This window comes from Pongo pygmaeus, chromosome X (assembly GCF_028885625.2).
Source record: "Pongo pygmaeus isolate AG05252 chromosome X, NHGRI_mPonPyg2-v2.0_pri, whole genome shotgun sequence".
NCBI lineage: Eukaryota > Metazoa > Chordata > Mammalia > Primates > Hominidae > Pongo > Pongo pygmaeus.
The window spans coordinates 53,202,273-53,274,003 of NC_072396.2; the positions used below are offsets into that span (position 1 = coordinate 53,202,273).

At 43.9% G+C, this 71,731-nt stretch overlaps 2 protein-coding genes and 3 pseudogenes across 5 annotated transcripts in view; 2 read left to right on the plus strand and 3 right to left on the minus strand.

Annotated features, from left to right (window-relative positions):
* Nucleotides 1–2,335, minus strand: part of LOC129024686 (protein SSX4-like) — an 8,270-nt gene extending 5,935 nt beyond the window's left edge. For 3 of the 4 annotated variants that reach the window (XM_054471859.1, XM_054471860.1, XM_054471861.1), the window contains exons 1-3: nt 2,267–2,335; nt 1,431–1,545; nt 658–753 (exon numbers count right to left, since the gene is read on the minus strand). In XM_054471859.1, coding sequence (XP_054327834.1) covers nt 658–753; nt 1,431–1,545; nt 2,267–2,335 — 280 coding nt within the window. Of the gene's footprint in view, nt 1–657; nt 754–1,430; nt 1,546–1,685; nt 1,739–2,024; nt 2,107–2,266 lie in introns of all 4 variants that reach the window. The other variant, XM_054471858.1, reaches the window with a different exon arrangement.
* Nucleotides 2,336–2,810: 475 nt separating this feature from the next.
* On the plus strand, nt 2,811–5,683 carry LOC129024083 (ornithine aminotransferase, mitochondrial-like; annotated as a pseudogene).
* An 8,120-nt stretch (nt 5,684–13,803) lies between these two features.
* On the minus strand, nt 13,804–30,721 carry LOC129024085 (ornithine aminotransferase, mitochondrial-like; annotated as a pseudogene).
* Nucleotides 29,643–40,236, plus strand: LOC129024460 (protein SSX3-like). The gene is made up of 8 exons (XM_054471545.1): nt 29,643–29,869; nt 31,221–31,309; nt 31,754–31,868; nt 32,445–32,540; nt 34,383–34,432; nt 36,516–36,651; nt 39,042–39,146; nt 39,609–40,236. The coding sequence occupies exons 2-7, from the start codon at nt 31,241–31,243 to the stop codon at nt 39,140–39,142; spliced, it is 567 nt and encodes a 188-aa protein (XP_054327520.1). The 5' UTR covers nt 29,643–29,869; nt 31,221–31,240; the 3' UTR covers nt 39,143–39,146; nt 39,609–40,236.
* Nucleotides 40,237–50,064: 9,828 nt separating this feature from the next.
* On the minus strand, nt 50,065–50,365 carry LOC129024461 (protein S100-A11-like; annotated as a pseudogene).
* Between the last annotated feature and the right edge of the window lie 21,366 nt (nt 50,366–71,731).

Here is a 71,731-nt window from a genome sequence, read left to right on the forward strand (position 1 = left end):
TGGTAGGTCATGCCTGTAATCCCAGCACTTTGGGAGGCTGAGGCGAGTGGATCACCTGAGGTCAGGTAGTTTGAGGCTAGACTGGCCAACATGGTGAAACCCTGTCTCTACCAAAAATACAAAAATTACCTGGGTGTGGGGGCGAGCACCTGTCATCCCAGCTACTCTGGAGGCTGAGGCAGGAGAATCACTTGAACCTGGGAGGTGCAAGTTGCAGTGAGTTCAGATTTTGCTATTGCACTCCAGGCTGGGTGACAAGAGAGAAATTCCGTCTCAAAAAAAATAACAATAACAAAAAACACAAAACATACTATCAACAAGTTACAGCTGAAGCTGTCTGTGCAACACTCAGTAGTCCCTGCCCTCCCTCCCTCCTCCACTTACAGTCAGTCACCTTAATTTGATGGTTTTTATTCACATTCATGTTTGTATACATTTATCATTTACTTATTATCCATAAAAATATATTTTCTTGTTTTGCATGTTTTAGAATTTTATGTGATTGGCCTCTGTAGTTAACTTTCTGCATGCAATTTTTTTTTCACTCAGCCCCGATGTGTATGAGGGAACAAATGCCTGAGGATCTTTCCCAGGTAGCTGAGCTGAAAAGCAATTGGGCTTGGGGAGACCATTTCCAGCCCCTTCCAATGTACTCACCCTGATTCCTGAGGTTTCGATCATTATCAAAATCATTCCCTTGGAAGTCTGCAGCTCTTTTACTACACATGAAAGGTGGGAGGGTGACCTTGAAACCTAGAAAGAAGCAAAATGTTTATTTCTTAAGAGACAAGCTTAGGCCCGGCATGGTGGCTCATGTCTGTAGTACCAGCCCTTTGGGAGGCTGAGGCTGGAGGATTGTTTGAGGCGAGGCACTCAACACTAGCCTGGGCAACATAGAGAGACCCACATATCTACAAAATATAAAATAAAATTAGTTGGGCATAGTGGCACGTGCCTGTAGCCTCAGCTACTCCATAGGCTGGGCAGGAGGATTGCTAGAGCCCAGGAGTTTGAGGCTGCAGCGAGCTATGATTGCACTACTGCACTCTAGCCTAGGTGACAGAGTGAGACTCTAACAAAAAAAAAAAAAAAGGGAGAGAGAGAGAGAGACAAGTCAAGAGAAGGAAGGGAGGGTGTGCGTGTTGGGTGGGTGGAGGGTGCCGGGATGCCACAGAGACAGTTGGGCTCACCAGAAAAGACGCCTAAGGGAGAGAAACGTGCAGGATCCAGGTATGAGCTCCACTGTGGCCAGTCCCTGCCCTCAGCCCTGACAGGATACAGAAGAGCAGAATACCCAGAAGCTGCCTTGTGATTTTTCCCTGCACAAAAGGAAAATGTGGGGTACTTTCTGCAGCCTAAGAAGTAGCCAAAGCAGGAAAAGGGATGCTCATGTGTCCCTAGACTTGTCTGTACCTAGAACTTTCTGTTACCTAGTTTAGTCATGACCTCATAGTTTATCTTCATAAACACATTGATTATTTTCTCCAAAGATTTCATCTTTTCCCACTCTTTCTTAGAGAAGTATTTGGCAATATCATCGAAGGCCTGGAAAAAAAAAAAAGGAATTCTGGCAGTGACTCAGCTAGACATGTCTGCCATTCAGCTGGAGCTGCTTCCTGTGTGCCGGATCTGGGAAGTGGGGATGATAGTCCGTCCTGGCTGATGCCATGGCTAACTGACAGAACATGAGGACCTTCCCTAGCTTCTCCCCTGCCACACAGTAGGGCTTTAATGCTGCGGGAGGCTTGAAGGGAGATTAATATAGTGAGGTAGAGTTTTTTTCGTGACGAGGGCTCGTTGGATAGGTGGCGCTGGCTTGCTATGATTATGAGAGGTAGAAGTCAGGTTGTTAGTATTAGAAGGGGGGTCGTTAGGGGGTCGGAGGAGAAGAGTAGGGAGTAGCTAGATAGATTGTTGTTGGTTTGATTGAAAAATAGTAGAGGGATTGAGCTGATAATTAGGCTGTGGGTGGTTGTGTTAATTCAGATTCTGTGGTTTTTAGAGAATCATGTTAGTGGTAATAGTAACTGGCTCTCTTCTCACCTTCCAGAATGGAGTGGGAGTCACCAAATGAAGTGCAAGATCAGAGACTTGTCTCCAGGGATGCTAGGTGATGACAGAGTGAGGGTGGGAGGCTCCCAAGGGTCCAGATCTCCCCTGAGACCCTGCTCCTTGTCGCCAGTACCTCTTTCCTCCCCTCCTCAGAAACCTGGTCACCCCACACTGTCCCCTGGGCCACTACTCTGCCCCCTCCAGGTCACCTCACCTTTCGTAACTTCTCTGATATTTGAGCATCATCCCTGGGTCTCCTTGCAAAGGCGTCGTCTCCGTTCATGGCACTGGGAGCAGTCTGACCTGCAAGAGAAACAGCCTGAGTCTTTCCAGCCTCAGGACCTTTGGTGCTCTGGGCGGGGTGGTGCGTGCCTGTAGTCCTGGGGCCGAGGCGAGAGGATCGCTTGAGCCCAGGAGGAATGATTTGAGTGAGCTTTTTTTTTTTTTTTTTTTTGAGACAGGGTCTCGCTCTGTTGCCCAGGCTGTGTTGCAGTGGCACCATCGTGGCTCACTGCAACCTCCGCCTCCCAGGTTCAAGTGATCCACCACCTGTGGCCTCCAAAGTTCTGGGATTACAAGCGTGAGCCACCATGCCCAGCCCAAATTTCTTAAGTTACAGCAGAGTTCCTGGGAAAAATCCCATACCTGAAAAAGTTAGAAACTGACAGGAAGGATTTGAGATGGCGACCTGCCTCACATAAATACATTATTAAAATTAGATAAGAAATGCACCACGGGGGAGGGGAGGGGTAGGAAGAATGGAAAGAGAAAATCAGCACATGCTTACCCTGATTTTGGAAGAATCAAAAGAGCAAATCAGAACGTGCGTACTCTGAACTTAAAGTAGCCAATCCAAGGGGATGCTTTTGGTGGGAAAATCAGAGTCTCCGCTGCCCCCCCCCCCAACCTTTGAGAAGGTTCTGTCCCTGGAGCCCAGACTGATAGATGCCACATCAGCTTCGCTTGTTCCGCCTACTGTTCTGACTTCTAATTGACCAGATGGACTTCACTAACTGCCCTGATTGGTCCATCATCCTTGGGCAGTGACATTGCAGAATATTGTCGCCTCCTCCAGCCACACTTTGTGCCACAAAGTGGGTGGTCCTCAGGCACCATCAGGAGATTTTGAACTCTCTGAAGACCATCCCTGGATCTTGGGTTAAACATCTGGATTCTAGTCTGAACCGTGGGAAGAAAAAATAGTCGATCTGTGATTTTTCTATTTGAAAGACACAATGTTTTCCAAACTAGCACATTTGCGGAGGTTTGCTGTACTTAGTCGTGGAGTTCATTCTTTAGTGGCTTCTACATCTGTTGGAACTAAAAAAAAACAGTCCAAGGCCCTCCAACCTCTGATTGCATTTTTGGAAGGGAATCTAAGTATGGTGCGCACAATTACCATCCTTTACCTGTAGCCCTGGAGAGAGGAAAATGTATTTACTTATGGGATGTGATTGTGGTATGGGTTACATCTGCCTTGGCCAATCCTCCCGCCTCGGTCTCGGGACTACAGGCATGCACCACCCTGCCCAGGTTGTGTTTTGTTTTGTTTTGGTTTTTTTTAGTTGAAACCGGGTTTCTCTATGTTGGCCAGGCTGGCCTGAACCTCCTGGGCTCAAGGAATCCTCCCGCCTCCTCAGCCTGGGGACTACAGGCATGCACCACCCTGCCCACGGTTTTTTTTTTTTTTTTTTTTTCAGTAGAAACCGGGTTTTGCTATGCTGCACAGACTGGCCTCAACCTCCTGGGCTCAAGCAATGCTTCCGCCTTGGCCTCAGGACTACAGGCGTGTGCCATTCTGCCCTGATAATTTTTTTTAGGAGAGACAGGCTTTCACTATGTTGACCAGGCTGGTATCGACCTTCTGGGCTCAAGCAATCCTCCCACCTCAGCCTGGGAACTACAGGGGTGAGCCACCCCACCCACACTATTTTTTGTCGTTCTTGTTGTTAGTAGAAATGGGGTTTCACTATGTTGGCCAGGCTGGCCTTGACCTCCTGGGTTCAAGCAATCCTCCTGCTTCGGCCTTGGGACCACTGGCACACACCACCCAGCCCCTACTAATATTTTTAATTTTTCTAGTAGAGACAGTTTTCACTATGTTGTCCAGGCTAGTCTCCACCTCCTGGGCTCAAGTGATCCTCCTGCCTCGGCCTCGGGACTGCAGGCCTGCACCACCCTGCCTTTTGCTATGTTTCCCAGGCTGGTCTCGACCTCCTGGGTTCACTCAATGATTTGAACCCGGGAAGGGGAGGTTGCATTGACCTGAGATCCCACCACTGCACTCCAGCCTGGGCGACAGAGAAAAACTGTTGAAAAGAAAAGGGAGGGAAGGGAGAAGGGATGGGAGAAGGGATGGGAGAAGGGAAGGAAGAAGGGAAGGGAAAGGAGAAGGGAAGGGAAGGGAAGGGAGAAGGGAAGCGAAAGGAGAAGGGAAAGGAAGGGAAGGGAGAACGGAAGGGAAGAAGGAAGGGAAGAAAGGGAAGGGAAGATTGGAAGGGAAGACAGGAAGGGAAGATGGGAAGGGAAGAAGGGAAGAGAAGAAGGAAGGGAAGGGAAGGAAAGGAAAGGGAAGGAAAGGGAAGAAGGAAGGGAGGGAGGGAGGGAGGAAGGAAGGAAGGAAAGAAAGAAAGAAAGAAAGAAAGAAAGAAAGAAAGAAAGAAAGAAAAAGAAAGAAAGAAAGACAGACAGACCAGCTGAATCTCCGTAAGAACAGTAAGCTTTGTGGTATTTTAACTTACCCTCGTCCCACCTTGTGATCCCAGCTTGGTTCTGTTTATTGTTGATGAAATACAGACAGGAGTGGCCAGAACTGGTAGATGGCTAGCTGTCGATCATGAAAATGTTAGGCCTGATATAGTGCTCCTTGGAAAGGCCCTTTCTGGGGGCTGATACTCTGTGTCTGTGGTGCTGTGGAATGATAACATAATGCTGACCATTAAGCCAGGGGAACATGGGTCCACATACGGTGGCAATCCACTAGGCTGCCAAGTGGCCATCACAGCCCTTGAAGTTTTAGAAGAAGAAAACCTTGCTGAAAATGCAGAAAAAATGGGTATTCTCTTGAGAAATGAACCCATGAAGCTACCTTCTGATGTTGTAACTGCTGTAAGAAGAAAAGAATTATTTTATTTATGTATTTATTTACTTAAGTCACAGGTTCACTCTGGTTGCCCAGGCTGGATTGCAATGGCGCAATCTTGGCTCACTACAACCTCCGCCTCCTGGGTTCAAGTGATTCTCCTGCCTCAGCCTCCTGAGTAGCTAGGATTACAGGCATGCACCACTATGCCCAGCTAATTTTTGTATTTTTAGTAGAGACGGGGTTTCATCATGTTGGCCAGGCCAGTCTTGAACTGCTGACCTCAGGTGATCCACCCACCTTGGCCTCCCAAAGTGTTGGGATTACAGGTGTGAGTGAGCCACCGCGCCTGGCGTGGAAAAGAATTATTAAACGCTATTGTTATTAAAGAAACCAAAGATTGTGATGCTTGGAAAGACTTCGAGATAATGGACTTCTGGCCAAGCCAACCCATGGCGACATCATCAGTTTTCACCACCGCTGGTGGTCAAGGAGGATGAGATTCCAGGGTCAATTGTTATCATTAACAACACCATCTTGTCTTTCTGAGGGTAGCAGCTGTTTTCAGTGGTCGCTGGGAGCTGGCTGGAGACAGGTGGTCCTGTAAAAGCTCTGCTCTTAATGTGGGCACATTCCACTCCCATGTGTCTTCAAAACCTTTTTGTGGAATATATGTTTTTTGCAGTTGATACATACTAGAACAACATTTATCAACCTGCCCTTTGCTTTGTAACGTAAGTAAGAGAATTTAATGGTGTCTATATTCAATGAATGTTTTGATGTGCATGTGTACTTTCTAAGGTAAAATGCATCTATGTATACGGACAGCCTTTAAATCACATCCTTCAGTATAATTTATATATGTTTTTATAATTTCCATGCTAGTATAAATGTTTTGTATTCGAAAATGTTATCTCTGGGGTATTACATAAATGGCTTCACCTTATAAAGTCAAATCATTGTTATCATTGAATTTTAGGAAGGATGAATGGTTAAGCATGTATAAAATACTAATATTAAGTAAACTTCATGTTGGCTAACACTAGGATGTATTCTATGGATGTCATTATTTTCAATTAAGAATTAGTGTTTAACATTCCTAAATTGCTTTGAGTGCTTGATTAAAATTTGTAGAAAAATGTTTATTTTTTATTTTATTTTATTTTATTTTTTTTGAGATGGAGTCTCCTCTGTCGCCCAGGCTGGAGTGCAGGAGGGTGGTCTCGGCGCACTGCAAGCTCCACCTCCTGGTTTCATGCATTCTCCTGCCTCAGCCTCCTGAGTAGCTGGGACTACAGGCGCCCGCCACCATGCCCAGCTAATTTTTTGTATTTTTAGTAGAGACGGGGTTTCACCATGGTCTTGATCTCCTGACCTCATGATCCACCCGCCTCGGCCTCCCAAAGTGCTGTGATTACAGGCATGAGCCACCGCACCTGGCTGAAAAATGTTTATTTTTATTATTTCTTTAAATTTTAAATAAAGCTTATATTTCAGAAAAAAAAAAAAAAGATACAGGCCATGGCCAGGTGTGGTGGTTCACACCTGTAATCCCAGCACTTTGGGAGCCCGAGGTGGGTGGATCTCTTGAGGTCAGGAGTTTGAGACCAGCCTGGCTAACATGGAGAAACCCCGTCTCTACTAAAAATACAAAACTTACCAGGCATGGTGGCACGCACCTGTAATCCCAGCTATATGGGAGGCTGAGACAGGAGAATGGCTTGAACCAGGGAGACAGAGGTTGCAGTGAGCCGAGATCGTGTCACTGCACTCCAGCCTAGGTGACATAGTGAAAATCCCTCTCGGTGGGGGGGGGGGGGGGGGAGGGGAAGGTACAGAACATTTCCATCACCAAAGTGCTATCCCTTGTGCTACTCATTTTTAGTAATACCCACTCTCCTCCCATCCACCATCCCTAACCCCTGGCAACTACTAATCTTCTTCATTTCTACAATTTTGTCTTTTCTACAATGCTGTACAAATGAAATCTTATAGTATATAACATTTTACGGGCTTATTTCACTCAGCATAATTCCATGGAGATTCATCCAAGATATTAATATTTTTGTATCAATAGTTCATTGTTGTTGTTTTTGTTGTTGAGACGGAGTCTCACTCTGCTGCCCAGGCTGGAGTGCAGTGGTGCGATCTCGGCTCACTGCAACCTCTGCCTCCCAGGTTCAAGAGATTTTACTGCCTCAGCCTCCCGAGTAGCTGTGACTACAGGCGCGTGCCACCACGACCGGGTAATTTTTTTTTTTTTTTGAGACAGAGTCTCGCTCTGTGGCCCAGGCTTGGAGTGCAGTGGCGCCATCACTGCTCACTGCAAGCTCCGTCTCCTGGGTTCACGCCATTCTCCTGCCTCAGTCTTCTGAGTAGCTGGGACTACAGGCGCCCGCCACCACTCCCGGCTAATTTTTTGTATTTTTTAGTAGAGATGGGGTTTCACAGTGTTAGCCAGGATGGTCTCGATCTTCTGACTGTGTGATCTGCCTGCCTCAGCCTCCCAAAGTGCTGGGATTACATGCGTGAGCCACTGCGCCTGGCCAATTGTTCATTTTTATTACTGAGTAGTATTCCACAGGATGGACATACCACAGTTCAACCATTTGCTTATTGTAGGACATATTGATTATTTCCAGCTTTTGGCTATTACAAGTAAAGCTGCTATGAACAATTATGTACAAGTTTCTGGATGGGCATACATTTTAACTTCTCTGAAATGTAATTGTTGAATTGCATGGTCATTGCATGTTTAGTTTTATAAGAAACTACCAAACTGCTTTCCAAAGTGGCTGTAAGATTTTACCTTCCCAGCAGCACTTAATGAGGTGTCCAGTTTCTCTGCATCCTTGTCACCATTTGGTGTTGTCACTTTGTCTTTTATTTTAGCTATTTTAACAAGTGTGTAGTGATACCTCATCATGGTCTTAATTTGCGTCTAATGAAACAAATGAGTGTTGAACATCTTTTCATGTGCTTATTTGCTTATTTCCTCTTCAATGAAATGTATGTTCATATCTTTTCATAATTTTCTAATTGGATTATTTGGTTTTTTTTTTTACCGTTGAGGAGTTATTATTATTATTATTATTGTTATTATTATTATTTTTAAGGCAGAGTCTCTCTCTGTTACCCAGGCTGGAGTGCAGTGGCATGATCTTGGCTCACTCCAACCTCTGCCTTCCAGGTTCAAGTGATTCTTGTGCCTCAGCCTCCCGCAGAGCTGGGATTACAGGCACGCATCATCATGCCTGTCTAATTTTTGTATTTTTAGTAGAGGTGGGTTTTTACTATGTTGCCTAGGCTGGTCTCAAATTCCTGGCCTCAAGGGATCTGCCTTCCATCCACCTCGACCTTTCAAAGTGCTCGGATTACACAACTGAGCCACCACGCCCGGCCTACGGTTGAGTTTTGAGAGTACTATACATATCCATTATATATTCTGGATGTGAGTCCTTTCTTGGATATGTGGTTTGCAAACATTTTCTCCTAGTCCACACTTTGTTTTTTCATCCTTTTAACAGGGTTTCTTGCAGAGCAAAACTTTTAAATTGGATGAAATCTAATTTACTTTTTTTCCTTATGGATTATGCTTTTTGAACTATTCACTATGCCCTAGATCTCAGACGTTTCTCCTATGTTTTCTTGTAAAAGCTTTTTTTTTTAGTTTTATATTTCAGATTTAAATATATGATCCATTTGAGTTACTTTTTTGTATAAAGTTATGAAGATTAGATTTTTTTTTTTTTTTTTTTTTTTTTTTTTTTTTTTTTTTTTTTTTAGCCTATGGATATGCAACTGCTCCAGCACTATTTGTTAAGCAGACAATCCTTCCTTCTTTTGGTCTCTTTGTAAAAAATCAGTGTGGGGCTATTTCTGGGTTCTCTATTTTGTTCCAGTGATCTATGTGTCTATTCTTCTCCCAATACTATACAGTCTTGATTCCTGTAGCTATATAAGAAGAATTGAAATATGAAAGAGCCATTCCTCCCACCTTATTCTTCTTTTTCAAAAATTGTCTTAGCTATATAAATTTTTTTTGATATGGAGTCTCACTTGTGTCACCCAAGCTGGAGGGCAGTGGGGTGATCTTGGCTCACTGCAACCTCCGCCTCCCTGGTTCAAGCGATTCTCCTGTCTCAGCTTCCCGAATAGCTGGGATTACAGGCGTGCACCTCCACACCCGGCTAATTTTTATATTTTTAGTAAAGACGGGGTTTCACCATGTTGGCAAGGCTGGTCTCAAACTCCTGACTTCAACAAGTGATCCTCCCATCTCGGCCTCCCAAAGTGCTGGGATTACAGGCGTGAGCCACCGTGTCCAGCCAAGTGTTGTCTTAGCTATTGACAATTTGTTACAGCAACAATAAAAAATGAATACATATAGAAACAGATTAGTGAAAAAAAAAGAAAGTCAAGAAACAGACTAAGTTATGTGTAAAATTCAGCATGCATTTCTAAACACTGGGCAAAAGATGAGTTGTATAATAAATGATTGCTTGACAAGTGTCTATCCATTTGAAAAAATAAAGATTAAAATACTTACTTTAAACCACATAAAATAATAAATTCTAAAAATTCACTGACTTAAATGTGAAAACGTGAAGTCATAAAGAACTAGATGAAAATTTAGGAAAATATTACAGTGTAAGACATCTTGAGTTGGCATAGGCACTTCCTGACATCACACCAAGGCTATGAACAGTGAATCTGACATACTTAAAGATGTAAAACTTAAAGTATCATCTAAGTCAAAAGACACCATAAACAACTGTGTAAAAAGGCAAATTTTGGAGAAAATGGTGAAGCATCTGCAGTAAAAGTAATCATCTCTAATATACAACAAAGCTTTTGCATATCATGAGAGAAATTGGAACAACCCAATGAAAAAATTTAGGCACAGCACTACTTCACCGTATAGTAGAAAAGGATTACGAAATAGAAAGTATGGAAGTAAAATAATAAAGGAAATGGAGAATAGATCCCAGAAGTTTCACTGTTCATCCAATAGAAGTTCCAGACTTACAGAATAGAAAGACTAGGCCGGGCACAGTGGCTCACGCCTGTAATCCCAGCACTTCGGGAGGCCGAGGCAGGCAGATTACCTGAGGTCAGGAGTTCGAGACCAGCCTGTCCAACATGGCAAAACCCTGTTTCTACTAAAAATACAAACATTAGCCCGGTGTGGTGGTGGGCATCTGAAATCCCAGCTACTTGGGAGGCTGAGGCAAGAGAATCAATTGAACCTGGGAAGCGGAGGTTGCAGTGAGCTGAGGTCTTGCCACTGCACTACACCCTGGGTGACAGAGCAAAACTACGTCACAAAAATGAAAAAAAAAAGAATATTAAGACTGGGGAGAAGGCAGTACTTGAAGAAATAATGTTCTAGAATTTTCTGAACTGAACAAAGACACTTTGGGAGGCCGAAATGGGTGGATCACTTGAGGTCAGGAGTTTGAGACCAGCCTGGTTAATATGGCGAAACCCCGTCTCTACTAAAAATACAAAAATTAGCCGTTGTGGTGACAGGTACCTGAAATTCCAGCTACTTGGGAAGCTGAGACAGGAGAATCGCTTGAACCAGGGAGGCAGAGATAGCAATGAGCCGAGATTACCCCACTGCCCTCCAGCTTGGGCGACAAAAGTGAGATTCCTTCTCAAAAAATGTATGTGTAGCTAAGACAATTTTTGAAAAAGAAGAATAAGGTGGGAGGAATGGCTCTACCATATTTCAGTACTTCTTATATAGCTACAGGAATCAAGACTGTGTAGTACTGGGAGAAGAATAGACACATAGATCACTGGAACAAAATAGAGAACCTAGAAATAGCCCCACACTGATTTTTCCAAAGAGACAAAAATAAGGAAGGATCGTCTGCTTAACAAATAGTGCTGGAGCAGTTGCATATCCATAGACAAAAAAAGACAACAACAACAAAAAACGACAACAACAAAACCTAATCTTCACATATATATACATATATATGTGTATATATATATAAAACTCAAGTGGATCATAGATTTAAATCTAAAATATAACACTAAAAAACCTTTTACAAGAAAGCGTAGGAGAAACATCTGAGATCTAGGCATAGTGAATGATTCAAAAAACATAATCCATAAGGAAAAAAATAAATTAGATTTCATCCAATTTAAAACTTTTGCTCTGTAGAAACCGTGTTAAAAGGATGAAAAAACAGGGTGTAAACTGGGAGAAAATGTTTGCAAAACACATATCCAAGAAAGGACTCACATCCAGAATATATAACGGATATGTATAGTACTCTCAAAACTCAACAGTATGCCAGGCGTGGTGGCTTACGCTTGTAATCCCAGCACTTTGAGAGGTCGAGGTGGACGGAGGGTAGATCCCTTGAGGCCAGGAATTCAAGACCAGCCTGGGCAACATGGCAAAACCCATCTCTACTAAACATACAAAAATTAGACAGGCGTGATGGTTCCCACCTGTAATCCCAGCTACATGGGAGGCTGAGGCACAAGAATCGCTTGAACCTGGGAGGCAGAGGTTGGAGTGAGCCAATATCATGCCACTGTATTCCAGCCTCGGTAACAGAGTGAGACTCTGTCTCAAAAACAAAACAAAACAACGGTAAAAACAAACAAACAAATAATTCAATTATAAAATTATGAAAATATATGAACATAAATTTCACTGAAGAGGAAATAAGCAAATAAGCACATGAAAGGCTGTTCAACACTTATTTGCTTCACTAGATGCAAATTAAGACCACGATGAGGCATCACTACACACTTATTACAACAGCTAAAATAAAAGACATAGTGACCATACGAAATGCTGGAAACGATGCAGAGAAACTGGACATCTAGTAAAGTGCTACTGGGAAGGTAAAATCTTACAGCCACTTTGGAAAGCAGTTTGGTAGTTTCTTATAAAACTAAACATGCAGTGACCATACAATTCATCAATTACACTTCAGAGAAATTAAAATGTATGCCCATCCAGAAACTTGTACATAATTGTTCATAGCAGCTTTACTTGTAATAGCCAAATAGCCGGATATAATCAATATGTCCTACAATAGGTGAATGGTCAAACTGTGGTACATCCATACCATGGACTACTACTCAATAATAAAAATGAACCATTGGCCGTGCACAGTGGCTCACACTTGTAATCCTGGTATTTTGGGAAGCCGAGGCAGGCAGATCATGAGGTCAGGAGGCAAGTAGATCATGAAGTCAGGAGTTCGAGACCAGCCTGGCTAATATGGTGAAACCCTGTCTCTACTAATAATACAAAAATTAACTGGGTGTGGTGGCGTGCACCTGTAGTCCCAGCTACTTGGGAGGCTGAGGCACAAGAATCGCTTAAACCCGGGAGGCAGAGGTTGCAGTGAGCCAAAACCGCGCCACTGTGCTCCAGCCTGGGTGACATAGTGAGACTCCATCTCAACAACAACAACAACAAAAATATGAACTATTGATACACAAATATTAATAGCCTGGATGAATCTCCAGGGAATTATGCTGAGTGAAATAAGCCTCTAAAATGTTATACACCATGAGATTTCATTTGTACAGCATTGTAGAAAATATAAAATAGTAGAAATGAAAAATAGATTAGTGGTTGTCAGGGGTTAGGGATAGTGGATGGGAGGAGAGTGAGTATCACCAAAAATGAGTAGCACAAGGGATGGCATTGTGGTGATGGAAATGGTCTGTACCTTTTTTTTTTTTTTTTAATTCCAAGACTGAGTCTCACTTTGTCACCCAGGCTGCAATGCAGTGGCAGGATCTCGGCTCACTGCAACCTCTGCCTCCCAGGTTTGAGCCATTCACCTGTCTCAGACTCCCATGGAGCTGGGTATACAGGCATGTGCCACCACGCCTGGCTAATTTTTGTATTTTTAGTAGAGACGGGGTTTCACCATCTTGCAGGCTGGTCTCGAACTCCTGACCTCAAGTGATCTGCCTACCTTGGCCTACCAATGTGCTGGGATTACAGGTGTGAACCACTGCACCTGGCCATGTTCTGTATCTTTTTGTTTCTGAAATATAAGCCTTATTTTAAATTTAAAGAAATATTAAAAATAAACTTTTTTTACAAATTATAATCAAGCACTCAAAACAATTTAGGAATTTTAAACACTAATTCTTAATTCAAAATAATGACAACCATAGAATACGTTCTGGTATTGGCCAATATGAAGTTTACTTAATATTAGTATTTTACATATGACTAACCATTCACCCTTCCTAAAATTCAATGATAACAGTGATTTGACTTTACAAGGTGAAACCTTTTATGCAATACCCCAGAGATAACTTTTTCAAATACAAAACATTTATACGAGCAAGGAAATTATAAAAACATATATAAAGTATACTGAAGAACGTGATTTAAAGGCTGTCTGTATACATAGATATGTTTTACCTTAGAAAGTACAGATGCACATCAAAACACTTTCACTGAATATAGATGCCATTACATTCTCTTAAGTTATGAAGCAAAAGGCAGGTTCATAAACGTTGTTCTATTATGTATCAACTGAAAAAAATGGATATTCCACACAAAGGCTTTGCAGACACATGGGAGTGGAATGTGCCTACATTTAGAGCAGAGCTTTTACAAGACCACCTGTCTCCAGCCGGCTCCCAGGGACCACTGAAAACAGCTGCTACCCTCAGAACGACAAAATGGTCTTGTTAATGATCTCATTGGACTCTCGAATCTCATCCTCCTTGATCACCAGTGTAGGCTCAAAGCTGATGATGTCACCATGGGTTGGCTTGGCCAGAAGTCCATTATCTCCAGTCTTAGAATCACCTTTCAAGCATCACGATCTTCGGTTTCTTTAATAACAATAGCATTTAATACTTCTTTTCCTCACTGGATATGGTGGCTCACGCCTGCAATCCCAGCATTTTGGAAGGCCTAGGCAGGTGAATCCATTGTTTTCTTAGTTGGAAACGATCCCGGCATTTAGCGAGTACCTATTACTTAATCTAACGTAACATAACTTTAATATTTCATCTCCATATGGTAAGAGCAAGAGAAAAAAGCATTTCAAATTACATGAAAAGTTCACTTATAAACATGTATCTCACAGTTACCTCATTTATTCATTTTAACAATTGTACCTAGATTACTTATGAAAACTGACATATTAAACAAAGCCAGTCGGCCGGGGTCGGTGGCTCACGCCTGCAATCCCAGCACTTAGGGAGGCCAAGAAAGGCAGATCACTTGAGGTCAGGAGTTCAAGACCAGCCTGGCCAACAAGGTAAAACCCCATCTCTACTAAAAATACAAAAATTATCCAGGCATGGGGGCGCACGCCTAGAGTCCCAGCTACTTGGGAGGCTGAGACAGGGCAATCTCTTGAACCCGGGAGGCAGAGGCTGCAGCGAGCCGAGATAGCACCACTGCACTCCAGCCTGGGCGACAGGGGGAGACTCTGCTCTAAATAAATAAATAAATAAATAAAGCTAGTCATTTGGAGTTATTTTCCTATTAAAACATTTTTATAGCCTGTAAATATCAGGTATCCACCTGAGCAAAAACCTTAAATATATGAGTATATTGCCAATAACTCAGAAAATACAGCTGTTTTATTACACCCACAATATTAAATTAGTCTTACTTACCAAAGAATTGCACATAAAAGACCATTCTGTTTTTAGGTTAGGTTTATGTTTCATAACCTTAAAACATCCAACAGAGACAAATATAGAACCAGTAAACCCAGCCAAAAACGTGTGCTCACAATTTTGAAAACATTTCTCATTTTATTTCACCAACAATTTTAAAACCAGCTTATTTTTCAACTACTTAATTAAGTTGCATGAACTAAATGCGTTTTAGTTAATTACTGTATATTTATATGAGCACCTATTTAAGCCAATCCAAATAGGATTCTTTAAATAATTGTTTGCCAGCGATTCCAGATTTTACCATGTAGACACATTTAACATAACACATGTACATATGCATGAATACGCCCAAACACAGATACGTACATAAACAAAGATATCTTTCATTTTAGGATTTTGATTATGGGACAGTAAAACATACAAACTCACCGATTTATAAAAGACGTTGGATCTAAATTATATTTCTGACAAAATGGAAGAAGGCTAAACTTTATTTAAGATTTTTCTCCTCAATAGGTAATCTTATGAAGGTGGTGACCCAAATTTTGGGTAAAGCAGTTTGAGTCAGTTACCAACATGTTGAATTAGACAAAGAATTGTTAACTGTAAAAATGTGACTGAATTATGTGAGGAGGCCCAAAAGATAAGTGGTATTCCAATAAGCTTTCTATAGTGTTCTCTTGGTCTCAATTCCTCATCCTTGAAGATAAGAGTGTTGTTGTCTTTCCTTTTAGTATAGGAAGGAGAGCTTTTACATGGGAATTTCATCTTTTGCTTTTAAGAAACACTACAAAGGTCAGTGATTTTAGTTTATTTGTATCTGATGTCTTTCAACTGTCTTTATTTTAATAGTCAGTATGCCAGAGTAGCTGAGGAGTTTTGGAAAAAGAGTTTTGCTTAAAGAAGGATAAAGAGGAAGAGGTAAACGAAGGAGAGGGGAAGGCTTTGGAGAAGAAAATCTCAGCTAGCTTTAGACAGTATCTTGCAGTGAGGCAGCCTTTGAGTCTTGAATGTGTTCTGGAGCCTCAAGATACCAACTGAGATAGGAGTCCCATTTGGACTGTATTATTTTAGTTCAGTTTGAGGAAAACAGACTGCGTGAGTGATCTGCATAATGTTGGCACATGTTACCAGCTGGCGTCCCAGAAAGAGGGAACTACGTTGGCATGCCTTTGAACTTTGAGAGCCTGTGTGTCAATAAATTAATCTAGGTGATTCGGTTTAATGCCTAATACACAAAAGCCAAATTAAACTCTAAGCATGCAAACGATTCAGAGAATAAAGTACAAACTTACCAGGAAGCATGAGAAGCCTTCTCTAACAGAAAAATCTCTGTAACCAGGCCTCATAACCAGGAGGGAGAAAATCCCTCTCAAACAGGCCGTCTCTGGATGAGTGTAGTGGCTCATGCCTGTAATCCCAGCACTTTGGGAGGCCGAGGCGGACAGATCACTTGAGCTCAGGACTTCAAGACCAGCCTGGCTAACAGGGTGAAACCACATGTCTACGAAAAAACACAAAAATTATCCAGGCGTAATGGTGCACACCTGTAATCCCAGTTACTCGGGAGGACGATGCACGAGAATCACTTGAGCCTGGGAGGTGAAGGTTGCAGTGAGCCCAGATCACACCACTGCAATGCAGCCTGTGTGACAGAGCAAAACACTGTCTCAAAAAAAGAAGAAAAGAGAAAGACAAGATGAAAAAGACAAGACAAGAAAAGAAAGGAAAAGAAAAGAAAAGAGGAGGTTTCATAACCAGGAGAGAGAGAAAGACCCTTCCTAACAAATTCCCAGATAAAACTGAACTCAACTCCCCAACAAATGGCAGTTTGATCCAAGAAAGACTCACCGGGGGGAAAGAGGCAACCAGAAAAGCAAAAGCTCAAGGGGACCAAGTGTGCAGACCTCACGCCATAGTTCCAGAGGTCATTGATATCTCCAAGGTGAGTCAGCTTCGGACCCGATTTCTGACACCACAAATAGCAAAACCAAAGACTATGGAGATGAATCTCTTTTTTTAACTACAATATTAAGGATGTTATATTATGTTTTTGTTTTTGTTTTTTGTTTTAAGACCGGGTCTCACTCTGTCGCCCACCCTGGAGTGCAGTGGCACAATCTCGGCTCACTGGAACCTCTGCCTCCCCGACTCAGCCTCTGGAATAGCTGGGATTACAGGCATGCACCACCACATCCAGCTAATTTTTGTATTTTTTTGTGGTGACAGGGTTTCACCACGTTGTCCAGGCAGGTCACGAACCCCTGGGCTCAAGCGATCCACCGGCCTCAGCCTCCCAAAGGGCTGGGATTACAGGGTGAGCCACCATGCCCGGCCATGAATCTCTAAACATTTTATTTGGGAATCATAGAATTGTGATCTGAGGCATACACCCAAACTGGCTGGTCTTTGGTATGTCCAAAGAACAGAGAGAAAGTTGAGAGTTTTATTAGAAACAGAAATGTTACCTATAGTTTTTAAAGCAAGTCCGTTGGCACCAGAGAAGCTTTCAGGAGCTGGAAGCTCTGATTGGTGAGTGCGGACAATAGGTAAAACAAGCCTTAGAGTCATTGCAGGTTGTTGCAGCAGTTACTAGGTAAAAGTGGTCTTAGGGTGGCAGCAGGCCATTTCAGCCACCAGCCTTATGGAAAATTCAATTCTTGGGGCAGGTGCAATGTGCCCTGAGTGCTTTTTCCCCTGGCCACTCAACTCTGACATAGTTGTGGATGTCGGAAACGATTCAATTCGGATGGGTTGCGGTGGAGCACGCCTGTAATCACAGCACTTTGGGAGGCCAAGGCGGACAGATGGCTTGAGGCCAGGAGTTTGAGACCAGCCTGGTCAACACGGCAAAACCCTGTCTCTAGAAAAAATACAAAATTAGTCGGGTGTGGTGGCACGTGGCTGTAGTCCCAGCTACTGGGGAGGCTGAGGCGGGAGAATCGCTTCAGCCCAGGAAGCTGAGATTTCAGTGAGCCGAGATCACGCACGGCACTCCAGCCTGGGTGACACAGAGAGACTTCATCTCAAAAAAAAACCAAAAAAAAAAAACAAACAAACAAAAAACAAAACAAAACAAACAAAAAAACAACTAAGAGCGACTCACTTCACATAACCAACTTTCACAATGTTTAAAGCAGAGTCCGGTTTAGCAATGCACAAAAATTCTCCTTTGTGATCCATTCATTTTACTGCTGTTGACTTTCTTGCTTTTGCTTTCAGACAGAGACACTCTCCTTTGACCAAACTTGAATCGGGCTCCTCTGAGTCCCGTTTCTGACTAGGTCTCAACTTCAGGCTCTGTCCTTCATCCAGGGACTCTGCCCATTTAGCCTGTTTCAGCAAAAATCCTGTCAAGTCAGTTTAGCCAGAATCCCCCTGCACCTGAGGTTTCCTCCAAGTAATTTCCCATCTTCTGACCCCCACCCCGACCCTACTCCTTGACTACAAATCCCCACTTGTCCTTGGTGGAGTTGAAGTCGATCCCAATATCACTCTCCCACCGCAAGACCCCATTGCGGTGGTCCCTGTAACTATCACAGTAGTCCCTCCTCTGAGTAAAATCGTCCTTGCGATCTTTTTTTTTTTTTTTTTAATTTTCAGAGACAAAGTCTCACTCTGTAACTCAGGCTGGAGTGCAGTGACCCAATCCTAGCTCACTGCAGCCTCAAACTCCAGGGCCCAAGCAATCTTCCTGCCCCAGCCTCCCGAATAGCTGGGACTACAGGTACGCACCACCAAATCCAGCCATATATATATATATATATATATATTTTTTTTTTTAATTCTCTACAGACCCAGGAACTTGATATGCCCATCTAATTTTTGAATTTTTTGTAGAGACGGGGTTTTGCCATGTTGCCCAGGCTGGTCTTGAACTCCTGGGCTCAATCAATCCTCTTGCCTCAGGCTCCCAAAGTGCTGGGATTACAGGCATGAGCCACTGCAGCTGGCCCTTCCTTACAGTCTCTAATAAGTGCAATAAATACTTGTTTGCTTTAACATTTCCCTGTGTCTTCAATCTCCTGAAGTCATGTGGCTGACATCGTCTTTACTCCACCCAGTATAAAAATTCCTTTCTTTCGTCGGGTGCAGTGGCTTACGCCTGTAATCCCAGCGCTTTGGGAGGCCGAGGCAGGCAGATAACCTGAGGTCAGGAGTTCCAGACCAGCCTGGCCAACATGGCAAGACCCCATCTCTACTAAAAGTACAAAAATTAGCCGGGTGTGGTGGTGTGCGCCTGTAGCCCCAGCTACTCAGGAGGCTGAGGCAGGAGATTTGCTTGAACCCAGGAAGCAGAGGTTGCAGTGAGCTGAGATCATGCCACTGCACTCCAGCCTGGGTGAGAAAGCGAGATTCTGTCTCAAAAAAAAAAAAATCATTTTTTTCAACACCTCGGAGTTATTACACCATTGTATCCTTGCTTCCAGTGTGGTATTTGAGAGATCCGATGTCAGTTTAATTATTTTTCCTCTGTAAGTAACCTGCTATTTCTCTCTGATCGTTTTTAAAATATTTTTTTCTTTGTCTTTCACAATTTTACATTTCACTTTTCCTGTGTGTGTGTGTGTGTGTGTGTACTATAATATCTTTAAACCTTAAGTCATTTTTTTAAATCTGAGAAATTCTCATTGATTACTTATTTAAGTACACTCTCCCTTTTAATAACTATATTCTCCTCTTATAAGGCTACTATTAGATGTGTTTTGACATTTATTCTTCTATCCTCTCTATTAATTAACTTTTCTTTCATTTACTTCTTCTCTATCCATTACTGATTACTTTTATGAATTCTTTAGACGCATTTCCTCAGCTCAGTAATTGCTTTTTCAACTATATCAGTTTTAACATCCAATCTATTCCGCTGAATTATTTATTTGAGCAGTTAATGTTTTCATATCCAATCTATCCAATAGGTTTTCTATTTACTTTTTTATTTATTTATTTATTTATTTGAGACAGAGTCTTCCTCTGTCGCCCAGGTTGGAGCACAGTGGCACGATCTTGGCTCACTGAACCTCTGCCTCCCGAGTCCAAACAAGTCTCCTGCCTCAGCTTCTTGAGTAGCTGGAACCACAGGCATGTGACACTGTGCCAGGCTAATTTTTGTATTTTTAGTAGAGATGGAGTTTCACCTTGTTGGCCAGACTGGTCTCGAACTCCTGAACTCAAGGGATCCACCTGTCTCGGCCTCCCAAAGTGCTGGGATTGCAGGCTTGAGCCACTGTGCCTGGCCTTTTTTTTTTTTTTTTGTCTTCCAGAGTTTCACTCTTGTTTCCCAGGCTGGAGTGCAATGGTGTGATCTCACCTCAATGCAACCTCCACCTGCCAGGTTCAAGTGATTCTCCTGCCCCAGCCTCCTGAGTATCTCGGGTTACAGGCGTGCACCACCGCATTCTATCATTCATTAGCATCTGTATCCGTTCCTTGAACACCCAAAGAACTTATCTTTTCTTTCCTGTCCCTGCTCCCGTCTTCCAAGTTTATAATACTGGGAATTTTAGTTCAAGACTGTAATTTTTAAACTTTTCAATCTAAAGTTTACACTTTTTAGTAAATTTTACTATTTTTCTCCTCACCACTGCTTACTGAAATCACCTCCTTCCTCCTAAATTTAGTTTTCCCTTCTCACAGGACTGTATACCAATAATTATTTCTGAAGGGTATATGCGTCATGAATTTTCTGAAATATTTTTCCCCTCATTCTGGATTATCCTGGCTGTTTATAGATATCTAGGTTCAACTTTTTTATTGTTTGTTGTTGTTTTGTTTTTTTGAGACAGTGCCTGGCTCTGTCACCCAGGCTGGAATGCAATGGCACAATCTCGGCTCACTGCAATCTCCACCTCCCGGACTCAAGCAATTCTCCTGCCTCAGCCTCCCAAGTAGCTGGGACTACAGGCATGTGGCACCACACCTGGTTACTTGTATTTTTTGTAGAAGTGGGTTTCGCCTTGTTGGCCAGGCTGGTCTCAAACTCCTGAGCTCAAGCGAGCATCCGGTGTTGGCGCCCAAAGCGCTGGGACTACAGGCATGAGCCACTGCGCCTGGCCCAAAGTTATTTTAAATCAGCTCCTTGAAAAACTTCTCCATTGCATTCTCTCTTCTCTTTTTCTCTCTGGGACCTTTCAGGATTTTATCTTTATCCTAGAAATTTTACCCCGAGCGGGTGTGTGTGTGTGTGCGCTCGTGCGTTCGCAGGTGTGTGTGCACATGTGTGTTAATCAGGCTCAGAACTAGGTAGCTCTTTTCAGTTTGAAGATTCATGTCTTTGTTCAGTTGGGAAAATTCTAGAACATTATTTCTTCAAGTAGTGCCTTCTCTCCAGTCTTTCTATTGTTGTTTTTTTTTTTCATTTTTGAGATGGAGTTTTGCTCTGACACCGAGGTTGGAGTGCTGTGGCAGGACCTCAGCTCACTGCAACATCTGTTTCCTGGGTTCAAGTGATTCTCCTGCTTCAGCCTCCCGAGTAGCTGGGATTTCAGGCGCCCACCACCACACTGGGCTAATTTTTGTATTTTTAGTACAGACGGGGTTTCACCATGTTGGACAGGCTGGTCTCGAACTCCTGACCTCAGGTAATCTGCCTGCCTTGGCCTCCCAAAGTGTTGTAATAACAGGCGTGAGCCACCGCGCCTGTCCCAGTCTTTCTATTCTCTACCTCTGGATCTTCTATTGGATGAACGTTGAAAGTTCTTGGAGCTCTTCTCCATTTCCTTTATTATTTTCCTTTCGTAAGTTCTATTCTGTAATCCTTTTCTGCTATACGATAAAGTAGTGCCATGCCTGAACACATTTTTTCATTTGGTTGTTCCAGTTTCTCTTATTTGTTACATATTAGAGATGGTTACTGTTAATTTACTGGGGATGCTTCATTTTCCCCAAAATTTGCCTTTTTTTTTTTTTTTTTTTTTTTTTTTTGAGACGGAGTCTCACTCTATTGCCCAGGATGGAGTGCAGTGGTGCAATCTCGGCTCACCGCAAGCTCCGCCTCCCAGGTTCACGCCATTCTCCTGCCGGGTTCATACCATTCTCCTGCCTCAGCCTCCCGAGTAGCTGGGACTACAGGCGCCCACCACCACACCTGGCTAATTTTTTGTATTTTTAGTAGATACGGGGTTTCACCGTGGTAGCCAGGATGGTCTTGATCTGCTGACCTCGTGATCTGCCCGCCTTGGCCTCCCAAAGTACTGGGATTACAGGCATGAGCCACTGTGCCTGGCCTAAAATTTGCCTTTTTAAACAGTTTTTTATGGTGTCTTTTGACTTAGATGATACTTTAATTTTTACATCTTTAAATATGTCAGATTCATTGTTTATAGCCTTGGTGTAATGTCAGGAAGTGCCTATGCCAACTCAAGATGTCTTACACTGTAATATTTTCCTAAAATTTCATCTAGTTCTTTATGACTTCACGTTTTCACATTTAAGTCTCTCAATTTTTAGAATTTATTATTTTATGTGGTTGAAAGTAAGGATTTAATGTTTATTTTTCCAAATGGATAGACAACAATCCTTTATTATACAATCCTTTATTATACAACCCATCTTTTGCCCACTCTTTGGAAATGCATGCTGAAGTTTGTATATAAATTAGTCTGTTTCTTGACTTTTTATTTTGTTTCACTAATTAATCTATTTCTATGTGTATTCATTTTTGATTGCTGCTGTAACAAATTGTCAACAGCTAAGACAACACTGGGCCAGGTGTCTCACGCCTGTATTCCCAGCACTTTGGCAGGCTGAGACGGGCAGATCGCTTGAGGTCAGGAGTTTGAGACCAGCCTGGCCAACATGGCGAAACCCTGTCTCTACTAAAAATACAAAAATTAGCCGGGTGTGGTGGCGTGCACCTGAAATCCCAGCTACTCGGGAAGCTGAGACAGGAGAACCGCTTGAACACAGCAGACAGAGGTTGCGGTGAGCCGAGATCACCCCACTGCCCTCCAGCTTGGGGGACAAAAGTGAGACTCCATCTCAAAAAATATTTACATAGCTAAGACAATTTTTGAAAAAGAAGAATAAGGTGGGAGGAATTGCTCTACCATATTTCAATACTTCTTATATAGCTACAGAAATCAAGACTATATACCATTGGGAGAAAAATAGACACATAGATCACCGTAACAAAATAGACAACCTAGAAACAGCCCCACACTGATTTTTTACCAAGAGACAAAAATAGGGAAAGATCATCTGCTTAACAAATGGTGCTGGGGCAGTTGCAGAGCCATAGGCCAAAAAAAAAAAAAAAAAAAGGCCTAATCTTCATACCTTTATACAAAAAAGTAAGTCAAGGGGATCATAGATTTAAATCTAAAATATAAAACTAAAAAAGGCTGGGCACGGTGGCTCACCCCTGTAATCCCAGCACTTTGGGAGGTCGAAGTGGGTGGATCACGAGGTCAGGAGATGGAGACCATCCTGGCTAACACAGTGAAACCCTGTCTCTACTAAAAATACAAACAAGTTAGCCAGGCGTGGTGGCAGGCGCCTGTAGTCCCAGCTACTCGGGAGGCTGAGGCAGGAGAATGGCGTGAACCCGGGAGGTGGAGCTTGCAGTGAGCCGAGATCCTGCCACTGCACTCCATCCTGGGCAACAGAGCGAGACTGCATCTCAAAACACAAACAAACAAACAAACAAACAAAACTAAAAGAAAAAGTTTTACAAGAAAATATAGGAGAAACGTCTGAGATCTAGGGCATAGTGAATGGTTCAAAAAGCATAATACATAAGGAAAAAAATAAATTAGATTTCATCCAATTTAAAACTTTTTGCTCTGCAAGAAATCTTGTTAAAAGGGTGAAAAAATAGGGTACGATCTGAAAGAAAATGTTTGCAAACCACATATCCAAGAAAGGACTCACATCCAGAATATGTAATGGATACGTATAGTACTCTCAAAACTCAACAGTAGGCTGAGCGTGGTGGCTCACACTTGTAATCCCAGCACTTTGAAAGGTCGAGGTGGATGGAGGGCAGATTCCTTGAGGCCAGGAGTTCAAGACCAGCCTGGGCAACATGGCAAAAAACCCATCTCTACTAAAAATACAAAAATTAGACAAGCATGATGATGCGTGCCTGTAATCCCAGCTACTCTGGAGGCTGAGGCACAAGAATCACTTGAACCTGGGAGGCGGAGGTTGGAGTGAGCCAAGATCGTGCCACTGCACTCCAGCCTGGGTAACAGAGCAAGCCTCTGCTTCAAGAAAAAAATAATAATAAAAACCTCAAAGGTAAAAAATACAAACAAATAATCCAATTAGAAAATCATGAAAAGATATGAACATACATTTCACTGAAGAGGAAATAAGCAAATAAGCACACGAAAAGATGTTCAACACTCATTTGCTTCACTAGATGCAAAATAACACCACGATGAGGTATCGCTACACACTTATTACAATAGCTAAAATAAAAGACACAGTGACAACACCAAATGGTGACAAGGATGCAGAGAAAATGGACATCTCATTAAGTGCTGCTGGGAAGATAAAATCTTACAGCCACTCTGGAAAGCAGTTTGGTAGTTTCTTATAAAACTAAACAACGCAGTGACCATACAATTCAACAATTACACTTCAGAGAAATTAAAATGTATGCCCATCCAGAAACTTGTACATAATTGTTCATAGCAGCTTTACTTGTAATAGCCAATAGCTGGAAATAATCAATATGTCCTAAAATAAGTGAATGATCAAACTGTGGTACATCCATCCCCTGGAATACTACTCAGCAATAAAAATGAACTATTGTCAGGGCACAGTGGCTCACCCTGTTATCACAGCACTTTGGGAGGTCGAGGCGGGCAGATGATGACGTCAGGAGTTCAAGACCAGCCTTGCCAGTATGTTGAAACCCCGTCTTTACTAATAATACAAAAATTACCCGGGCATGGTGGCACGCACCTGTAGTCACAGCTACTCAGGAGGCTGAGGCTGGAAAATTGCTTGAACCCGGGAGGCAGAGGTTGCAGTGAGCCGAGACACTGCACTCTAGCCTGGGTGACAGAGTGAGACTCTGTCTCAACAACAACAACAACAACAACAACAGCAACAACAATGAACTATTGATACACAAATATCAATATCTTGGAGGAATCTCCATGGAATTACGCTGAGTGAAATAAGCCCGTAAAACATTATATACTATAAGATTTCACTTGTACAGCATTGTAGAAAAGACAAAATTGTGGAAACGAAAAACAGATTTGTGGTTGCCAGGGATTAGGGACGGCCGATGGGAGGAGAGTATTACTAAAAAATGAGTAGCAGAAGGGATAGCATTGTGGTGATGAAAATGTACTGTACATTTTTTTTTCAAGAGGGTTTCTCACTCTGCCTCCTAGGCTATAGTGCAGTGGCACGCTCTCGAGCTCACTGCAACCTCTGCCTCCCGGGTTCGAGCTATCCTCCTGTCTCAGCCTCCCATGTAGCTGGGACTACAGGCGGGTGCCACCATGCCTGGCTAATTTTTGTACTTTTAGTAGAGACGGGGTTTCTCCATGTTGGCCAGGCTGGTCTCAAACTCCTGACCTCAAGTGATCTGCCCACCTCGGCCTCCCAAAGTGCTGGGATTACAAGCGTGAACCACTGCACCCGGCCATGTCCTGTCTCTTTTTTTTTTTTTTTTTTTTCTGAAACATAAGCTTTGTTTAAAATGTAAAGAAATATTAAAAATAAACTTTTTTTTACAAATTATAATCAAGCACTCAAAACAATTTAGAGATGTTAAACACTAATTCTTAATTCAAAATAATGACATCCATAGAATATATCCTGGTGTTGGTCAACATAAAGTTTACTTAATATTAGTATTTTATAGGCCGGGCGCAGTGGCTCACACCTGTAATCCCAACACTTTGGGAGGTCGAGGCGGGCAGATCACGAGGTCAGGAGATCGAGACCATCCTGGCTAACACGATGAAACCCCGTCTCTACTAAGAATACAAAAAATTAGCCAGGCGTTTTGGTGGGCACCTGTAGTCCCAGCCACTCGGGAGGCTGAGGCAGGAGAACGGCGTGAACCCAGGAGGCAGAGCTTGCAGTGAGCGGAGATCGAGCCACTGCACTCCAGCCTGGGCGACAGAGCGAGACTCCGTCTCAAAACAAAACCAAAAACAAAAAACAAAAGAAAACAGAAAAACTAGTATTTTTTTATGCTTAACCATTGATCCTTCCTCAAATTCAATGAAAACAATGATTTGACTTTATAAGGTGAAGCCTTTTATGTAATACGCTAGAGATAACTTTTTCAAACACAAAACCTTTATACCAGCAAGGAAATTATAAAAACATATATATAAAGTATACTGAAGGATGTGATTTAAAGGCTGTCTGTATATACAGATGCATTTCACCTTATAAAGTACACATGCACATCAAAACACTTTCACTGAATATAGATGCCGTTACATTCTCTTACTTAACATTACAAAGCAAATGGCAGGTTCATAAACATTGTTCTATTGTGTATCAGCTGAAAAAAAAACATATATACACAAAAAGATTTTGAAGGCGCATGGGAGTGGAATGTGCCTACATTTAGAGCAGAGCTTTTACAGGACCACCTGTCTCCAGCCAGCTCCCAGGGACCACTGAAAACAGCTGCTACCCCCAGAAGGACAAGATGGTCTTGTTAATGATCTCACTGGACTCTCGAATCTCATCCTCCTTGATCATCAGCAGAGGTGAAACCTGATGATGTCACCATGGGTAGGCTTGGCCAGAAGTCCATAATCTCAAAGTCATAGACACACCTCCCAAGCATTACGGTCTATGGTTTCTTTAATAACAATAGCATTTAATAATTATTTTCCTCCCGGGCACAGTGGCTCACGCCTGTAATCCCAACACTTTGGGAGGCTGAGGCGGGTGGATCGCCTGAGGTCAGGAGTTTGAGACCAGCCTGGCCAACATGGCGAAACCCCGTCTCTACTAAAAATACAAAAATTAGCCAGGCATAATGGCGCGTGCCTGTAATCCCAGCTACTCAGGAGGCTGAGGCAGGAGAACCGCTAGAACCCAGGAGGCAGAGGTTGCAGTGAGCCAAGATCGCACCATTGCACTCCATCCTGGGCAACCAGAGTGAACCTCTGACTCAAAATAATAACAATAATAATAATTCTGTTCCTCTTAACGGCAGTTACAACATCGAAAGGCAGCTTCATGGGTTCACTTCTCAAGATAATACCCATTTTTTTTCTGCATTTTCAGCAAGATTTTCTTGTTCTAAAACCTCAAGGGCTGCGATGGTCACTCAGCAGCCTAGTGGATTGCCACCATATGTGGACCCATGTTCCTCTGGCTTAATGGTCAGCATTATGCCATCGTCCCACAGCACTGCAGACACAGAGTATCAACCCCCAGAAAGGGCCTTTCCAAGGAAGACTATGTCAGGTCCGACATTTTCATGATCAACAGCCAGTCATCTACCAGTTCTGGCCAATCCTATCTGTATTTCATCAGCAATGAACAGAACCAAGCTGGGAGCCTGAGATGGGACGAGGGTAAGTAAAAATACTACAAAGCTCACTGTTCTTACGGAGATTCAGCTGGTCTCTCTCTCGCTCTTTCTTTCTGGTTTTTTTTTTTTTTTTTTTTTTTTTTCAGTCTTGCTCTGTCGCCCAAGCTGGAGTGCAGTGATGTGATCTCAGCTCAATGCAACCTCCACTTCCCGGGTTCAAATCATTGAGTGAGCCCAGGAGGTCAAGACCAACCTGGGAAACATAGCAAAAGGCAGGGTGGTGCATGCCTGTAGTCCCAAGGCCGAGGCGGGAGAATCACTTGAGTCCCGGAGGTAGAGACCAGCCTGGACAACATAGCGAAACTGTCTCTAATAGAAAAATTCCTCAGGGATCTAGAACTAGAAATTCCATTTGACCCAGCCATCCCATTACTGGGTATATACCCAAAGGACTATAAATCATGCTGCTATAAAGACACATGCACACGTATGTTTATTGCAGCATTATTCACAATAGCAAAGACTTGGAACCAACCCAAATGTCCAACAATGATAGACTGGATTAAGAAAATGTGGCACATATACACCATGGAATACTATGCAGCCATAAAAAATGATGAGTTCATGTCCTTTGTAGGGACATGGATGAAATTGGAAATCATCATTCTCAGTAAATTATCGCAAGAACAAAAAACCAAACACCGCATATTCTCACTCATAGGTGGGAATTGAACAATGAGAACACACGGACACAGGAAGGGGAACATCACACTTCGGGGACTGTTGTGGGGTGGGGGGAGGGGGGAGGGATAGCATTGGGAGATATACCTAATGCTAGATGACGAGTTGGTGGGTGCAGCGCACCAGCATGGCACATGTATACATATGTAACTTACCTGCACGTTGCGCACATGTACCATAGAGCCTAAAGTATAATAATAATAATAATAATAATAATAAAAGAAAAAAAAAAAGAAAAATTAAAAATATTAGTGGGGGCGGGGTGGTGCGAGCCTGTAGTCCCGAGGCCCAGGCGGGATGATTGCTTGAGCCTAGGAGGTCGAGGCCAGCCTGGCCAACATAGCGAAACCCCATTTCTGCTAACAACAAGAACAACAAAAAAATAGCGTGGGCGGGGTGGCTCACTCCTGTAGTTTTGAGGCCAAGGTGGGAGGATTGCTTGAGCCCAGGAGTTTGATACCAGCCTGGCCAACAAAGCGAAAGCCTGCCTCTCCTAAAAAAATAAATAAATAAATATAAATAAATAAATAAATAATAAAAAAATAAAAAAATAAAAATGAGCGTGGCAGAATGGCACACGCATATAGTCCTGAGGCCGAGGTGGAAGCATCATCTGAGCCTAAGAGATTGAGGCCAGCCTGGGCAACATATCAAAACCCGGTTTCTACTAAAACGAACAAAACAAAACAAAAAAATAGCTTGGGCAGGGTGGTGCATGGCTGTAGTCCTGAGGCGGGAGGATCCCTTGAGCCCAGGAGCTTGATGATGCCGGCCTGGCCAACATAGGGAAACACGGTTTCTACTAAAAAAAAAAAAAAAAAAAAAAAAAGCGTGGGTAGGGTGGTGCATGCCTGTAGTCTCGAGGCCGTGGCAGAAGGATCCCTTGAGCCCAGGACGATGAGACCAGCCTGGCCAACATAGCAAAACCTGGTTTCTACTTAAAAAAAAAAAAAAAAAAAAAAAAAGCGTGGGCAGGGTGGTGAATGCCTGTAGTCCCGAGGCCGAGGTGGGAGGATCGCTTGAGCCCAGGACGTCAAGACCAGCCTGGCCAACACAGAGAAACCTTCTCTATTAAAAAAATCAAAAAATAAAAAATATTAGTGGGGGTGGGGTTGTTCCCGCCTGTAGTCCCGAGACCGAGGCGGGAGGATTGGCCAAGGCAGATGTAACCCATACCACAATCACATCCCATAAGTAAATGCATTTTCCTCTCTTCAGGGCTACAGGTAAAGGATGGTAATTGTGCGCACCATACTTAGATTCCCTTTCAAAAATGTAAGCAGAGGTTGCAGGGCCTTGGACTGTTTTTTCAGTGGCAACAGATATAGAAGCCAATGAAGAATGAACTCCACGACTAAGTATAGCAAACCTCCGCAAATGTGCTAGTTTGGAAAACATTGTGTCTTTCAAGTAGAAAAATCACAGATTGACTATTTTTTTTCTTCCCACAGTTCAGACTAGAATCCAGATTTTTAACCCAAGGTCCAGGAATGGTCTTCAGAGAGTTCAAAATCTGACGGCTCCTGAGGACCACCCACTTTTTTGCAGTGGCGACAAAGTGTGGCTGGAGGAGGAGACATTATTCTGCTATGTCACTGCCCAAGGATGATGGACCAATCAGGGCAGTTAGTGAACTCCATCTGGCCAATTAGAAGTCAGAACAGTAGGCGGAACAAGCGAAGAGGATGTGGCTTCTATCAGTCCAGGCTCCAGGGACAGAACCTTCTCAAAGCGGGGGTGGAGACTCTAATTTTCCCGCCTAAAGCATCCCCTGGGATTGGCTACTTTAAGTTCAGAGTACGCATGCTCTGACTTTCTCTCTCTTTCGATTCTTCCATACTCCGAGTACGCACGGTCTGATTTTCTCTTTCGATTCTTCCAAAATCAGAGTAAGCATATGCTGATTTTCTTTTTCCGTTCTTCCTACCCCTCCCTTCCTCCGCGGTGCATTTGCTATCTAGTTTTAATAAGGAGCGTATATGAGGCAGGCCGCCATCTCAAATCTTTCCTGTCAGTTTCTAACTTTTTCAGGTACGGGATTTTTCCTAGGAGCTCTGTAGTAACTTAAGAAATTTGGGCTGGGCGCGGTGGCTTACACTTGTAATCCCTGCACTTTTGGAAGCCACAGCTGGTGGATCGCCTGAACCCAAGAGGCGGAGGTTGTGGTGAGCCACGATCACGCCAGTGCACTCCCGACTGGGCAACAGAGTGAGACCCTGTCTGAAAAAAAAAAAAAAAAAAAAAAAGAGCTCACTCAAATCTTTCCTCCTGGGCTCAAGTGATCCTCTCGCCTAGGCCTTGGGACTACAGGCGCGCACCACCCCGCTTCTGCTAAATTTTGTTTGCTTGTTTTTTTTAGTAGAGATGGTTTTGCTACGTTTGCGAGCCTGGTCTGAAGCTCTTGGGCTAAGGCGATCCGCCCACCTTGGCCTTCCAAAGTGCTGGGATGGTACAGGCCTGCTCCACCAACCCCAGCTAATTTTTTGTATATTTTGTAGACGGGAGTTTTGCTGTGTTTCCCAGCCTGGTCTCGACCTCCTGGGCTCAAGCGACCTGCCCGCCTCGGCCTCCCAAAGTGCTGGGATTACAGGCGTGAGCCACTGCGCCTGGCTGATTGCTGCATCTTGAAATGCCCCACATTCTCTCTAAGTGATGGCGGGCTCTTGTAGTCTCAGAAATTCTAGCTCTCTTCCTTCTAATAATTTACAAATCACCGAGTAATAGCCTCTGAACACGTTCATATTAGCGATGCTCATTTCTCTTCGACAGAACAGAACCCCCCATCCCTCTGCCTGATCAGATCCATCACCAAAGAGACCATGTTATCTCTGGGACTAACTTCCCTTCCTTTATTTATTGAGTGGGGGTGTCAGCATGCCCCCACTGAATAAAATTACACAGTCATGTCCCTGCCTCCCCAACAAGGGTCTGTACATCTTTCAGGGTAAGCCTAGCTCCAGGGAAACTACTAACAACACTAGCCAACCCCCTCCCAAAGACTCAAGGCTGCTTTGCCCATAGGAAACCTGTCATCCCCTATCAACACTTCTCCCAGAGACCCCTGGTTCCCTGTTTTCATCTGATTTCTCCCCATATCCTTACTCAGGGACAGATAAGCCCCGGATGGAGAAACGCAGCAGCTGATTCCAGGTGACTGAGTGTGGCCAGCCTTCACTGATTTCTCCCTCCACAGGATCAAAGCTGCTGTGGCCGGAAAGACTCAGGCTATTTCTCTTGCAGGTCAGACTGCTCCCGGAGCCATGAACGGAGACGATGCCTTTGCAAGGAGACCCACGGTTGGTGCTCAAATACCAGAGAAGATGCAAAAGGTGAGGTGACCTGGAGGGAGCAGAGTAGTGGCCCAGGGGACAGTGTGGGGTGACCAGGTTTCTGAGGAGGGGAGGACAGAGATACTGGAGACAAGGAGCAGGGTCTCAGGGGAGATCTGGACCCTTGGGAGCCTCCCACCCTCGCTCTGTCATCACCTAGCATCCCTGGAGACAAGTCTGTGACCTTGCACTACGTTTGGTGACTCTCAGTCCATTCTGGAAGGTGGGAAGAGAGCCAGCCAGCATCATTGAAGCCCTACTGTGTGGCAGGGGTGAAGCTAGGGAAGGTCCCCATGTTCTATCAGTTAGCCATGGCATCAACCAGGAAGGACTATCATCCCCACTTCCCAGATCCAGCACACAGGAAGCGGCTCCAGCTGAATGGCAGACATGCCTAGCTGAGTCCCTGCCATAATTCCTTTTTTTTTTTTTTTTTTTTTGTAGGCCTTTGATGATATTGCCAAATACTTCTCTAAGGAAGAGTGGGAAAAGATGAAAGCCTCGGAGAAAATCATCTATGTGTATATGAAGAGAAACTATGAGGCCATGACTAAACTAGGTAACAGAAAGTTCTAGGTACAGACAAGTCTGGGGACACATGAGCATCCCTTTTCCTGCTTTGGCTACTTCTTAGGCTGCAGAAAGTACCTCACATTTTCCTTTTGTGCAGGAACCTTACGAAAGACATTCTTGCGAAAAATCGCAAGGCAGCTTCTGGGTGTTCTGCTCTTCTGTATCCTGTCAGGGCTGAGGGCAGGGACTGGCCACAGTGGAGCTTATACCTGGATCCTGCACGTTTCTCTCCCTTAGGCTTCTGTTCTGATGAGCCCAACTGTCTCTGTGGCATCCCGGCAACCCCCCTACCCCCACCCCACACATACCCACCCTACCTTCTCTCGGCTTGTCTCTTTTTCTTTCTTTCTTTTTTTTTTTTTTTTTTTTTTTTTTGAGTCAGTCTCAGTCTGTCACCTAGGCTAGAGGGCAGTAGTGCAATCATAGCTTACTGCAGCCTTGAATTCCTGGCCTCAAGCAATCCTCCAGCCTTAGCCTCCCAAAGTGTTGGTACTATAGACGTGAGCCACCATACCAGGCCCAAGCTTGTCTCTTAAGGAATAAACATTTTGCTTCTTTCTAGGTTTCAAGGCCACCCTCCCACCTTTCATGCGTAATAAACGGGCCGAAGACTTCCAGGGGAATGATTCTGATAATGACCCTAACCGTGGGAATCAGGGTGAGTAGATGGGAAGGGGCTGGAAAGGGTCTCCCCAAGCCCAATTGCTTTTCAGCTCAGCTACCTGAGAAAGATCCTCAGGCATTTGTTCCCTCATACACATCAGGGCTGAGTGGAAAAAAAAAAAATTGCATGCAGAAAGTTAACTACAGAGGTCATTCATATAAAATTTTAAAACATGCAAAAGAAGAATATATATTTTTATGGATAATAAGTAAATGGTAAATGTATACAAACATGAATGTGAATAAAAAGCCATCAAATTAAGGTGACTGGCTGTAAGTGGGGGAGGGAGGGAGGGCAGGGATTGCTGAGTGCTGCACAGACAGCTTCAGCTGTGACTTGTTGATAGTGTGTTTTGTTTGTTTTTGTTTTTGAGATGGAGTTTCACTCTTCTCGGCCAGGGTGGAGTGCAACAAGGCAATCTCAGCTCACTCCAACTTTCACCTCCTGGGTTCAAGTGATTCTCCTACCTCAGCCTCCCGAGTAGCTGGGGTTACAGGCACGTGCCCCCACGCCCAGCTCATTTTTAAATTTATGGTAGAGACGGGGTTTCACCATGTTGGCCAGGCTGGTCTCAAACTTCCTGACCTCGGGTGATCCACCCGCCTCAGCCTCCCAAAGTGCTGGGATTACAAGTGTGAGCTACCACGCCCGGCCTGTTTGCAGTTTTTCTAATATTCTGAATAAATAGATCAGACCTAACATAGCTGTGGGGTAATGTTGAGATCCGACTGGACTCAATATTATTCCCCATACTTTTCTGTGTGTTTGAAATATTTCTTTTTTAAGTGACATGTTGTTCTTCCTAAGCACTGTTAATGAATCAAAGGACAGTTAAGAAAATGTTACAAGTGAAAAAAAAAAAAAGAAAGAAAGTGCTAAAACTGTAGATCCGCCAAAAACTTCCAGAGGTTGTTTCATTAACAGCATGTAGGTATTGGATAGGTATCTTAGGAGTGAGGGTGATGAACACATTATGCAATAAAGATCGCTGTTTCTCTGTATTTTATCAAAACCAAATAGTCTTCTCATTCCCAAAGAACCCTGATTCTCCGTGATGAGCTTGGAAGAGAGTTTGAAAGAGTGATCCCTCATCCAACACACAGAGAGCTTTCCCACTTCTCAGTGAGCAGAGATAACATAGGGTGAAAAAAAGACAGGTTGTTGGGTAGAGATCTTTGTACATTTCAGGAATATAAAGGGGACATATGTGTTTACTTGCTCTTCTACTCTGACAGCATAATTATAAGACAAGGTCAGAATGTCCAAACCGTCTCCAATAGACCTATTACTCGCCAACTAAACAGGCCAGATTCTACAATCTCCCACAATCACTATAAGAGATCTGAAAAGCCAGTGCTTGAGTATCTGCCAAGTTTTTGACGTTAAAGGAGTGTCCTTACACTGAAAATATTTCAGAGCCACTGGACCAAATCATCCATGGTTCATCACACATTTAACAGCTTAATTCACATACCATAAGATTCACCCATTTGAACTGTACAATGATGTTGCACATCTTGAGTGGATACAGTTCAGATTCCTAACCAATCAATTTAATTATTTGGGAAAAAGTAAAAGATATGTAATGGAATAAGGTGAGACTGTGATGGGGTTTAGTCCCCATGTGATAAACCACGAGACGGAAAATTCTGAATTGAAGCCACAGATAAATGCACCGACCATGACTAAACATAATTCAGAAGCAAATCTCAAATAACTCCTCAACAATGAGTGGACTCATAACCTCTGCTGCAGAATGCCCTCATGCGACAGAAGTCTCTCTAGAGTTTGGAAATGTTTACCAACAAAGAAAAATTCTGATGTATTCTCTTTCAGTTGAACGTCCTCAGATGACTTTCGGCAGGCTCCAGAGAATTGTCCCGAAGGTGAGTATCTCTCAAATCTAAAGGACCAGAGAACCTTTGTCCCTCCACGGATGCAAACACTGGTAAGAGTGGGAGAATATCAAAAATGCCCTCACTGCATCCTTCTCTCCATGTCTATCACAACAACTTATGTAGCACCAACGGCTTGATAATACTAACAGTTGTGATCCTTAATACTTCTTTTGTTTTCATAGTGATGCCAGATACTATTTTAAGCAGTTCACATGGGTTAATTTATTTAATCCTAAGCTGACAGCATTTTTCAAATTGATTTTCTATCTGTAATATTCTAACTGTATTTCAAACCTCATTAAAGACCTTTTCATCATTAAAAAAAAAAAAAAGAAGACCTCTATGACGATGTTTCTATTACTATCTCCGAATACTATCGAGCCACACACTTCAATTGTCACCCATATAAAAGCCATGTAACTTGGCGCAAATCTAACTTCTCTGAGATCCAGATTCCTGGTCCATGAAATGGAAGTAAAGAATCATAGTTATCAGCAACATAATAATAAAATGAGACTATCGGGGTACAGAGATGTTAAAGAATTTTCCTGGGGTGCAGTGGCAGTGGTAGTCTAATCCAGAGCTCCAAGCCATTTAAAGCTCATTCACGTTTGCATTTGTTTATGAAGTTCAGATGTTGCTCACTAAGGCTTCACCCCATAGGGCCTGCTGGTGCTTCCATTGAGACACCAACTCTCCCAACAGGAAGGACTACCTGGTCTCTGCTGTGTTACTGGGGCCACTCGCATGGCTTAGGGATCGCTTTGATTGTTGGCCCCTCCCTACTGTGAGCTCCTTGAGTGCCTTGTCTGCACCTGGGGAATCTGGAAAGCCCCAGTCCCAGCCCAGGGGATCCCTCGGAGGCCCCTGAATGAGTGATCCCACAAGTGCAGATTCAACTCTGGTTTGGAGGGTAAAGGGATCTGGGAGTTGGGTTGACAGTGTGGAGACTGAATTCAAAGAAGGATTGTGAAAGGTATTAATTGTTATTGTTACTACATTTAAACAGTGTTTACAAGCTCAGAGAGGACTTTCCTGTAGCCTATTTTACATGTATGGTTCACTATTTCATAAGGGAGGAAGCTGAATTAAAAGTAGCTTAAGGGCCGGGCGCGGTGGCTCATGACTGTAATCCCAGCACTTTGGGAGGCTGAGGCGGGCAGATCACGAGGTCAAGAGACCGAGACCATCCTGCCCAACATGGTGAAACCTCGTCTCTACTAAAAATACAAAACTTAGTGGGGCGTGGTAGTGCCTGCCTGTAGTCCCAGATACTCTGGAGGCTAAGGAAGGAAAATCGCTTAAACGCGGGAGTCGGATGTTGCCTTGAGCCGATATCATGCCACGGCTCTCCAGTCTGGCAACACAGCGAGACTCCGTCTCAGAAAAAAAAAAAAAAAAAAAAAAAAAGAAAAAGAAAAGAAAAAAAAAGTAGCTTAAGATTGTTGGTCAGTGACACATCCCAATGCAACCAGAGTTGGTATGGGTACCACCTCACTTAATTCCACATTGAATTGGTGCCTCGGTAGGGTAGTATGTCATATCTGGTACTGCTTTGTTTGCTGCCTAGATTAATTTCAGCAAACCATTTATTTCCCTCTCCCTTCCTTGTATTCATCTCCCCACACCATCTTTCCCAGCAGTGTTTTGTCGCCTCCCTATGCTTTTACATTTACTCTCCCAGCAGCTGTCTACAAGCTTATATGGCATCCCTTGTATTTTACAGAACATCTTCCCTTTGTAGACCTTGTGAATTCTTAGAATGCTACTCTTCTCCAAATCATCTGTATGTCACACTCTCAATTACATGGAGATTTTTGCTGTTTGCAAGAATGTCAGTCCTAAAAGAGTGGGAAGATAAGCATTCTATCCCTGGAAACCATATTCACTTAGGCCATTCCTTTCCCTTCTAACCTCCCCTCCCAGGTTTCTCCTAATTTAGGCATGTGTAACTCTCCCAGTGTTTTTGAGAACATTGAATAAGCTAATGCATGTGAAGACCCTTTGTAAGCTCTAAAGCACTATAGAAATGTCACTGATACTATTTATCTGTGACCTTCACATTATAAAGATCATGCCCAAGAAGCCAGCAGAGGAAGGAAATGTTTCGAAGGAAGTGCCAGAAGCCTCTGGCCCACAAAACGATGGGAAACAGCTGTGCTCCCCGGGAAACCCAACTACCTCTGGGAAGATTAACACGATATCTGGTAAGAGGAAGCAAGTCAGGAACAATCCCTCTGGCTCCCCTGGCGATGTTCACGTGTGTGGACTGGGTGTGTGGCATTGATCCCAGATAACCCTGGGTCCAGGCTGGGCTGAGGAGCTCGCCCAGCTCCAGATGAGATGTTAGACATGACTTCCAGAGACAGACTTGATTTGTCACCCATAGAAAAAACCACGTGTCTTGGGGCAAGTCTTTCATATTTTCTCAGCTCCAGATTCTTAGTCCATAAGATGGAAATAAAGAATCATAGTTCATAAATTGTTTGGAGGCATTAAACTTAATCTAGATGATGACATGAAAGGCCTGATGACATGAAAGGTGCTCAAGCAATTCTATCTGTGATTACCTGGGATCATATCTTACTCAGCTCGATGCCTGTTACCCAATACAGGTGTACTTCAGAGATATTGCAGGTTCCGTTCCAGACCACTGCAATAAAGTGAGTCACACACATTTTTGTTTTGTTTTGCAGTGCATAAAAACATTACGTTTACACTATACTGCAGTCTACTAAGTGTGCAATAGCGTTATGTCTAAAAACGTATATACTTTAATTTTAAAATAATTCATTGTTAAAAATGCTAACAATCTTCTGAGCCTTCAGTGAGTCACACTCTTTTCGCTGGTGGAGGGTCTTGCCTCGGTGTTGATGGCTGCTGGCTGATCAAGGTGGTGGTTGCTGAAGATTGGAGTGGCTGTGGCAGTTTCTTAAAAGAACGCAACAATGAAATTTGCCACGTCGGTTAGCTCTCCCTTTCATGAAGGATTTCTCTGTAGTATGTGATGCTATTGGATAGCATTTTACCCACGGTAGAACTTCTTTCAAAGTTGAAATCAATCCTCTTTAGCTATGAAAGTCCTAGATGGCATCTCCTTCCAATAGAAGGCTATTTTATCTACATTGAAAATCTGTTGTTTCGTGTAGCCACCTTCATCAGTGATCTTAGCTAGATCTTCCAGATAACTTGCTGCAGCTTCTCCATCAGGGTTTGCTGCTTCACCTTGCACTTTTATGTTATGGAAACGGCATCATTCCTTAAACCTCATGAACCAACCTCTGCTAGCTTCACACGTTTCTCCTGCAGCTTCTTCACCTCTCTCAGCTTTCATGGACTTGAAGAGAGTTCAGGTCTTGCTCTGAATTAGACTTTGGCTTAAGGGAATGTTGTGGCTGGTTTCATGTTCTATCCTGACCACTCAAACTTCCTCTATTTGAGCAGTAAGGCTGTTTTGCTTTCTTATTCGTGTGTTCACTGGAGTATTAGTATTATTATTTCCTTCAAGAACTTTTCCTTTACATTACATACTATTATTTCCTTCAAGAACTTTTCCTTTGCATTCACAGCTTGGCTGTTTGGTACAAGAGGCCTAGCTTTCAGCCTGTCTTGGCTTTCAGCATGATTCCTCACTAAGCTTAGCCATTTCCAGCTTGTGATTTAGAGTGAGAGACATGCGACTCTCTCTTTCATTTGAACACTTAACGGCCATTGTAAGGTTGTTAATAATCCTCATTTCAGTATTGCTGTGTCCCAGGAAATAGGGAGGCCCAAGAAAAGGAAGAGAGACGCGGAACAGCTCATCGGTGGAGCAGTCAGAACACATACAACATTGGTCGATTAAGTTTGTCAACTTCTATGGGTGCAGTTCATGGTACCCCTAAAACAATTACAGCAGGGTGATTATAGTCAATTATAACTTACTTGTACATTAAAAAAACTAAAAGAGTGTAAATGGATTGTTTGTAAGGCAGGGATAAATGCTTGAGGATGGATACCCTATTTTCCATGATGTGATTATTACGCATTGCATGCCTGTATCAAAGCATCTCATGTACCCCATAAGAATATACACCTACTGTGTACCCACAAAATAAAGAACAGAAATTATTTTAAAACACTAAAAAACAATAAAAACAATTGTAGTAATAATATCAAAGCTCACTGATCACAGATCACTATAACAGATATAATAATAATGGAAAACTGTAAAATTGGTGAGAATTTCCAAAAAAAAAATTGCAGCATCTGCGAAGCAGTATGAGCATGAGGTGCAACAAAACAAGGTATGCCTGTATGGCCTTAAAAAATACGTGCTGGATGAAAGGAGGTATGGGTGAATGTTCCCGTAAGTGAAGAGGTTGGGAATCTAAGCCTGAGAAGGGAAGGAGCCAGAAGCTAAAACTTTAATTGGCATTTGGCCTATACTGGTGTGGGTCTAAGGTCTCAGCCTTTCTAAGCCAGAGAATGTGAAAAACTGGGTAAAGAAGGCCCATGGGCACTTGGGAGGAAGGAGGCATCTCCTTTTTTTGAGTAAACAGAGCCTAACACTCTCCAACCTACCCAACCCTCACTTTGCAACTATTCTCCGTCATAGGACCCAAAAGGGGGAAACATGCCTGGACCCACAGACTGCGTGAGAGAAAGCAGCTGGTGATTTATGAAGAGATCAGCGATCCTGAGGAAGATGACGAGTAACTCCGTAAGAGAACCTTCGGCTCATCCCCCACATCCCTGCAGATGTGCTATTCTGTTATGATACTGGTATCCCATCTGTCACTTGCTCCCCAAATCATTCCCTTCTTAAAATTTTCTAGTGTACAGCATTGAGGCTGAACGATGAGATTTCCCATGCTCTTTCTACTCCCTGCCCTGTATATCCAGGGATCCTCCCTACCCAGGATGCTGTGCGTTCCCAAACCCCAGGTCAGCCCTGATATGCGGGCCACACCTTCCTCTAGCCTAGGAATTGATAACCCAGGCAAGGAAGTCACTGTGGCATGAACAGAGGGTTCACTTCGAGGAACCGTGGAAAGTGTGTCCAGGTCCTGAGGTAGGGCAGAATCGGAGTGTGCAGGGTCTGCAGGTCAGGAGGAGTTGAGATTGAGTTGTCACATGGTGGGAACTCACTGCCACTTACTTTCCTTCTCTCTTCTTGCCTCAGCCTCAGGGGTATGACACATGCCCATGATGAGAAGCAGAACGTGGTGACCTTTCACGAACATGGGCATGGCTGCGGACCCCTCGTCATCAGGTGTATAGCAAGTGAAAGCAAGTGTTCACAACAGTGAAAAGTTGAGCGTCATTTTTCTTAGTGTGCCAAGAGTTCGATGTTAGCATTTATGCTGTATTTTCTTACACTGTGTCTTTCTGTTAGATATTAACGTTTTCATTGATGAGCAAGACATGCTTAGTGCATATTTCGGTTTGTGTATCCATGCACCTACCTCAGAAAACAAGTATTGTCAGGTATCTCTGCATAGAACAGCACTACCCTCCTCTCTCCCCAGATGTGACTACTGAGGGCAGTTCTGAGTGTTTAATTTCAGATTTTTTCCTCTGCATTTACACACACACACAAACCACACCACACACACACAAACCATACACCACACACACACACAAACACACACACACACCAAGTACCAGTATAAGCATCTCCCATCTGCTTTTCTCCATTGCCATGCGTCCTGGTCAAGCCCCCCTCATTCTGTTTCCTGTTCAGCATGTACTCCCCTCATCCAATTCCCCTGTATCAGTTACTGATAGTTAATAAACTTTTGCAAACGTTCCCCAGTTGTTTGCTCCTCTCATTATTGTGCACACAGCTCTGTGCACGTGTGTGAATATTTCTTTAGGAAAGATTCTTAGAAGTGGAATTGCTGTGTCAAAGGAGTCATTTATTCAACAAAACCCTAATGAGTGCGTCCTCGTACTGAGCGCTGTTCTAGGTGCTGGAGCGACATCAGGAAACAAGGCAGACAGAAGTTCCTGACCCCCATTCTAGAGGAGGATGTTTCCAGTTGTTGGGTTTTCTTTGTTTGTTTGTTTGTTTCTTCTAGAGATGGGGGTCTTGCTCTGTCCAGGCTGGAGTGCAGTGGCACAATCATAGCTCAATGCAGCCTTGAACTCCTGGGCTCAAGCAATCCTCCCTCCTCAGCCTCCAGAGAAGCTGTGACTACACGCATGCACCATCATGATCCACTAATTTTTTTAGGTTTTGTCAAGAAAGTCTCGCTCCGTTACCCAGGCCGGTCTCAAAGTCCTGGGCCAAAGCGATCCTCCCACCTTGGCCTCCTAAAGTACTAGGATTACAGCAGTGAGCCACCATGTCCGGCCCTCAGTTTTTATTTTGATAGAGACTATACATTTCAGTCCTGGAGCAGGATTCTGCAGCAGGTGTTTAGGCATCTTGGCCTTTGCTCTCTGAATGATTTTCGGGTTCAAGATCTGGGACGGTCCATTTGGGAGTATGTGGGAGGAGACACAGATGAAATCGTCATCTGGGGAACATGAAGGAATGAGGAAGATGGGCGCACTGTAGACCCTGTGATGGCCAGGGAATAGAAGAGTCCATTTAGTCTCCATGCAGGGGAGCAATCGGTGCGAAAGTCCCCAGGACAGAAGCATGAGGCTGCCCATCAAGGGTCTCACCAACCAGGGGCCTGGGGGCTGGGGTGGGAACGATGATTTGGGAATGGGACAGTTCTTTCTCACATGTACCATTGCACGGTGTGGAGGGGAAACAGTTGTGGGGAAGGGAAGGGCAGAGGGGAGTCTATTTTAGAACAAACCATTGTGTGTGAATGAAGACATCAAAGCTCCATTCACACATAATGGACTTGAAACACCAGACCCAGGTGGAGGCAGGACTGGAGCAGTTTTGACCGTCCATGGACCATCACCTTGGCCTTCTGGTTCTCCCCAGCCTTCGAAGGAGGACACTGTCATCATTATGCCAATATAATAGATGAGAGATGAAGTCCCAGACAGATGGTAGGCATCTTGTCACAGGTCCTACAGCTGGCAGGTGCAGGAGGAGCTGAGTTTGGAGCTCACTGACTTCAGAAACTTTAAGGAGGAAAGGTGTGTGTGGTGGAGGGAGGGGGAATTGAACAAGCCCCGGGTTCTGTCCCCAATCACAATGTGAAGGCTGTGGGTTCACTTACCGAAGACAAGGAGCCCTAGGGGAGAGAGAGTGCAGAGAGGGACAGGCAGTCGTGGTCACAGCGGGGACAGTGGGAGACAGAGATATGCAGGGTGGGCAGAAGAGAGGCAGGCAAAGAAGCAGGGGAGACACAAAGCCACATGTGGGCTGTCACAGTCACCAGAGGGAGAGGGTGCCTGGAAGGAGGTTGTGGAGCTCCAGGAGCAGTAGAGGTTCCCCAGATGTGTGAGCATGCCCTGCCTGGCACTGCAGGAAGAGGTGGCTGCCACCCAGGTCAGTGTGGACGTACCTCTACCTGTGTCTCAGAGGAAACAAATTCTATTTTATCCCAATATAGTTCTGTATTACACAAATGTAACATTCCGATACTAGATATCGAGAGCCTTATCCTCCATGCAAATAGAGGAGAGGATATCCTAAAAGAGATACTGAAGGATTTGATTTTTCTTTCTCCCTGGGATGATGGGATCCGTAAGTGGGGTCCCCCAGCCCACAAGACAGGTGCAAGGAAGGGTGGCTGGAAGATTGTGAGTTATGACAGGGAACATTTTTCCTTAGGTTCCATGGGTATATAAAGCTCCGGACTATCTGTCTATCATGGATAGATAAAGAGTGAACATGGTCCCCTCTCCACAAATGTGTTTCTCTCCTCGATTATTACTGTAAAGGGCTGAAGTTACACCAAGTCCTCATACATTACTTTTTCGTGAGTTTTTTTTTTTTTTTTTTTTTTTTTGAGACAGAATCGCAGTCTGTCGCTGAGGCTGGAGTGCAGTGATGCAATTACAGCTCACTGCAGCCTCGATCTCCCAGGCTCAAGGGATCCTCCCACTTCAGTTTCCGATCTAGCTGGGACTACAGGCACACGCCACCACACCCAGCTAGTTTTTGTATTTGTTTGTAGAGACGGCATCCACTATGTTGCCCAGGGTGGTCTGGATCCCCTGGCCTCTGGCATCCTCCTGCCTCAGCCTCCCAAAGTGCTGGGATGACAAGTGTGAGCCACCTCTCCAGGCCTTCACTTTCTTTAATGAACAATTATCAGAGTTTCATCTTACAGGCAAAAGTGGCTACTGCCAGCCAATCTGTCTGTGGTGTTGGAGGGGAATCTGGCTGATTCAGGTGTTTCTAATGATTTTTTTTTTTATTGTACTTTAAGTTTTAGGGTACATGTGCACAACGTGCAGGTTTGTTACATATGTATACATGTCCCATGTTGCTGTGCTGCACCCATTAACTCGTTATTTAACATGAGGTATATCTCCTAATGCTATCCCTCCACCCTCCCCCCACCCCACAACAGGCCCTGGTGTGTGATGTTCCCCTTCCTGGGTCCATGTGTTCTCATTGTTCAACTCCCACCTATGAGGGAGAACATGCGGTGTTTGGTTTTTTGTCCTTGGGATAGTTTGCTGAGAATGATGGTTTCCAGCTTCATCCATGTCCCTAAAAAGGACACGAACTCATCCTTTTTTATGGCTGCATAGTATTCCATGGTGTATAGGTGCCACATTTTCTTAATCCAGTCTATCATTGTTGGATATTTGGGTTGGTTCCTCTAATGAACTTTTAAATTAACCTACATGATGATTATCCTAAGGCCCTTACCAGCTCCATGTTTTTTTTTGATTCAGGGTTTGGAGATTTTCAGAGGCTTTGTTACAAAGAGAATCTCCTGGGCGGGCACGGTGACCCACTCTGTAATATCAGCACTTTGGGAGGCCGAGGCAGGCAGATCACTTGATGTCAGGAGTTTGAGACCAGCCTGGCCAACAGGGTGAAACCTCCGTCTCTACTAAAAATACAAAAATTAGCCAGTAGTGGTGGCTGGCCTCTGTGAATTCCAGTTACTGCGGGGAGTGAGGCGGAAGAATCCCTTGAACCTGGGAGACGGAGGGTGCAGTGAGCCGAGATCACGCCACTGCACTCCAGCCTGGGAGACAGAGTAAGTCTCTGTCTCAAACAGCATCTCTCGCCTACAGTGATTTGAGCTGTGGTCTTGTCTCCTTGGGTTTCTCTATCAGTCTGATCCCATCTACTCTATCTCCCAGGAATGCCTCAATATTTCTGGTGGACCACTGACACGTTTTCTTATTTTCCTCTACTGTTAAGAGTTGACCCTTGAAAACATTTTCTTCCCAGTTCAATGGAATGGTGAGTGGGGCACGGGATCTATCTGCCATCTTGCTCCAATCATCTGGTTTTAGATATTGTATGTACTTTTGTCACTATGAAAGTGTAATTTTTCTCAATTTGGTTTTCTAAATGGTTATTACTGGTATGTAGAAAACCTATCTATTAATGTATATAATATTTTGTTACCCGTCTGGGTGCAACTTCCCCTGCATTTTGGCACAAGACTCAACCTGTTTAATTCTCCAAAATAAATGTGACAGGCTGGGTGCGGTGGCTCACGCCTGTAATCCCAGCACTTTGGGAGACTGAGGCGGGTGGAACACCTGAGGTCAGGAGTTCCAGACCAGCCTGGCCAAGATGGTGAACCCCCTTCTCTACTAAACATACAAATGAAAAAATTAGCCAGGCATTGGTGTTGCATGCCTGTAGTGCCAGCTACCAGGGCAGCTGAGGAGGGAGGATCACATAAACTCAGGAGGCAGAGATTGCAGTGAGCCGAGATCGGGCCACTGCACTCCAGCCCGGGCGACAGAGACTCTGTCTCTAAATAAAAAAGAAAAAGAAAAAAAAGAAAATTCACTTCACAGGCAGTAGATATCCCACAGGCACGAACTCCCCTACACTTCTAGATTGCATCACCCGCCCCTTTGGCAGCTGTCTGGGAAGCCAGATCCCACACTTGGAAGTGTAGTGTTTCATATAATCCAAAAGTGGTAGCAGAGGCCAGGCGTGGTGGCTCACACCTGTAATCCCAGCACTCTGGGGGGCCAAGGCAGGCGGATCATGAGGTCAGGAGTTGGAGATCAGCCTGGCCGGAATGGAGAAACCCCGTCTCTACTAAAAATACAGAAATTAGTTGGGCATGGTGGTACGCGCCTGTAATCCCAGCTACTCGGGAAGCTGAGGTAGGAGAATCGCTCGAATCTGGGAGGCAGAGGTTTCTGTGAGCTGAGATCACACCACTGCAACAGAGGGCGACTCCGCCTCAAAAAAAAAAAAAAAAAAAAAACCAAACAAACAATAAAAAGTGGTAGCAGAAATCAGAAAAAGTCCAGATATGTAGGTAATTGGCCTGGCTGTACGGCAGCAGCCAAGGGTGAACACTAAATGCTCCCAAGCAAGTCCTAAGTTCACCGAGTAACTGGAGTACCCATCTGTATTAGTTAATTGCCTTTATCTGAAGGAAAAATAAAACTCGTGTCTCTATGACAAGCAGGTGCTTACAGCTTAGAGCAAGGCATCTAGGTTAAACTCCCCTGGTGACAGGGAGACAGGGACATCATGTTCCTCGATGTTCACATTCCAAAGAGATGGCTCCATGGCCCTGAAGAAAGACATTCCTAAGGGACGGGTGTGGTGGCTCACGCCTGTAATCCCAACACTTTGGGAGGCTGAGGCTGGAGGATCACTTGAGGCCTGGAGTTCAAGTTCAAGACATTCCTGGGTCCTAGGATGGCCAGAGGCTTACGTATCAAAGGAAGAATTTACAAATACAAATTTTCTAAAGGAAATGCTCTAAGGAAAGTGAAATGGAGACAGGTTTCTTCTTCTCTCTTGGCAACAGGAAAAATTCAACTTTATGTTTAGTTACCCTTACGATTTCCCCCTTTTGTTAATTGTTTTACAGGAACACTGCAATTTTCTAATTATCTCCACTGCTGTTTCTATCTTTCTCTGCGTAGTTTACAGCCACCTACATATCCAACAAGTCCATAGTAAAATGCAAACAAAGCAATTATCAAGATTGTCATAGAATGATTTTTTTTTCGGGATGGAGTTTTGCTCTTGTTGCCCAGGCTGGAGTGCAATGGTGCGACGTCGGCTCACTGTAACCTCTGTCTCCTAAGTTCAAGCAATTCTCCTGCCTCAGCCTCCTGAGTAGCTGGGATTACAGGCATGTGCCACACGCCCAGCTAATTTTCTATTTTTTTAGAGATGGGATTTCACCATTTTAGCCAGGCTGGTCTTCAACTCCTCACCCTAGGTGATCCACCCACCTCGGCTTCCCAAAGTGTTAGGATTACAAATGTGAGCCACCGTGCCCTGCCTAGAAAGAATTCTTAAATTCAGTATGATACTCCCCTTTTTTGGGCGGGGGGACCTTTAAACACATCATACTGGTTAATTGTGTCAAAGTCAAAATAAATTATAGAGACAAATCCCTAAATCAAATGCTGTATTTGGGAATCACAAAATTGCAATCCACGGCATATACAAGGACTGGCGCGGTCTTCAGAATGTCCAACGAACAAACAGAAGTTGGAAGCTTTATTAGAAAGAAAAATGTTACATATTGTTTTGAAATGAGGCTCATTGGCCTTGGAGAAGCTGGTTCATTCGCACAATCAGCTTTCACATTCCCTCTTTTGATCAACATCTTTGTTTGAAAACCTCACTGATTAACCATATTAAAGTGAGGCTTCATTGTCACTCCATGCCAGGATGGACATGGGCCGGTTGTCTTTGTCCCACGTCAAGGGAAAGGTAAGGGAGTCTAGATCAGGGACATGGGCCATATTTGAGCCACAAAGAGGCCAGAAGGAAAAACAAAAATTCAGGCAGGTTTGTCTGGAGTTCAGCATCAAATTCCATCTTATTAGTCCCATCTATATTAGCATTCATCTTGAAGCACTAGGCCAACATTTTCCTGTTGGTAGAACTGGCTTAACAAATATTAGACAGGCAACAAGAATGGAGCTCAAAGATCATAATACAAAAGTAATTGGCTATCGTTTTATTTTATTTTATTTTGTTTTGTTTTATTGAAATGCAGTCTTGCTCTGTCGCCCAGGCTAGAGTGCAGTGTCGTGATCCCGGCTCACTGCAACCTCCACCTCCTGGGTTCAAGCGAATCTCCTGCCTCAGCCTCTCGAGTAGTTTGGATTACAAGTGCTCACCACCACGCCCGGCTAATTTTTGTCCTTTCAGTAGAGACGGGGTTTCATCATGTTGGCCAGGCTGGTCTCGAACTCCTGACCTCAAGTGATCCGCCCTCCTTGGCATCCCAAAGTGCTGGGATTACAGGCACAAGCCACTGCACCCAGCTATAATTAGCAATAGTATAATAAATTTAGTTTGTACAATGATTTTGAACTAAGATCCCAAGCCTAAGGGCCACCAGCTAAACAAATCAAAAGACTATGGGGGAATTGAATGAGACCTCTTATAGTCTTTGAGTAGCATTTTAGGACTGGGTTGAATTAAAGCAGAGTGCCAACTCTATAAAAGGGACCACTCTATAAAAAGGATTCACTAGGTGAATCAAAGGATTTGGGAGTCATGGTCCGTCAAGTGAAAAATGTAGACATTAAGGGGATAAGAGTCCCATTATGATATGAAGACTTATTCTGATGTCTTGGGAAAAGCTGTCTACAATGTGGAATCGTCAACTTCTCATCCTGATTTGTCGTTCGAATGTCTCTGGTTATGGCATTCGACAGTTTGGTGAACTCTTTGTGTGGTCCATACATCAGACACGAGACTTGTTCCTTAAAATTTATGCAGTTTGGCTAGGTGCAGTGGTTCATGCCTGTAATCCCAGCATTTTGGGAGGCTGAGGTGAGCAGATCACGAGGTCAGGAGATAGAGACCATCCTGGGTAACTCGGTGAAACCCCGCCTCTACTAAAAATACAAAAAATTAGCCGGGGATGTTGTCACGTGCCTGTAGTCCCAGCTACTCGAGAGGTTTGGGCAGGAGAATCGCTTGAACCCGGGAAGCGGAGGTTGCAGTGAGCCGAGATCTCACCACTGCACTCCAGCCTTGGCGACAGTGTGAGACTCCATCTCAAAAAAAAAAAAAATTATGCAGTTTTTATCTTAGAGTATTTGTAAACCAAAAACAGCATCCTAAGCACCCCCACCCTTAACCATCTGAATGGACGTCTTCCTCAGCCAGAGCTCTTTTAAAATTAACCTGGGAGACTGTTTTAGGCCATGACAGGACGTGTGGGTCAGACATGCCTCATTATACCTCTCTGGCATCAATATCAACACAGACTTAAATCTCATAAGAAACATGTTACAACCTAGTCTCTCTGAAGCCCAGTACCTGAAGGCTTCCTCTGCAAATAAGAACCTGGGTCACCACAATCCTTTATCTTAACCCAGACATTCCTTTCTGTTGATCCTAGGCATGTTTGTTTGTTTGTTTGTTTGTTTTTGTTTTGAGACAGAGTCTAGATCTGTTGCCCAGGCTGGAGTACAATGGTGCGTTCTCTGCCAACTGTAACCTCTGCCACCCGGATTCAAGCAATTCTCCTGTCTCAGTCTACCCGGTAGTTGGGGTTACAGGCACCCACCATCACACCCAGCTAAATTTTTTGTATTTTTAGTAGAGACGGGGTTTCACCATGTTGGCCAGGCTGGTCTCCATCTCCTGACCTGAGGTGATTCATCTGCCTCAGCCTCCCAAAGTGCTGGGATTATAGGCATGAGCCACCAGGCCCGGCCGATCCTAGGTTTTTAGAAAACCCAATCAATTGTCAACTAGAAAATTTTTTAATCTACCTATAAGCTGGAAGCCCCTGCTTCGAGTTGTCCTGCCTTTCTGGACCAAACCAATGTATTTCTTAACTGTATTTGCTTGAGTCTCCGTAAAATCTATAAAACCAAGCTGCACCCCAACCTCCTTGGGCAACTCAGGACCTCCTGAGGCTGTGTCATGGGCCATGGTCGCTCCTATTTGGCTCAGAATAAGTCTCTTCAAGTGTTTTCCAGAGTTTGACTCTTTTCATCAGCAGACTTCAGGAACAGAGCAATTTCTGTTTTTAGTAATTTTATGGGAAAAAGTTGGATCTAGTCTAGTCTATATGTAGGTAACAAGAACTCGGCCAGGCGCAGTGGCTCAGGCCTGTATTCCCACCACTTTGGGAGACTGAGGCAGGCAGATCACGTGGTCAAGAGATCGAGACCATCCTGGCCAACATGGTGAAACACCGTCTCTACTGAAAATACAAAAATTAGCTGGGCGTGGTGGCATGCACCTGTAGTCCCAGCTACTCAGGAGGCTGAGGCAGGAGAATCGCTTGAATGCGGGAGGCGGAGGTTGCAGTGAGCCTAGATCCCGCCACTGCACTCCAGCCTGGTGACAGAGCGAGACTCTGTCTCAAAAACAACAACAACAACACAAAAAGAAAAAAAAAAAAAACAAAAAAAAAACAAGAACTCGAAAAAATGCAAAGAGCTACAATCTAATAACTGGTCTATTAGAGTTTTTCTTTAGCAACATAATTTTTCTCTATACATTGATCACTTAGGAATCTCAGATTTAAAAACCTCTTGAGGATAGAAAGTCAAACCAAGGCCGACTTTAGATTTCACCTACCTTCTTAAGGTTCCTGGGCCTGACAGAAAGTGACCGCTTTTATTCACCCACTCTAAAGCTAAAAACACTTGAAGTCAGGCATTCCATGCATTTTGATGAAAGCCTTGGTAATATAACCAATTTTTTTTTTCTTTTTGAGACAGAGTCTTGCTCTGTCACCCAGACTGCTGAGATCTCAGTTCGCTGCAGCCTCCACCTCCTGGGTTCAAGCAATTCTCCTGCTTCAGCCTCCTGAGTAGCTAGGATTACACATGTACACCACCATGCCCTACTACATTTTTTCTTTATAATTTTTAGTAGAGATGTGGTTTCCCCATGTTGGCCAGGCTGGTCTCAAACTCCTGACCTCAGGTGATCCACCCACCTCAGCCTCCCGAAGTGCTGGGATTACAGGTGTGAGCCACCATGCCCGGCCCTATAACCAATGTTTTTAATTGTATCTGTCTATAAAGAGAGAGCAGATTTATGTGTGTGTGTTTAGCAAAAAGGTGGGTCAGGTGCAATGGCTCACACCTAAAATCCCAGAGCTTTGGGAGGCCACTTGAGCCCAGAAGTTCAAGATCAACCTGGGCAACATAACTAGACCCCCATTGCTAAAAAAAAAATAAAAGAAAAAAAAAAAAAGAAAAAGAAAAGGAAAAAAAAAGAAAGAAAGATAGAAAAGAGGAAAGAAGTATGGTTTTATAACTACCTGCAGGTAGGGCCTGCATGAGGTGGTGGGTGTACTTGAGAGAAGAGAAGAGGAAAGGAGGAGAGGAGAGGGGAGGGGAGGAAAGTAGGGGAGAAGGGCGAGGGGATGGGGAGGAAGGAGACAGGGGAGGGGGAGCGGTGGAACGGCACGGAGGAGGGAATGGTTTTATTACTACCTGCAGGCAGGGCCTGCATGAGGTGGTGGGTGTGCTGGGCCCAGGGTACATGTGGGCTGTGAGGAGATGGTGATGGTGAGGCTGGAAGGAAAGGAGGTTGCTTGGAAACCAGGCCCAAGGGATCCTCAGATCTGCTTCTTGGAATGGGCAGCCTTGAGAAAAGAGTCATGGTAAGCCACAGTCATGCCATCCATCAGATGCAGACATTCTTGGAAATCTAGCTGCCCATCACTAGTGAGGTCCAGTTTCTTCATCATGTGGTCAAAGACACTGGGGCCCTCTGGTTCTTCATGAAGGCATCCAGTTCTGTATTCATGAAGCTTGGGAACTCCGTCTTGGAGTGAATACTATCGTAACCATCCTTTCCAGCTTATTTCTGGAAAATAGCAATCAGGGACTCTCTGTAGGGCTGGAGACTTTTGCCATGTTGGAGTTGAATGCGGCACCAAGAATAGGTTTTTACTAGACCTGTGTAAATAACCCTATTGCCATAGGAATATTTACAAATAGTTTTCGAATTCTGGAGGAATTGAGTAGTAAGAAAAAGCAAACATTTCCATCTCAGTTTACAAAAGTATACTTCACAAAATTATTATAAACTATAGATAGTTTAACAGAGAAAATTTTCTCCTTTTTTTCATTTTTTTGAGAAAGGATTGTGCCCCGTTGCCCATGCTGGAGGACAGTGGTGCAAACACGGCTCCCTGTAACCTCTGCGTCCCGACTCAAGTGATCCTCCCACCTCGGCCTTGCAAGTAGCTGGGACCACAGGCGCGTGCCACCATGCCCAGCTAATCTTTTTATTTTTGTTTTTGTTTTTGTAGAGACAGGGTTTTGCCATGTTGCCCAATCTGGTCTTGAACTCCTGGGCTCAAGTGATCCTCCTGCCTTGGCTTCCAAAGTGAGCCACCACATCCTACCAGAAAATTTTCTTAAATGTAGAAAACAAAACATTTAGGTAAAAAACAAATAAAGTTTTATTTTCTTAATTTCTTTCGGAAACCGGGTCTCCTATATTTCCCAGGTTGGTCTTGAACTCCTGCACTCAAGGGATCCTCCCGTTCCGGCCTCCAAAAGTGCTGGGATCAGAGGTGTGAGCCACTGCACCCAGCCCAAGAATAAATCAAGTTTTAAATAAAGGTCACAAAACATTATTGGTTATTTGGCCTCATATAATTAATGTTTGTTCTGCTTGATCTTGATAACCAGTTGCATGAACCCCTCAGTTTTCGTTAGAGTTTTCAAAAATAATTTATTTAGTTCATTGCTCTGAAAGTCATTACAAATCTATATTCAACAGTACTTGTTAAAATATTTTTTATGAATCTGATTCTGGATGCCTTTAGAGAAGAATCAGCACTGTAGATGATAAAGCTTAGAATAGTAACGATTAAAATCTGATGAAAGTTCAATAATTGACAAGAAAATTCAGTTATTTCTATTATAGAGAGCATTTTAAGATAACAACCAGAATCATGACTAATAGCATCACACCAGGGCCATCAGACCTCTGTAAATTTTATATGATCTTCTGAACATTAACATCAATAATATATCTATATAAATGTAAACACCAATTAGTATTTTTTATTATCTGACATTGCTTTTCATATACTCTAACACATCAAATAAGCCTAATGAGAGACACATTCTTTGAGGTTCTCCAGGGGCCTCACTGGTAAATCTCAAAGTCAATTTTAGGTTAAAAAGACTTAAATTAGAATTTGATTAGTTTGTTCAACAGCAGTAGATAAATTAAAAGAGAACTGCATTTTGGGGAAGTTTGTCAAAGATGTTAAAAGGCTCAAAACACTTGTGCAAAACAGGATCACGGGTCACTGTGAAATAATAGTCACTCATTTAACCAGAGTGATAGTCCACAGACTTCAAAAGCAGTACAGAAAGTTACATGGACTTAAAAACTTACCCTTTCAAAGCTCAGTTTTCCTAAGCAAGAAGAAACCTAATTAGTAGGCCGGGCGTGTTGGCTCACGCCTGGAATCCCAGCACTTTGGGAGGCTGAGGCGGACAGATCACTTGAGGCCAGGAGTTCAAGACCAGGCTGAGCGACATGGCAAAACCCCTTTTCTACTAAAAGGACAAAATATTAGCTGGGTGTCGTGGCCCGCGCCTCTGGTCCCAGCTACAGGAGGCAAAATAATTGCTTGAACCCGGGAGACAAAGGTTGCAGTGAGCCAAGATCCCGCCCATTGCACTCCAGCCTGGGCGACAGAGAGAGACTCCATCTCAAAACAAAGCCCTAGGATCAACAGAAAGGAATGCCTGGGTTAAGATAAAGGACTGTGGAGACCCAAGTTCTTATTTGCAGAGGAAGCCTTCGGGTACTAGGCTTCAGAGAGACTAGGTTGACTGAAAGTCTGTGTTGATGTTGATGCCAGAGAGGTATAATGAGGCATGCCTGACCCCCACTTCCTGTCATGGCCTGAAACCGTCTCTCAGGTTAAATTTTAAAAGAGCCCTGGCTGAGGAAGAAGTCCATTCAAACGGTTGCGGGATGGCGGGGGATAGGATTTTATTTTTGATCTACAAGTTCTATAAGATAAAAGTGCATAATTTTAAGGAACAAGTCTTGTGCCTGCTGTATGGACCACACAAAATGTTCACCAGGCTGTCCAATGCCATAAGGGAAAAAGAGACCTTTCCCCATTTCACTTTCCTTAGAGCATTTTCTTGAGAAAATTTGTATTTGTAAATTCTTCCTCTGATCTGTAAGCCTCTGGCCATCCTAGAACCCAGGAATGTCTTGAACTTGAACTCCAGGCCTCAAGTGAGCCTCCAGTCTCAGCCTCCCAAAGTGTTGGGATTACAGGCATGAGCCACCAAGCCCGTACCCTAGGAATGTCTTTCTTCAGGGCCTTGGAGCCATCTTTTTGAAATGTGAACATTGAGGAACATGATGTCCTTGTCTCCCTGTCACCAGAGGAGTTTAGCCTAGGTGCCTCGCTCCAAGCTGTAAGCAGCTGGTTGTCATAGAGACACGAGTTTTACTTTTCCTTCAGATAAAGGCAATTAACTAACACAGGTGGGTACTCCAGTTACTCAGTGAACTTAGGACTTGCCTGGGAGGATTCAGTTTTCACCCTTGGCTGCTGCTTTACAACTAGGCAAAGTAGCTACATACCTGGGCTTTCTGACTTCTGCTACCGCTTTTGTGTTTGTTTGTTTGTTTGTTTGTTTTGTTTTGTTTTTGAGATTGAGTCTCGCTCTGTCGTGCAGGCTGGAGTGTAATGGTGAGATCTCAGCTCAGTGCAACTTCTGCCTCTCGAGGTCAAGCGATTCTCCCACCTCAGCCTCTGGAGTATCTGGGATTACGGGTGCACGCCACCATGCCCAGCTAAATTTGTACTTTTAGTATAGACGGGGTTTCACCATGCTATCGAGGCTGGTCTCGAACTCCTGACCTCATGATCTGCCTGCATCGGCCTCCCAAAGTGCTGGAATTACAGGCGTGAGCCACCACACCTGGCTTCTGCTACCACTTTTGGATTGTATGAAAAACTACACTTCCAAGTGTGGCATCTGTCTTCCCAGACAGCTGCCAAGGGGGCAGATGATGCAATCTAGAAGTGTAGGGGAGCTCGTGCCTGTGGGATACATTTTGACCATTAAGAAAAGGAACCAGGAGCGAGAACCAGGTACGTAAATTCCCTCTCCTCTCCTCTCCTCTCCTCATGCACCGTTCCAGGCATGGTTTCTCAGTATAGTCTGTCTAGAGGTGTCCAGAATGGCCCAAATTCTGTTTCCTTGGGAACCTGAGCTAAAATAATGGGCATTCAAACACTCGAAGAGAGTGCTAAGTGTTGTGGAGGACCTAGATCTGGGCAGAGGAAAATTATTGCAATAAGAAAATGGACAATTTGAGGATTTGGAATAGAGGGAAGGACTAGAAGAACCAGTAGTAGAATAGCTTAGGGGTAATAATTTTGGAGAAAAAGGCAGTTCTGGTGATTTTTGCTGTGAACTGCTCAGCTCTGTAAAATACACACTTCTTTCCTTCCATCAGTCTCCTCTATGAAATCTTCCATAAAGTATCCTTTTATAACTATCTATTGCCTGTGAAGTGATTTTTCTTTTTTTCTTTTTCTTTTTCTTTAGAGATAGAATCTCTGTCGCCCAGGCTGGAGTGCAGTGGTGCCACCTTGGCTCACTGCAATCTCTGCCTCCCGAGTTCAAGTGATCCTCCCGTCTCAGCTGCCCTAGTAGCCGGGAATACAGGCGTGCGGCCACCAGGCGTGGCTAATTTTTTTTTTATTTTGTATTTTTAGTAGAGATGCGGTTTCACCATCTTGGCCACGCTGGTCTCGAACTCCTGACCTCAGGTGATCTACACACCTCGGCCTACCAAAGTGCTGGGATTACAGGCATGAGCCACCGCATCCAGGCTATCAGGTTTTTTTTTTGTTTTTTTGTTTTTTTTTTTAGAATAAAACAGATTGAGTCTTGTGCCAAAATGCAGGGGATGCTGCACCCAGACAGGTAACAAAATATTATATACAGTAATAGATAGCTTTTCTACATACCAATAATAACCATTTAGAAATCCAAATTGAGAAAAACTACACATATATAGCGACAAAAGTACATAAAATATCTAAAACCAGATGATTGGAGCAAGATGGCAGATAGATCCCGTGCCCTACTCAACATTCCTTCGAACTTGGAAGAGCAGTGGGAGATCTCGCCACTGCACCCCAGCCTGGGCGACAGAGTGACATTCTGTCTCAGAAAAAAAAGAAAAAAACAAATAATAATAATAAAAGTAATGTATCAGAACTTGACGGAACTTCAGACCTTCATTGTAATAGTGAAGGAGAGAAACACATTTGTGGAGAGGGGACCATGTTCACTCTTTATCCATGATAGACAGATAGTCGGGAGCTTTATATACCCATGGAACCTAAGGAAAAATGTCCCCTGTCATGACTCACAATCTTCCAGCCACCCTTCCTTGCACCTGTCTTGTGGGCTGGGGGACTCAACTTATGGATCCCATCTTCCCAGGGAGAAAGAAAAATCAAATCCTTCAGTATCTCTTTTAGGGTATCCTCTCCTCTATTTGCATGGAGGATAAGGCACCCGATATCTAGTAGCCGAATGTTACATTTGTGTAATACAGAACTATATTGGGATAAAATAGAATTTGTTTCCTCTGAGACACAGGTAGAGGTACGCCCACACTGACCTGGGTGGCAGCCACCTCTTCCTGCAGTGCCAGGCAGGGCATGCTCACAGATCTGGGGAACCTCTTGCTCCTGGAGCCCCACAATCTCCTTCCTGGCACCCTCTCCCTCTGGTGGCTGTGACAGCCCACATTTGGTCTTGGGTATCCCCTGCTTCTTTGCCTGCCTTTCTTCTGCCCAGGCTGCACATCTCTGTCTCCCGCTGTCCCCACTATGTCCACGATTGCTTCTCCCTCCCTGCACTCTCCATCTCTAAGGGCTCCTTGTCTTCGAAAATGAACCCACAACCTCTACCTTGCAATTGGGGACAGAACCCGGGGCTTGTTCAATTCCCCCTCCCTCCACCACACACACCTTTCCTCCTTAATGTTTTTGAAGTCAGTGAGCTCCAAACTCAGCTCCTCCTGCACCTGCCAGCTGTAGGACCCGCGACAAGACGCCTACCATCTGTCTGGGACTCCGTCTCTCATCTGTCATATAGGCATAATGATGATAGTGTCCTCCTTCCAAGGCTGGGGAGAACCAGGAGGCCAAGGTGATGGGGTATGAATGGTCAAAACAGCTCCAATCCTGCCTCCACCTGGGGCTGGTGTTTCAAGTCTGTTGTGTGTGGATGGAGGTTTAATGTCTTCATTCACACACACTGGTTTGTTCTAAAATGGACTCCCCTCTGCCCTTCCTTCCCCACAATTGTTTCCCCTCTGTACCGTGCAATGGTACCTGTGAGAAAGAACTCTCCCATTCCCAAATCATCGTCCCCACCCCAGCCCCCAGGCCCTTGGTTGGTGAGACCCTTGATGGGCAGTCTCATGCTTCTGTCCAGGGGACTTTCCCACCGTTGCTCCTCTGCATGGAGACTAAGCGGACTCTTCTATTCCCTGTGCATCACGGGGTCTAGAGTGCACGCATCTTCCTCATCCCTCTGCGTTCCCCAGATGACGATTTCATCTGTGTCTCCTCCCACATACTCCCAAATGGACCGTCCCAGCCCTAGAACCCGAAAATGGTTCAGAGAGCGAAGGCCAAGATGCCCAAACACCTGCTGCAGAATCCTGCTCCAGGACTGAAGTGTATAGTCTCTATCAAAATAAAAACTGGAGGCCAGGTGTGGTGACTTACGCCTGTAATCCCAATATATTAGGAGGCCAAGGTGGGAGGATTGCTTGAGCCCAGGAGTTGGAAACCTGCCTGGGTAACATAGTGAGACTCTCTAGACAAAACCTGAAAAAATCAGTGGGGCGTGATGGTGCATGCCTGTAGTCACAGCTACTCCGGAGGCTGCTGTGGGAGGATCACTTGATCCCAGGAGTTGAAGGCTGCATTGAGCTATGATCATGCCACTGCACTCTAGCCTGGATAGAGCAAGACCCCATCTCTAGAAGAAACAAACAAACAAACCAAGAAACCCAACAACCGGAAACATCTTCCTCTAAAATGGGGGTCAGAAACATCTGTCTGCCTTGTTCCCTGATGTCTCTCCAGCACCTAGAACAGCGCTCAGCATGAGTATGCACTCATTAGTTTTTTGTTGAATAAGTGACTCGTTTGACACAGCAATTCCACTTCTAAGAATCTTTCCTAAAGAAATATTCATACACATGCAGAGAGCTGTGTGCACAATAATGAGAGGAGCAAACAACTGGGGAACGTCTGCAAATGTTTATTAACTGTCAGTGACTGATAGAGGGGAATCAGATGAGGGGAGTACAAGCAGAAGGGAGATGCTTATCGTGTTACTTGGTGTTTGTGTGTGTGTGTGCGGTGTGTAAATGCAGAGGAAAAAATCTGAAATTAAACACTCAGACCTCCCCTCAGCAGTCACATCTGGGGAGAGAGGAGGGTAATGCTGTTCTACGGAGAGAATACCTGACTACACTTGTTTTCTAAGGTAGGTGCATGAATACACAAACCGAAATATGCATTAAGCATGTCTTGCTGATCAGTGAAAATGTTAATATCTAACAGAATGGCACACTGTAAGAAAGTACAACGTAAACTCTAACATCGAACTCTTGGCACACTAAGAAAAATGACGCTCAACTTTTCACTGTTGTGAACACTTGCTTTCGCTTGCTATACACCTGATGACGAGGGGTCCGCAGCCACGCTGATGTTCGTGAAAGGTCACCACATTCTGCTTCTCATCATGGGCATGTGTCATATCCCCGAGGCTGAGGCAAGAAGAGAGAAGGAAAGTAAGTGGCAGTGAGTTCCCACCACGTGACAACTCAATCTCAACTCCTCCTGACCTGCAGACCCTGCACACTCTGATTCTGCCCTACCCCAGGACCTGCACATGCCTTCCACGGTTCCTCGAAGTGAACCCTCTGCTCATGCCACAGTGACTTCCTCACCTGGTTTATCCATTCCTAGGCTAGAGGAAGGTGTGGCCGGCATATCAGGGCTGACCTGGGGTTTGGGAACCCACAGCATCCTGGGTAGGGAGCATCCCTGGATATACAGAGTAGGGAGTAGAAAGAGCATGGGAAATCGGCCGGGTGCGGTGGCTCACGCCTGTAAACCCAGCACTTTGGGAGACCGAGGCAGGTGGATCCCGAGGTCAGGAGTTCGAGACCAGCCTGACCAACATGGTGAAAGTTTGTCTCTACTAAAAATACAAAAATTAGCCGGGTTGTGTGGGGTGCACACGTGTAATCCCAGCTACTCAGGTTGCTGAAGCAGGAAAATCACTTGAACCCGGATGCAGAAGTTGCAGTGAGGCGAAATTGCCCCACCATATCCAGCCTGGGCGACAGAGCAAGAATCCCTCCAAAAAAAAAAGAAAGAAAGAAAGAAAGAGAATGGGAAATCTCATCATTCAGCCTCAATGCTGTACCCTAGAAAAGGGAATTATTTGGGGAACAAGTGAGAAGATGGGATACCAGTATCATAACAGAATAGCACATCTGCAGGGATGTGGGGGATGAGCCAAAGGTTCACTTACGGAGTTACTCGTCATCTTCCTCAGGGTCGCTGATCGCTTCATAAATCACTAGCTGCTTTCTCTCACGCAGTCTGTGGGTCCAGGCATGTTTCCCCCTTTTGGGTCCTATGATGGAGAATAGTTGGAAAGTGAGGGTTGGGTGGGTTGGAGAGTGTTAGGCTCTGTTTTCTCAAAAAAGGAGATGCCTCCCCACCACCAAGTGCCCATGGGCCTTCTTTATCCAGTTTTTCACATTCTCTGGCTTAGAGAGGCTGAGGCCTTAGGTCCACACCAATACACGACAAATACCAATTAAAGTTTTAGCTTCTGGCTCCTTCCGTTGTCAGGTTTAAATTCCCAACCTCTTCACTTATGGGAACATTCACCCATACTTCCTTTCATGCTGCACGTATTTGTTAAGGGCACAAGGCAAACCTTGTTTTATGGCACCTCATTTTTATCCTGCTTCGCAGGTACTGCAATTTTGTTTTTGAAATTCTCACCAATTTTACACTTTTCCATTATTATTATATCTGTTATAGTGATCTGTGATCAGTGGGCTTTGATATTATGATTGCAATTGTTTTGTTGTTCTTTAGTCTTTTAAAATAATTTTTTTATTTTTGTGGGTACACAGTAGGCGTATATACTTATGGGGTACGTGAGATGTTTTGATACACGCATGCAATGCGTAATAATCACATCATGGAAAATAGGGTATCCATCCCCTCAACCATTTATCCTTGTGTTACAAACAATCCATTTACACTGTGTTAGTTTTTTTAAATGTACAATTAAGTTATTATTGACAATAATCACCCTGTTGTGGGTAATTGTTTTAGGGGTAACAGGAACTGCACCCACAGAAGATGACAAACTTAATTGATCAAGGTTGTGTGTGTTCTGACTGCTCCACCGATTACCTCTTCCTTGCCTACCTTCCTTTTCTTGGGCCTCCCTATTTCCTGAGACACAGCAATACTGAAATTAGGACAATGAACAACCCTACAGTGGCCACTAAGTGTTCAAAGGAAGGGAAGGGTCGCATGTCTCTCACTCTAAATCACAAGCTAGAAATGGCTAAGCTTAGTGAGGAAGGCATGCTGAAAGCCAAGACAGGCTGAAAGCTCGGCCTCTTCCACCAAACAGCCAAGGTGTGATTGCAAAGGAAAAGTTCTTGAAGGAAATAATAGCATATAACGCAAAGGAAAGGTCTTGAAGGAAATAATAATACTAACACTCCAGTGAACACACGAATAAGAAAGTAAAGCAGCCTTACTGCTCAAATAGAGGAAGATTGCGTGGTCAGGATAGAACATGAAACCAGCCACAACATTCCCTTAAGCCAAAGTCTAATTCGGAGAAAGACCTGAACTCTCTTCATGTCCATGAAAGCTGAGAGAGGTGAAGAAGCTGCAGGAGAAACATGTGAAGCTAGTAGAAGTTGGTTCGTGAGGTTTAAGGAAAGAAGCCAACTCCATAACATAAAAGTGCAAGGTGAAGCAGCAAACCCTGATGGAGAAGCTGCAGCAAGTTATCCAGGAGATCTAGCTAATATCACTATACGAAACAACAGATTTTCAATGTAGATAAAATAGCCTTCTATTGGAAGGAGATGCCATCTAGGACTTTCGTAGCTAGAGAGGATTGACTCCAAATTTGAAAGAAGTTCTACTGTGGGTAAAATGCTATCCAATAGCATCACACACTACAGGGAAATCTTTCATGAAAGGGAGAGCTAATCAATGTGGCAAATTTCACTGTTGTGTTCTTTTAAGAAACTGCCACAGCCACTCCAGTCTTCAGCAACCACCACCTTGATCAGCCAGCAGCCATTAACACCAAGGCAAGACCCTCCACCAGCAAAAAGAGTGTGACTCACTGAAGGCTCAGAAGATTGTTAGCATTTTTATCGATGAATTATTTTAAAATTAAGGTATGTACATTTTTAGACAATGCTATTGCACACTTAGTAGAGTACACTATAGTGTAAACATAATGTTTTCATGCACTGCGAAACGACAATAACAAAAAAATGTGTGACTCACTTTATTGCAGTGGTCTGGAACCGAACCTGAAATATCTCTGAAGTACACCTGATTGGGTGTCAGGCATTGAACTGCGTAAGACATGATCCCAGGTAATTACAGATAGAATTGCTTGAGCACCTTTCATGTCATCAGGCCTTCTAGGTTAAATTTAATACCTCCAACGAATTTGTGAACTATGATTCTTTATTTCCATCTTATGGACTGGGAATCTGGAGTTGAGAAAATTTGGAAGACTTGCCCCAAGTCACGTGGTTTGTATATGGATGACAACTCCACTCTGTGTCTCTGGAAGTCATGTCTAACATCTCTTCTGGAGCTGGGCAAGCTCCTCAGCCCAGCCGGGACCCAGGCTTGTCTGGGGTCCATGCCACACACCCAATCCACACACCTGAACATAGCCAGGAAAGCCAGAGGGTTTGTTCCCGAATTGTTTCCTCTTACCAGATCTCTTGTCAATCTTCTAAAGGTATTTGCTTTTCCTCGGCGGGGGGGTGGGGGGAGGGGGGTGGGCACAGCTGCTTCTGATAGTTTTGTGGGGCAGATGCTACTGGCACTCCCTTCGAATCATTTCCTTCCTCTGCTGGCTTCTTGGGCATGATCTTTATAATATGAAGGTCACAGATAAACAGTATCGGTGACATTTCTATAGTGCTTTAGAGCTTACAAAGCGTCTTCACATGCATTACCTTAATCAATGTTCTCAACAAAGCTGGGAGAGTTACACTTGCGTAAATTAGGAGAAACCTGGGAGGGGAGGTTAGAAGGGAAAGGAACGGCCTAAATGAATGGGGTTGCCAGGGATAGAATGCTTATCTTCACACTCTTTTAAGACTGACGTTCTTGCAAACAGCAAAAATCTCCATGTAATTGAGAATGTGATATACAGAAGATTTGGAGCATAGCATTCTAAGAATTCACAAGGTCTACAAAAGGAAGAGCTTCTATAAAATACAAGGGATCCCATATAAGCTTGTAGACAGCTGCTGGGAGAGTAAATGTAAAAACACAGGGAGGGGACGAAACACTGCTGGGAAAGATGGTGTGGGGAGATGAATACAGGGAAGGGAGAGGGAAAGAAATGGTTTGCTGAAATTAATCCAGGCAGCAAAGAAAGCAGTACCAGATCTGGCATACCACCCTACCAAGGCACCAACATTGAATGTGGAATTCAGTGAGGTGGTACCCATATCAGTTCTGGTTGCATTGGGATGGGTCACTGACCAACAGTCTTAAGCTACATTTATTCAGCTTCCTCACTTATGAAATAGTGAACAATACATGTAAAACAGGCTAAGGGAAAGTCCTCTCTGAGCTTATAAACACTGTTTAAATGTAGTAATAATAACAATTAATACCTTTCATGATCCTTCTTTGAATTTGGCCTCCATACTGGCAACCCAATCCCAGATCCCTTTACCCTCTAAACCGGAGTTGAATATGCACTTGTGGGGTCACTCATTCAGGGGCCTCCAAGGAATCCCCTGGGCTGGGACTGGGGCTTCTCGCATGCGCCAGGTATAGACAAAGCCCTCAAGGAGCTCACAGTAGGGAGGGGCCAACAGTCAAACCGGTTCCTAAGCCATGCGAGTGGGCCCAGTAACGGATCAGAAGCCAGCTGGTCCTTCCTGTTGCGAGAGTGGGTGTCTCATTGGAAGCAGCAGCAGGCCCTATGGGGTGAAGCCCTAGTGAGTAACATCTGAACTTCATAAACAAATGCAAACATGAGTGAGCTTTAAATGGCTTGGAGCTCTGGATTAGACTACCACTGCCACTGCACCTCAGGAAAATTCTTTAACATCTCTGTACCCCGATAGTCTCATTTTATTATTATTTTGCTGATAACTATGATCTAAAACATGAACTATGATTCTTTACTTGCATTTTGTGGACCAGGAGTCTGGAGCTCAGAGAACTTAGAAGGTTTCCACCAAGTCACATGGCTTTTGTGTGGATGACAACTGAAATGTATGAGACGTTATTATTTGGAGATAATAATAGAAACAGCGTCATAGAGGTATTCTTAAGGATTAAATAAATTAATCCATGTAACCTGCTTAGAATATCTGGCATCACTATGAAAACAAAAGAAGTATTAAGGATTACAACTGTCAGTGTTATCAAGCCGTCAATGCTACATCAGGTGTTGTGATAGACATGGGGAGAAGGAGGCAGTGAGGGCATTTTTGATATTCTCCCACTCTTACCAGTTTTCGCATCCATGGAGGGACAAAGGTTCTCTGGTCATTTAGATTTGAGAGATACTCACCTTCGGGAAGATTCTCTAGAGCCTGCCGAAAGTCATCTGAGGACATTCAACTGAAAGAGAATACATCAGAATTTTTCTTTGTTGGTAAAGATTTCCAAAAAGTGCTGGGATTACAGGCGTGAGCCACTGCGCCCAGCGTTGTCTATACTATTGAAAATTTGTTACAGCTGCAATAAAAAATGAACGCACATAGAAACATTTATTAGTGAAACAAAATAGTCAAGAAAGAGACTAATCTATATGCAAATTTCAGCATGCATTTTCAAACAGTGGGCAAAAGATGACGGGTTGTATAATAAATGATTGCTTGACAAGTGTCTATCTATTTGAAAAAATAAAGATTAAATCCTTACTTTAAACCACATAAAATAATAAATTCTAAAAAAATCAGTTACTTAAACGTGAAAATGTGAAGTCATAAAGAACTAGATGAAAATTTAGGAAAATATTACAGTGTAAGACGTCTTGAGGTGTCATAGGCACTTCCTGATATTACACTAAGGCTATGAACAATGAATCTGACATAAAGATGTAAAAATTAAAGTATCATCTAATTCAAAAGACACCACGAACAACTGTTTAAAAAGGCAAATGTTGGGGAAATTGGTGAAGCATCCGCAATAAATTAACAGTAACCATCTGTAATATACAACAAAGCTTTCGCATATCAGTAAGAGAAACTGGAACAACCCAATCAAAAAATGTGTTCAGGCTTGGCACTACTTCACCGTATAGCAGAAAAGGATTATGAAATAGAAAGTATGAAATGAAAATAATAAAGGAAATGGAGGATAGAGCCCAGAGGTTTCAACGTTCTTCCAATAGAAGTTGCAGAGGTAGAGAATAGAAAGACTGGACCAGGCGCCGTGGCTCATGCTTGTAATCCCAGCCCTTTGGAGGCTGAGGCAGGCACATCACCTAAGGTCAGGAGTTTGAGACCAGACTGGCCAACATGGCGAAACGCCGTCTCCAGTGAAAATATAAAAATTAGCCCGGTGTGGTGGTGGGCACCTGAAATCCCAACTATGTGGAAGCCTGAGGCAGGAGAATCACTTGAACCCGGGAGGCAGAGGTTGCAGTGAGCTGAGATTGTGCCACTGCACTCCAGCCTGGATGACAGAGCAAAACTCCGACTCAAAAAGGAAAAAAAAAAAAAGAATAGAAAGACTGTAGAGAAGGCGGTACTTGAAGAAATAATGTTCTAGAATTTTCTCAACTGAACAAACACATGAATCCTCAAACTGAAAAAAGTCACCTAGTTCTGAACCTGATTAACACACAGGCGCGCGCGCACACACACACACACGTGCGCGCACACACATATACACACACACTCTCTAGGAGTAAAATTTCTAGGATAAAGATAAAATCCTGAAAGGCCCCAGAGAGAAAGAGAGAAAAGAGAATGCAATGGAGAAGTTTTTCAAGGAGCCGATTAAAAAGAACTTTGGGACAGGCACAGTGGCTCACGCCTATAGTCCCAGCACTTCGGTAGGCCAAGATGGGAGGACAGCTTGGACTCAGGAGATTGAGACCAGCCTGGCCAACAAGGCAAAACCCATCTCTACAAAAAATACAGCAAGTAGCCAGGTGTGGTGCCACGTGCCTGTAGTCCCAGCTACTTGGGAGGCTGAGGCAGGAGAATCGCTTGAGTCCGGGAGGTGGAGATTGCTGTGAGCCGAGATGGTGCCACTGCATTCCAGCCTGGGTGACAGAGCCAGACACCGTCTCAAAAAACAAAACAAAACAAAACAAAAACAAACAAAAAAGTTGAACCTAGATATCTATATACAGCCAGGATAATCCGGAATGAGGGAAAAAATATTTCAGAAAATTCGTGACGCATATACCCTTCAGAAATCATTATTGGTATACAGGTCTATGAGAAGAGAAAAGTAAATTTAAGAGGAAGGAGGTGATTTTAATAAGCAATGATGAGAAGAAAACTAGTAAAATTTATTAAAAAGTGTGAACTTTTTATTGTAAACTTAAAAAATTATAGTCTTGAAATAAAATTCCAGGTATTATAAACATGGAAGATGGGAGGAGGGACAGGAAAAAAAAAGAGAAGTTCTTTTGGTGTTCAAGGAATGGATACAGATGTTTATGAATGATAGAACCGTAGAATCGTAAAAGGCACTAGCATTAAATTTTGTTTTATTTTAGACAGGGCCTCACTCTGATGCCCAGGCTAGAGTTCCATAGCACAATCGTGGCTCACTGCAGCCCCAGCCTCCTCAGCTCAAGTGACCCTCCTGCCTCAGCCTCCCATGTAGCTGGGACTACAGGTGTGAACCACCATGCCTGGGTAACTAAAAAAAATTTTTTTTTTTTGGTAGAGACAGGGTCTTGCTATGTTGCCCAGGCTGACCTCGAACTCTGGACCTCAAGCAATCCTCCCACATCAGCCTCTCAAAGTGGCGGGATTATAGGAGTGAGTCACTGTGCCCAGTTAACGCTAGTATTTTAGAGTACAAACTCTGGAACCAGACAGCTTGGGTTCAGTTTCTGGCTTCTCAACTTATTAAGCTATGTGACTTTGTGTAAGTCATATAACCTTTCCGTGTCTCAGGCTACTCAAGAGTAAACTGGGAATAACCACACTATCTAGCTCATTTGATTGCTATGATTAAATGGGCAAATACATGTAAAGCACTTAGAATAGCGCCTGTCATGTGGTTAATTAGTATATATCTTTTAGTTGTTGTTAGTAATGACTTCAAATTACTTTTAAAATGTAAAGGCATATCTGGTTCAAGAAGAAGATGGTGAACCAGGAATAGCTGCTGGCTTCCTTCCCAAACCAAACCCTGCAGATGCCAGATGCCACAGAAGAGGTGGGAAGTGGTTGGAGTTCAGAACAGTTCCCAGTAACAAAACCCTTGATGGTTTAGCCCCACTGGGGGATGAGATGGCTTAGAGTGGGAAAAGGTCAGAGGCCACAGATGGAGGATCAGCCCAGGTGGAGCTTTCTAAGTTGCATTCTTGTTTTCTCCTTGTTTTCTAGAAGGCTTATTACCTGTTCTGTAAACACATAGAGCAGACACTTGGCAGGGCTGGCCCAGTGCTAGCCCAAAGTGGCCTGATAACATTAAAGAATAAGGGGCTTGGGAAGCTCCTAGAAAAAGTGCAGACTCATCAAAGCTGGCCAGTAACTGAACATTCCTTTCCTACCTCTCCCTCTGCCCTCTGAGCTGGGCGATTACAACCAATATCATCCACCTGTAGACTTCCTCCACACTGTAAGGCAGAACTCCTGTAAGGGTCTCTGGGGGCTCATAGGCTAGGGACTGGAAGAAGAATTGGCTCAGCTCAGCTCTAGAGGCTCCGTATCCTACGACCTATCAATCCAGAAACCCTGAAACTCACGTGGAGTGTCTGGACTGACACACCTTCCCAGGAACAAAGAGTTATACAGAAAAACTATCAGATAGGCCGGGCACGGTGGCTCACGCCTGTAATCCCAGTACTTTGGAAGGCAGAGGCGGGAGGATAACCTGAGGTCAGGAGTTTGAGACCAGCCTGGCCAACATGGCGAAACCCCATCTCTACTAAAATTAGCTGTGTGTCGTGGTGCATGCCTGTAACCCCAGCTACTCAGGAGGCTGGGGCAGGAGAATCACTTGAACCTGGGAGGCGGAGGTTGCAGTGAGGTGAGACCACACCATTGCACTTCAGGCTGGGCAACAATAGTGAAACTGTAAAAGAAAAAAAAAAAAAAAAAAGGCCGGGCACAGTGGCTCACGCCTGTAATCTCAGCATTTTGAGAGGCTGAGGCGGGCGGCTCACCTGAGGTCAGGATTTCGAGACCAGCCTGGCCAACGTGGTGAAACCCCATCTCTACTAAAAATGCAAAATTCACCTGGCATAGTGTCACACGCCTGTGGTCCCAGCTACTCAAGTGGCTGAGGCAGGAGAATTGCTTGGACTCAGGAGGCAGAGCTGCAGTGAGCCAAGATGGAGTCACTGCACTCCAGCCTGGGTGAAAGAACAAGACTCCATCTCAAACAAATAAATAAAAAGAAAACCTATTGGATAGATTGGATATGAAAACATTAATTGCTCAAATAAATAATTCAGTGAAATAGGTTGGATATTAAAATGGATATAGTTGAAAAAGCAATTACTGAGCTGAGGAAGTGAGTCTAAAGAATTCATAAAAGTAATCGGTAATGGATATAGATGAAGTAAATGAAAGAAAAGTTAATTAATAGGGAGGATAGAAGAATAAATGTTGGAACACATCTAATAGTAGCCTTATGAAAACAGAATATAGTCATTAAAAAGGAGAGTGTACTTAAAAAAGTAATGAATGAGAATTTCTCAGATTTAGACAAATGTCTTAAGATTCAAAAGGGCCACCCTACACATGCACATACACACACACAGGAACAGTGAAATAAAAAATTGTGAAAGTCAAAGAAAAAATATTTTTAAAATGATCTGAGAGAAATAGCAGGTTACTTACAAAGGAAAAATATTTAAACCTTCATCGGGTCTCTCAAACACCACACTGGAGGCAAGGATACAATAGTGTAATAACTCCAAAGTGTTGAATGAAAGGATTTTTTTTTTTTTGAGACAGAGTCTTGCTTTGTCACTCAGGCTGGAGTGCAGTGGCATGATCTGCCTCCCAGTTTCAAGCGATTCTCCTCCTCAGCCACCTGAGTAGCTGTGGCTACAGGCGCACACCACCACACCTGGCTAATTTTTGTAGTTTTAGTAGAGATGGGGTTTCACATGTTTGCCAGGCTGATCTCGAACTCCTGACCTGAGGTGATCTGCCCGCCTTGGCCTCCCAATGTGCTGGGATTATAGGGGTAAGCCACTGCACCCAGCGAAAGAAAGGAATTTTTATATTTGGTGGAGTAAGGCAATGTCAGGCATATAACACTTCAGGAGACTGAAGACACAGGGAAATGTTAAAGCAAGCAAGTATTTATTGCACTTATTAAAGACTGTAAGGAAGGGCCAGCTGCAGTGGCTCATGCCTGTAATCCCAGCATGTTGGGAGCCCGAGGCAAGAGGATTGGTTGAGCCCAGGAATTCAAGACCAACCTGGACAATGTGGCAAAACCCCCTCTCTGCAAAAAATACAAAAATTAGACGGATGTATCAAGTTCCTGGTTCTGTAGATAATTAAAAAAAAAAAAAATACCTGGGTATGGTGGTGCGTACCTGGAGTCCCAGCTACTCAGGAGGCTGGGGCAGGAAGATTGCTTGGGCTCTGGAGTTTGAGGCTGCAGTGAGCTAGGATTGGGTCACTGCACTCCAGCCTGAGTGACAGAGTGAGACTTTGTCTCTGAAAGTAAAAAAAAGATCGTAAGGACGATTTTACTCAGAGGGGGCACTACCGTGATAGGCACAGGGACCACTGCAATGGGGTCTTACGGTGGGAGACTGATATGAGGATCGACTTCAACTCCACCAAGGACAAGTGGGGATTTGTAGTCAGGGAGTAGGAGCCGGGGGTCAGAAGATGGGAAATTACTTGGAGGAAAACTCAGGTGTGCAGGGGGATTCTGGATAAACTGACTTGACAGGATTTTTGCTGAAACAGGCTAAATGGGCAGAGTTCCTGGATGAAGGACAGAGCCCGAGGTTGGGACCTAGTCAGAAACAGGACTCAGAGGAGCCCGACTCAAGTTTGGTCAAAGGAGAGGGACTCTGTCTGAAAGCATAAGCAAGAAAGTCAACAGCAGTAAAATGAATGGATCACAAAGGAGAATTTTTGTGCATTGCTAAGCAGGACTCTGCTTTAATCATTGTAAAAGTTGATTATGTGAAGTGAGTCGTTCTTAGTTTTTTTTAAGTTCTTATTTGCAGAGGAAGCCTTCAGGTACTACGCTTCAGAGAGAACAGGTTGTTACTTTTCTTTTCTTTTTTTTTTTTTTTTCTTTTTTTTAGATAGAGTCTCGCTATGTTGCCAGGCTAGAGTTCAGTGGCTCCTTCTCCTCTCACTTCAACCTCCGGCTCCCAGGTTCAAGCGATTCTCCTGCCTGAGCCTCCTGAGTAGCTGAGACTACAGGCGCGTGCCACTACGCCCAGCTAATTTTTTGTATTTTTAGTACAGACGGGGTTTCACTGTCTTAGCCAGGATGGTGTTGATCTCCTGACCTCGTGATCCGCCCTCCTTGGCCCCCTAAAGTGCTGGGATTACAGGGGTGAGCCACCGCGCCCGGCCAACATGTTTCTTATCACACTTCAAGTCTGTGTTGATGTTGATGCCAGAGAGGTATAATGAGGCATGCCTGACTCCCACTTCCTGTCATGGCCTGAAACCATCTCTCCAGTTGAATTTTAAAAGAGCCCTGGCTTAGGAGGACATCTATTCAGATGGTTGGGGGCAGGGAGCTTAGGATTTTATTTTTGATTTACAACTCCTATAAGGTAAAACTGCATAAATTTTAAAGAACAAGTCTTGTGCTTGATGTATGGACCACACAAAAAGTTCACCAAACTGTCCAATGCCATAACCAGAGACATTCGAACGACAAATCAGGATGAGAAGTTGTTTCCACACTATAGACAGTTTTTCCCAAGATGCCAGAATAAGTCTTCATATCACAATGAGACTCTTACCCCCTGAATGTCTACATTTTTCACTTGACAGAACCTGATCTCCAAATCCTTTCCTTCACCTAGTGGTCCCTTTTATAGAGTTGGCACTCTGCTTTAATTCAACCCAGTCCTAATATGCTACTCAAAGACTATAAGAGGTCTCATTCAATTGCCCCACAGTCTTTAGATTTGCTTAGCCGGTGGCCCCTAGGCTTGGGATCCTCATTCAAAACCATTGTACAAACTAAATTTATTATACAATTGCTAATTATAGCTGAGTGCAGTGGCTTAGGCCTGTAATCCCAGGACTTCGGGATGCCAAGGCAGGCAGATCACTGGAGGTCAGGAATTCGAGACCAGCCCGGCCAACATGGTGAAACCCCGTCTGTACTAAAAATACAAAAATTAGCTGGGCGTGGTGGTGGGCACCTGTAATCCAAGCTACTCAGGAGGCTGAGGCAGTAGAATCACTTGAACCTGGGAGATGGAGGTTGCAGTGAGCAACCTTGCTCACTGCAGTAGCTGGATCGCACCACTGCACTCCAGCCTGGGCGACAGAGCGAGACTCTGTCTCAGAAAGCAAAACAAAAACAAAAACAAAAACCTAATAAATGCAGTTAAGAAACTATCTTAAAAGAAAATCCCTGTTTTTTTAGACTGATTATTTAAAAGATAAAGAAAAATAGATCAACCTGTTAAGAAAACCTATTTCAAACCTAGAGGAGCAGACTCACCCTGCTTCAGTTCACCCTTGACACTAATGTTCGATTTTTAGAAAAATTGATAAACCATCTATTTTCAATCCCAACCAATCTGATCATATATAAGACTTCCTTCCCAAGGCTCATCCTTCATAAACGTCAACAACGTGCGTAGACATTCCATCGTGTTTTTACCCCCAGTCTTAGTCCTATAATTTCTCATTTTTATATTGGACTCCAATCCAAGTACTAACCAAGCCTGACCCTGTTTAACTTCTGAGATCAGACAAAATTTGGCATATTATATTCAGGTGGTATGGCCACAGACTGTTTTTTTTTTTTTGTTTTGTTTTGTTTTTGAGACGTAGTCTCACTCTGCCTGGAGTGCAGTGGCGTGATCTCAGGCTGGAGTGCAGTGGCGCGATCTCAGCTCGCTGCAACCTCCGCCTCCTGGGTTCAAGCGATTCTCCTGCCTCAGCCTCCCAAATAGCTGGAACTACAGGCAAGAGTCACCACGCCCAGCTCGTTTTTGTATTTTTAGTAGAGTCAGAATTCCACCATGTTGTTCAGGATGGTCTCGATCTCTTGACACCAGGAACTGCCCACCTCTGCCTCGCAAAGTGCTGAGATTACAGGCCTGAGCTACCGCACCTGGGCTAAACTATTTTTTTTATACTAAGGCAACCAATCATTTTATTTTAGGATAAAAATATATTTATCACTCAGACCACACAACATTTTTTGATATAAAAATTGTTTTCTGTACATTTTGTATATGGAACTACGTATACTAAGAACTTTTAATTTTTAGTAACCTTAATTTTTTTTTTTTTTGAGACGGAGTCTTGCTCTGTTGCCCAGGCTGGAATATAGTGATGCAATCTTGGCTCACTGCAACCTCCACTTCCCGGGTTCCAATGATTCTCCTGCCTCAGGCTCCCGAGTAGCTGGGATTACAGGCGCGGGCCACCACACAGGGCTAATTTTTTTACTTTTAGTAGAGACGGGGTTTCACCATGTTGGCAAAGCTGGTCTCGAACTCCTGACCTCATGATCCATCCACCTTGGCCTCCCAAAGTGCTGAGATTACAGGCATGAGCCACTGCGCCCGGCTGTAACCTTAATTTTTAGTAAATATCTAGAAAGTAGTTTGGAACTGTTATATATTAACATCTCATGAATATATATTTTATAATCTTTAAAAATAGTTTTATAGAACAAATTTTTTTTTTTTTGAGATGGAATCTCGCTCTGTCGCCCAGGCTGGAGTGCAGTGGCGCAATCTAGGCTCACTGCAACCTCCGCCTCCCGGGTTCAAGTGATTCTCCTGACACAGCCTCCCAAGTAGCTGGGACTACAGGCGCCCGCCACCGTGCCCGGCTAATTTTTGTATTTTTAGTAGAGACGGGGTTTCACCACATTGGCCAGGATGGTCTCGATCTCTTGACCTTGTGATCCACCGGCCCCGGCCTCCCAAAGTGCTGGGATTACAGGCGTGAGCCACCACGCCCAGCCAGAATGATTTTCAATGTAGAACAGGGCGTCTTATTAACAGATCCAAATATCTTTTGTGTTTTATAAAACTTAAGGGCCAAGAACAAACTTGTATTTATGTTTAGTGATTTGTTTCAGCTGTTTTCTTAGTTGGAAATGATCCCGACATTTAATGAGTACCTATTACTTAATCTAACATAACATAACTTTAATATTTCATCTTCCTATGATAAGAGCAAGAGAAAAAAGATTTCCAATTACATGAAAAGTTCATTTATAAACCTGTATCTCACATTTACCTCGTTTATTCATTTTTTAACAATTATACCTAGATTACTTATGAAAACTGACATATTAAACAAAGCCTGTTGGCCAGGTGAGGTGGCTCACACCTCCCCATCCAGGGACTCTGCCCATTAAGCCTGTTTCAGCAAAATTCCTGTCAAGTCTGTTTGGCCAGAATCCCCCTGCACCTGATGTCTCCTCCAAGTAATTTCCCATCTTCTGATCCCACTCCCCGCCACCCTACTCTAGACTATAAATCCCCACTTGTCCTTGGTGGAGTCCAAGTCGATCCCAATATCTCTCCTGCCAC

Coding starts and splice junctions, on each gene's coding strand:
- LOC129024460 (XM_054471545.1), top strand. CDS start 31,241: ATGAACGGAGACGATGCCTTTGCAAGGAGACCCACGGTTGGTGCTCAA. Junction 31,869..32,444: donor TGAGGCCATGACTAAACTAG/GTAACAGAAAGT, acceptor GCTTCTTTCTAG/GTTTCAAGGCCACCCTCCCA. Junction 34,433..36,515: donor TCCAGAGAATTGTCCCGAAG/GTGAGTATCTCT, acceptor CACATTATAAAG/ATCATGCCCAAGAAGCCAGC.